Source organism: Lolium perenne, chromosome 3, assembly GCF_019359855.2.
Source record: "Lolium perenne isolate Kyuss_39 chromosome 3, Kyuss_2.0, whole genome shotgun sequence".
Taxonomy (NCBI): Eukaryota; Viridiplantae; Streptophyta; class Magnoliopsida; order Poales; family Poaceae; genus Lolium; species Lolium perenne.
In genome coordinates, this window is record NC_067246.2 from 248056612 (window position 1) to 248128700 (window position 72089).

The window sequence follows — 72089 nt, forward strand, 5'->3', positions numbered from 1 at the left end:
AAAACTAAGATAAGGAGAGGTTGCTACAGTAGTAAACAACTTCCAAGACACAAAATAAAAACAAAGTACTGTAGGTAAAAACATGGGTTGTCTCCCATAAGCGCTTTTCTTTAACGCTTTTCAGCTAGGCGCAGAAAGTGTGTATCAAGTATTATCAAGAGACGAAGTGTCAACATCATAATTTGTTCTCATAATAGAATCAAAAGGTAACTTCATTCTCTTTCTAGGGAAGTGTTCCATACCTTTCTTGAGAGGAAATTGATATTTTATATTACCTTCCTTCATATCAATGATAGCACCAACAGTCTCAAGAAAAGGTCTTCCCAATATAATGGGACAAGATGCATTGCATTCAATATCCAAGACAACAAAATCAACGGGAACAAGGTTATTGTTAACGGTAATGCGAACATTATCAACTTTACCCAAAGGTTTCTTTGTAGAATGATCAGCAAGATTAACATCCAAATAACAATTTTTCAGCGGTGGCAAGTCAAGCATATCATAAATTTTCTTAGGCATAATGTAAATACTTGCACCAAGATCACATAAAGCATTACAATCAAAATCTTTAACCTTCATCTTAATGATGGGCTCCCAACCATCCTCTAGCTTTTTAGGAATAGAGGCTTCGCGCTCTAGTTTCTCTTCTCTAGCTTTTTTGAGAGCATTTGTAATATGATGTGTAAAAGCCAAATTTATAGCACTAGCATTAGGACTTTTAGCAAGTTTTTGCAAGAACTTTATAACTTCAGAGATGTGGCAATCATCAAAATTCAAACCATTATAATCTAAAGCAATGGGATCATCATCCCCAATGTTGGAAAAAATTTCAGCAGCTTTATCACAATGATTCAATGATTTAGCGATTTAGGCAGTTTCTCGCGCTTTGCATTAGAAGTGGAAACATTGCTAACACCAATTCTTTTATTATTAATTGTAGGAGGTGCAGCAACATGTGTAGTATTAGCATTACTAGTGGTGGTAATAGTCCAAACTTTAGCTACATTCTTCTCTTTAGCTAGTTTTTCATTTTCTTCTCTATCCCACCTAGCACGCAGTTCAGCCATTAATCTTATATTCTCATTAATTCTAACTTGGATGGCATTTGCTGTAGTAACAATTTTATTATGATGATTCTCATTAGGCAAAACTTTCGATTTCAAAAGATCAACATCAGCAGCAAGACTATCGACTTTAGAAGCAAGTATATCAATTTTCCCAAGCTTTTCTTCAACAGATTTGTTAAAAGCAGTTTGCGTACTAATAAATTCTTTAAGCATGGCTTCAAGTCCAGGGGGTGAATTCCTATTATTGTTGTAAGAATTACCATAAGAATTACCATAGCCGTTGCCATTATTATAAGGATATGGCCTATAGTTGTTACTAGAATTGTTCCGGTAAGCATTGTTGTTGAAATTATTATTTTTAATGAAGTTTACATCAACATGTTCTTCTTGTGCAACCAATGAAGCTAATGGAATATTATTAGGATCAATATTAGTCCTATCATTCACAAGTATAGACATAATAGCATCAATCTTATCACTCAAGGAAGAGGTTTCTTCGACAGAATTTACCTTCTTACCTTGTGGAGCTCTTTCCGTGTGCCATTCAGAGTAGTTGATCATCATATTATCAAGAAGCTTTGTTGCTTCACCAAGAGTGATGGACATAAAGGTACCTCCAGCAGCTGAATCCAATAAATTCCGTGAAGAAAAATTTAGTCCTGCATAGAAGGTTTGGATGATCATCCAAGTAGTCAGTCCATGGGTTGGGCAATTTTTAACCAGAGATTTCATTCTTTCCCAAGCTTGAGCAACATGTTTAGTATCTAATTGTTTAAAATTCATTATGCTACTCCTCAAAGATATAATTTTAGCAGGGGGATAATATCTACCAATAAAAGCATCCTTGCATTTAGTCCATGAATCAATACTATTCTTAGGCAGAGATAGCAACCAATCTTTAGCTCTTCCTCTTAATGAGAAAGGGAACAATTTTAATTTTATAATTTCACCATCTACATCTTTATACTTTTGCATTTCACATAGTTCAACAAAATTATTGAGATGGGAAGCAGCATCATCAGAACTAACACCAGAAAATTGCTCTCGCATAACAAGATTCAGTAAAGCAGGTTTAATTTCAAAGAATTCTGCTGTAGTGGCAGGTGGAGCAATAGGTGTGCATAAGAAATCATTATTATTTGTGGTTGTGAAGTCACACAACTTAGTATTTTCAGGGTTGGCCATTTTAGCAACAGTAAATAAAGCAAACTAGATAAAGTAAATGCAAGTAACTATTTTTTTTTGTGTTTTTGATATAGCAAACAAGATAGCAAATAAAGTAAAACTAGCAACTAATTTTTTTGTATTTTGATTTAGTGCAGCAAACAAAGTAGTAAATAAAACTAAGCAAGACAAAAACAAAGTAAAGAGATTGAGAAGTGGAGACTCCCCTTGCAGCGTGTCTTGATCTCCCCGGCAATGGCGCCAGAAATCTAGCTTGATGGCGTGTAACTCACACGTTCGTTGGGAACCCCAAGAGGAAGGTATGATGCGCACAGCAGCAAGTTTTCCCTCAGAAAGAAACCAAGGTTTATCGAACCAGGAGGAGCCAAGAAGCACGTTGAAGGTTGATGGCGGTGGGATGTAGTGCGGCGCAACACCAGGGATTCCGGCGCCAACGTGGAACCTGCACAACACAACCAAAGTACTTTGCCCCAACGAAACAGTGAGGTTGTCAATCTCACCGGCTTGCTGTAACAAAGGATTAACCGTATTGTGTGGAAGATGATTGTTTGCAGAAAACAAGAAAACAAAGTATTGCGAGAGATTGTATTTCAAGAAAGAGAATTGGACCGGGGTCCACAGTTCACTAGAGGTGTCTCTCCCATAAGACAAACAGCATGTTGGGTGAACAAATTACAGTTGGGCAATTGATAAATAAAGAGAGCATGACCATGCACATACATATCATGATGAGTATAGTGAGATTTAATTGGGCATTACGACAAAGTACATAGACCGCCATCCAACTGCATCTATGCCTAAAAAGTCCACCTTCAGGTTATCATCCGAACCCCCTCCAGTATTAAGTTGCAAAGCAACAGACAATTGCATTAGGTATGGTGCGTAATGTAATCAACAACTACATCCTTAGACATAGCATCAATGTTTTATCCCTAGTGGCAACAGCACAACACAACCTTAGAACTTTCTCATCCTTTGTCCCGGTGTCAATGCAGGCATGAACCCACTATCGAGCATAAATACTCCCTCTTGGAGTTACAAGCATCTACTTGGCCAGAGCATCTACTAGTAACGGAAAGCATGCAAGATCATAAACAACACATAGATATAACTTTGATAATCAACATAACAAGTATTCTCTATTCATCGGATCCCAACAAACGCAACATATAGAATTACAGATAGATGATCTTGATCATGTTAGGCAGCTCACAAGATCCGACAATGATAGCACAATGGGGAGAAGACAACCATCTAGCTACTGCTATGGACCCATAGTCCAGGGGTAGACTACTCACACATCACACCGGAGGCGACCATGGCGGCGTAGAGTCCTCCGGGAGATGATTCCCCTCTCCGGCAGGGTGCCGGAGGCGATCTCCTGGATCCCCCGAGATGGGATCGGCGTTGGCGGCGTCTCTGGAAGGTTTTCCGTATCGTGGCTCTCGGTACTGGGGGTTTCGTCATGGAGGCTTTAAGTAGGCGGAAGGGCAAGTCAGGAGGGGGCACAGGGGCCCCACACCATAGGCCGGCGCGGCCAAGGGGGGGGGGGGCGCGCCGCCCTAGGGTTTGGGCACCCTGTGGCCCCACTTCGTTTCGTCTTCGGACTTCTGGAAGCTTCGTGGAAAAATAGGCCCCTGGGCGTTGATTTCGTCCAATTCCGAGAATATTTCCTTACTAGGATTTCTGAAACCAAAAACAACGAAAAAACAGCAACTGGCACTTCGGCATCTTGTTAATAGGTTAGTTCCAGAAAATGCACGAATATGACATAAAGTGTGCATAAAACATGTAGATAACATCAATAATGTGGCATGGAACATAAGAAATTATCGATACGTCAGAGACGTATTAGAAAGTAATTAAGATAAATCTAACCACAGCCTTAAACTCTGAGATCCTGCTATCCCTCCTGCATCGATATACCAACGGGGGTTTAGGTTTCTGTCACTCCGGCAACCCCGCAATTGGCAAACGAGTACAAGATGCATTCCCCTAGGCCCATAAAGGTGAAGTGTCGTGTAGTCGACGTTCACACGACACCACTAGAAGAATAACACCACAACTTAAATATCATAACATTGAGTATTACTCAACCATACTTCACTACTAACATTTAGACTTCACCCATGTCCTCAAGAACTAAACAAACTACTCACGAGACATCATATGGAACATGATCAGAGGTGATATGATGATGAATAACAATCTGAACATAAAACTTGGTTCAACGGTTTCACTCAATAGCATCAATAACAAGTAGAAATCAACACCGGGAGAGTTTCCCCTATCAAACAATCAAGATCAAACCCAAATTGTTACAGCGGTGACGATGTGCAGCGGTGGAGACGGCGGTGATGATGATGAAGATGATGATGATGGTGATGGAGATGATGTCCAACTTGATGGCGGTGATGATGGCGTCGATTTCCCCCTCCGGGAGGGAATTTCCCCGGCGGATCTCAGCCTGCCGGAGAGCTCTTTTCTCTCTGGTGTTCTCCGCCCCGCAGAGGCGGCTGTAACTCTTCGCGAGGTACCCTCTGGAGCTTAGGTTTTCGGGACGAAGGCATACGCAAAGAAAAGGAGGCGAGAGGGGGCTGTGGCCTTGGGCCGCACCGGCCTATGGGGTGGGCCCACCTCGGGTCCCCTCGGCTCCCCCTTCTGGCTCACTTCGTCTTCTGGAAAAATAGGATTTTTCGTATAATTTCCGTCAACTGTTGATCTTCCGAAATATTGCATTCTGACGGTGCTTTTTCCAGCAGAATCCTGGCTCCAGTGCTCGATCCTCCAATAATCATGAAACATGCAAAATAGATGAAATAACATAAGTATTATCCCCAAATATGAAATATATCAATGAATAACAGCAAATTATGATATAAAATAGTGATGCAAATTGGACGTATCAAAGGGCCATCGACGCGAGTCCGGTTCAGCATAGTGCTAGTGGACAACGGTAGCAGCATCAACATCATGTACCGGCACACCATGCACACGCTGGGCATAACAGAAAACATGCTGGAGCCAACTCACACAACTTTTCACGGCATCGTTCCGGGATTGTCCTGTTCGCCCATGGGAAAAGTCCGGGTTGATGTGCTGTTCGGAGGGCATGACAATTGTCGTGTTGAAAACATCTCGTTCGAAGTGGTTGATCTTGACAGTCCTTACCATGCACTGGTGGGGAGACCGGCATTGGCAAAGTTCATGGCCTCAACTCATACCGCATACCTCAAGATGAAGATGCCGGCACCCAGTGGTCCCTTGACTGTGGTGGGCAACTACAAAGTGTCACTGCAAACCGCGTCCGTCGGATAGAATCTGGCTGAATCGCTGGTGATAGCAGAAGAAAAAAGAAGAATGCAAACCGCAGTTGCGCTGGCTCAATCTTCTCAGCTGAACTTAGTGGCAATGAGCGGTGACTTGGGTACACTGTCTTTTAAGCCAACCAAGGAAACAAAGGATATCGTGCTGGATCCGGCTTGCCCAGAGCGCACCGTTCACATCAGTGCCGGTCTGAGTGAGGCATAGGAAAGCGCGCTCGTCAACTTCCTCCGTGAGAATCAGAACATTTTCGCCTGGTCTACTGATGACTTGGTGGGTGTGATGAGGGAGTTGGCTGAGCACTCTCTGAACGTCCGGAAGGACGCAAAGCCGGTGAGACAACCTTTACACCGGTTTGCTGAAGACAGGAGAAAGATTATTGGAGAAGAAGTGACAAAGTTGCTGGTTTCCGGTTTCATCATGGAAGTACTACACACTGAGTGGCTAGCCAATCCGGTGTTGGCCGAGAAGAAAAAAGAGGAAGACCCCAAGGCTCCAAAGGTGTGGCGCATGTGCATCGACTACACCAACCTGAACAAGGCATGCCAAAAAGATCCATTCCCGTTACCCCGAATTGATCAGGTGACCGATTCCACCGCTGGTTGTGAACTGTTGTCTTTTCTGGATGCTTATTCCGGTTTGCACCAAATCCCCCTGAAAAAGGAAGATCAAATAAAGACTGCGTTCATTACCCCGCACGGGGCTTATTGCTATGTCACTATGCCTTTTGGTTTGAGAAATGCCGGCGCAACATACCAGCGTTGTATGCAAAAATGCTTGTTCGATCAAATCGGTAAAAATGTGCAAGTCTATGTAGACGATGTCGTGATAAAAACAAAGGTAAAAGACACCTTAATCAATGACCTGAGGCAAACGTTTGATAACCTGCAAAGGTTCCGGATGAAACTTTGAATGGATCGTAGCGAACAAGAGGGGGGGGGGGGGGGTGAATGGCGCTACAGCAAGTTTTAGTCTTTTTCAAGTTTTATGCAACGGAAGGTAAAGGTGTGACTTTTAGCAATGGGGGTGATCCTACAATGAGTATCGGACGAATGCAACAAGTAAAGGAATCAACAAGATAACGAGAGTAAGGAGCGAGACAACGGGGGGGGGGGGGGGCGAGGCGAGTCGAGGTTTGTTTCCCGCAGTTCCTTCCACTAAAGGAAGTACGTCTGCGTTGAGGAGGTGCTAGTCTCACACAAGAGACTAGGCGGCCACACCACGAAGGAAGGCCTCACCCTCTTCCTCGAGAGAGCTCCACGGAGGTGCTCTCCCTCTTCCACTAAGGCACCGGTCGAGGCGGTGATTCCTTCACAAGGTTGGGGCGAGCTCCACACACAAGGATGCTCCCAACACCCTATGGATCTAGTACATCACCAAGCTAGACTCCATAGCTGCACACATCCAATGCTCCACCATAGGAACCCATCACCAATGCTCCACCATAGGAACTCTTCCAATGCTCTACCAAAGGAACTCTCCAATGCTCCACCAAAGGAACTCTTCTCCAAGATCCACCAAAGGAACCCTACCACCAAGATCCACTAAGGAATAGCTAGTATTTGTGAAATCTCTCTTGGTAGAACTATAGATCGGGGTCTCATCCACCTATCCTCAAAGTTTGGACAAGATTGGTTGGATGGGGAAGGAGATCCTCAAGGATTAAGCTCAGCAACAATGGAGGAGAGAGAAGGGGAAGACATAAAATCGTGTTGGGGAAGAAGGGGCCCTTAAATAGGCTCCTCCAAATCCAACAGTTATGTCCAGATTTGGCCTAAGCGGTACTACCGCTTTGGGGTAAGCGGTACTACCGCTCTGAGTTCGAATTCGATCCAGATCTGGTCAAAGGACGCAGAGCGGTACTACCGCACGATGTACCGCTCGAGGTACCACAATACACTACAAGAAAAGTTGCCATGGCCGACTAAGTTGAAGTCGCGCCGTGGTTGCTGGTGTACCATGGCCGACGATTTTTGGTCCCTCCGTGGTGCATGTCAAAACTTTTTTTTTCTCGTTTTTGAGGCCACCTAGCCCGACGAAAGCGGCCAAAACGTCGCGTATGGTGGCCCGGGACGTGGTGCATCTCGAAATCTCGGGTTCGCCGGCCGAGTCAACGCAAATCCGCACCGCCGAGGGATGTAGGGCCCAGATGGCAGCCTCTCTGGCATTGTTTTTTTTCTCGATCGCGCCATCTCGTTCAACATTCTCCGATCGAGCCGTTTACGATGCAGGATCATGGGTCCCGCATGTCATCCTCTATGAACCAAAATTCTTTCTATTCTTGGATTTTTTTGACCCCCTGATTTCTGGCTACTTCCTTTTTCTTTTGATCCCTTGCCGCCTTGGAAACGTTGAGACCGCTGCTACTAAATGGGACCCGCATGTCATCCTCTATGTGCAATCAACTTTCTTTTCTTGGAGTTTTTTTTGGCACCTCAAATTTGGTCACTTGCCTTTTTCTTTCGATCCCCTGCCGCCTCTCAAACGGTGATACCGCTGCTGCTAACTGGGACCCACATGTCATCCTCTATGTACTATAAAACTTTCTTTTCTTGAATTATTTTTGGCACCTCATACTTGGTCACTTACCTTTTTCTTTCGATCCCCTGCCGCCTCTCAAACGGTGATACCGCTGCTGCTAAATGGGACCCGCATGTCATCCTCTATGTACTATAAAACTTTCTTTTCTTGAATTATTTGTGGCTCCTCATATTTTTTCACTTGCCTTTTTCTTTCGATCCCCTGCCGCCTCTCAAACGGTGATACCGCTGCTGCTAAATGGGACCCGCATGTCATCCTCTATGTACTATAAAACTTTCTTTTCTTGAATTATTTTTGGCTCCTGATATTTTTTCACTTGCCTTTTTCTTTCGATCTCATGCCACGTTTGAAACGTTGAGGAACCTGCAGGCTCATGGGACCCACATGTCATCCTCTATGTACTATAAAAGTTCATTTTCTTGGTTTTTTTTCACCCTCTGATTTTTGGCAATTTCTTTTTTCTTTTGATCCCCTGCCGCCTCTCAAACGGTGATACCGCTTTGCTAAATGGGACCCGCATGTCATCCTCTATGTACTATAAAACTTTCTTTTCTTGGATTATTTTTGGCACCTCATATTCGTTCACTTGCCTTTTTCTTTCGATCCCCTGCCGCCTCTCAAACAGTGAGACCGCTGCAGCTAAATGGGACCCGAATGTCATCCTCTATGAGCAATCAACTTTCTTTTCTTGGAGTTTTTTTTGGCACCTCATATTTGGGCACTTGCCTTTTTCTTTCGATCTCATGCCACGTTTGAAACGTTGAGGAACCTGCTGGCTCATGGGACCCGCATGTCATCCTCTACGAACAATAAAAGTTTCCTTTCTTGGATTTATTTTTTACCACTGATTTATGGCTATTTGTCTTTTTCTTTTGATCCCTGCCCCTTTGAAACGTTGAGTAAGTTTGTTGGCTCAAGGGACCTGCATGTCATCCTCTATGTCCATCAACTTTCTTTTCTTGGATTTTTTTTCACCCCTAATTACTAGCTACTTTCTTTTTCTTTTGATCTCAAGCCGCATTACAAACAGTGAGACCGCTGCAGCTAAATGGGACCCGCATGTCATCCTCTATGTACAATAAAGTTTCTTTTCTTGGATTATCTTTTGCTCCTGATATTTTGTCACTTGCCTTTTTCTTTCGATCTCATGCCGCCTTTGAAACGTTGAGTAAGCTGCTGGCTCATGGGTCCCGCATGTCATCCTCTACGAACAATAAAAGTTTCCTTTCTTGGAGTTATTTTTGACCCCTAATTTCTGGCTATTTGCCTTTTTCTTTTGATCTCCTGCCCCTTTGAAACGATGAGGACGCTGTTGGCAGGTCGGTCCCACAAGTCATCCTCTATGAACAATAAAAGTTTCCTTTGATGGATTTTTTTGAACCCCTAATTAATTTACGGATATTTCCTTTTTTTCTTTGATCCCCTGCCGCCTTGGAATCGTTGAGGATGCTGCTGCCTCATGGGTCCCGCATGTCATCCTCTCAGAACGGTAAATGTTTCTTTTCTTGGATATTGTTTACCAAATGATTTTTGGCTTATTTTTTCTTTCGATATCCTGCCGCCTTTAAAACGTTGAGGACGCTGCTAGCTCACGGGTCCCACATGTCAGCCTCTATGAACAATAAACGCTGAGGATGCTGCTGCCTCATGGGTCCCGCATGTCATCCTCTCAGAACAAAAATGTTTCTTTTCTTGGATTTTTTACCAACAGATTTTTGGTTTATTTTTTCTTTCCATCCCCTCGCCGCCTTTAAAACGACCTTTCGGCTCATGGGTCCCCGATGTCAGCCTCCCCGTACAAGAAACATGTGATATCTTGATTATTTTGCAGACAATAAACAGTGTATTGCGCTCTGAGCTATTTCAACGGATAAATTAAATCTTTATTTTTACATAAACAAATTTATATGCTGAATCTCCTTGTTTTTGTTTTTGCGAAGCATAGGACTTTCCTGTTTTTTTAGAAAAATCCGAACTATCCTGTTTTGGAGTGGGCTGAAATTGTACGAGTCAAAAGGCCCAGCAGGATAGTTCGAATGCCCAGATGTCCACATGCAGCCCAATTGAAATCGTTCTTTTTTTGGATTTTTTCACCCTGATTTACGGCTACTTCATTTTTCTTTTGGTCCTGTGCCGCCTTGGAAACGTTGAGACCGCTGCTGCAAAATGGGACCCGCATGTCATCCTATATGTACAGTAAAATTTCTTTTCTTAGATTATTTTTGGCTCCTGATATTTGGTCACTTGCCTTTTTCTTTTGATCCCGTGCAGCCTCTCAAACGGTGATACCGCTGCTGCTAAATGGGACCCGCATGCCATCCTCTATGTACAATCAAGTTTCTTTTCTTGAATTATTTTTGGCTCCTGATATTTGGTTACTTGCCTTTTTCTTTCGATCTCATGCCACGTTTGAAACGTTGAAAAACCTCTTTGGCTCATGGGACCGCATGTCATCCTCTATGTACAATAAAACTTTCTTTTCTTCGATTTTTTTTGGCACCTCATATTTGGTCACTTGCCTTTTTCTTTCGATCCCCTGCCGCCTCTCAAACGGTGATACCGCTGCTGCTAAATTGGACCCGCATGTCATACTCTATGTACAATCAAGTTTCTTTTCTTGAATTATTTTTGGATCCTGATATTTGGTCACTTGCCTTTTTCTTTCGATCTCATGCCACGTTTGAAACGTTGAAAAACCTGCTGGCTCATGGGACCCGCATGTCATCCTCTATGTACTATAAAAGTTCATTTTCTTGGGTTTTTTTTCACCCTCTGATTTTCGGCTATTTCCTTTTTCTTTTGATCCCCCGCCGCCTTTGAAACGTTGAGGACTCTGGCTCATCGATAAAACTTTCCTTTCTTGGAGTTTTTTTACCCCCTAATTTCTGGCTACTTTCTTTTTCTTTTGATCTCAAGCCGCATTTGAAACGTTGAGACCGTCTTTGCTAAATGTGTCCCGCTTGTCATCCTCTATGTACAATAAAGTTTTCTTTTCTTGGATTATCTTTGTCTCCTGATATTTTGTCACTTGCCTTTTTCTTTCGATCTCATGCCGCCTTTGAAACGTTGAGTAAGCTGCTGGCTCATGGGTCCCGCATGTCATCCTCTACGAACAATAAAAGTTTCCTTTCTTGGAGTTATTTTTGAACCCTAATTTCTGGCTACTTCCTTTTTCTTTTGATCCCGTGCTGCCTTGGAAACGTTGAGACCATTTGCTGCTAAATGGGACCCGCAGGTCATCCTCTATGTACAATAACATTTCTTTCTTCGATTATTTTCGGGTCCTGATATTTGGTCACTTGCCTTTTTTCTTTCGATCTCATGCCGCCTTGAAACGTTGAGGAAGCTGCTGGAGCATGGGTCCCGCATGTCATCCTCTATGAACAATAAAAGTTTCCTTTCTTGGAGTTATTTTTTACCCCTAATTTCTGGCTACTTCCTTTTTCTTTTGATCCCCTACCGCCTTTGAAACGTTGAAGACTTTGCTGGCTCATGGGTCCCACATGTCAGCCTCTATGAACAATAAACACTTCCCTTGTTGGAGTTATTTTGGACCCCTCACTACCTTCAATTATCCATTTTTCTTTCGATCCCCAGCCGCCTTCTAAACGTAGAGGACGCTGCTGGCTCGTGGGTCCCAGATGTCAGCCTCCAGGGACAATAAACCTCTCCTTTGTTGGATTTATTTTTCACCCTCGATTTTGGCTACTTCCTTTTTCTTTTGATCCCTTGCCGCCTTGGAAACATTGAGTAAGCTGCTGACACATGGGGCCCGCATGTCATCCTCTATGTACAATCAACTTGCAAGATCTTCGAGCGAAAGAGCTTGTATTAGTGGGACCCATATGTCAACCTCTATGTACAATAAAAGTTTCCTTTCTTGGATTATTTTTAGCTCCTGATATTCGGACACTTGCCTTTTTCTGGCTATCTCAAGCCGCCTGTGAAACGTTGACGACGGTGCTGGCTCATGGGACCCGCATGTCATCCTCTATGTACAATAAAGTTTCTTTTCTTGGATTTTTTACCCCTGATTTTTGGTCACTTGCCTTGACGCCTTTGGCTCATGGGTCCCACATGTCAGCATCTATGAACAATAAACCTTTCCTTTGTTGGATTTATTGTTTACCCCTAATTTCTGGCTATTTGCCTTTTTCTTTTGATCCCCACCGGCCTTTGAAAATGTTGAGGAACCTGCTGGCTCATGAGACCCGCATGTCATCCTCTATGTACTATAAAATTTCTTTTCTTGGTTTTTTTTCACCTCTGATTTTTGGCTATTTCCTTTTTCTTTTGATCCCCTGCCGCCTTGGAAACGTTGAGTAAGCTGCTGACTCATGGGACCCGCATGTCATCCTCTATGTACAATCAACTTTCTTTTTTTGGAGTTTTTTTACCCCCTAATTTCTGGCTACTTTCTTTTTCTTTTGATCTCAAACCGCATTTGAAACGCTGAAACCGCTGCTGCAAAATGGGACCCGCATGTCATCCTCTATGTACAATAAGTTTCATTTCTTGGATTATTTTTGGCTCCTGATATTTGGTCACTTGCCTTTTTCTTCCGATCTCATGCCGCCTTTGAAACGTTGAGTAAGCTGCTGGCTCATGGGTCCCGCATGTCATCCTCTACGAACAATAAAAGTTTCATTTCTTGGAGTTATTTTTGACCCCTAATTTCTGGCTACTTCCTTTTTTCTTTTGATCCACTGTCGCCTTTGAAACGGTGAGGATTCTGCAGACTAATACAAGCTTTTTCTCTCCAAGATCTTGCAAGTTGATAGATTAAATCATGGAATTATTAGGATATGTTTTAAATTTCAAATCCACTTTATGATTTATTAAAAATACCGTTATCCATGTGGGTATGGAGCGAACAAGGATTTTCATATTGGGCATGAGCAGTTTCAAAAATTGGAACCCAATAATTCAAAATAAATAAAAACAACTTTTATGTAGAATCTCCGCGTTTTTTTCTTTTGCCATTCATAGGATCTGTGTTTCATTAGAAAAGGGCCGAAATTGCATGAGCAGAAAGGCCCATTTGTAGTTATTGGGCTTCGACAGCCGGAGCAAGTAGGCCGAGAGCAATTACCATGTAGATGGCCGTTGGCAACCCAAAGTGAAATATTGGGCCCAACAGGGGAAGGCTGAACAGTACTATTTTCTAATTGGAAGGTGGTACATGGCGTAATCCTGCCAAAAAAAAAAAGATGGACACGGGTTGCTGAAATTTGCCCATCTGCGCCTAATATCGCCGCCGCGGCTCCGCTTCCGCCGCCGCCGCCATGCCTCGTCTCGCGTCGAGCTCGCGGTACTGCCGCGTCTCGGGCACGGGGTACCGCGGCGTCCGCGCGCGCCCCAAAGGTACGTATTACGCGGAGATACATGACGGCGGCGAGCGCATCGGCCTCGGCACCTACGAGACCACGCACGAGGCCGCGCGCGCGTACGACGCCGTGGCGTGGCGGCTCGGGCGCCCGCGATCGTCGATGAATTTCCATGACATGTGGACGCGCCAGCATGCCGAGGATCTCGCGCCGCCGCCGTACATCGTTAGACAGGAGGAACAGCACCGCCGCCGCGAGACGGAGCGCCGTTTGCGCATCGCCGAGCAGGACGAGCGCGCGGCGTGCGAGTGGGCGGCCCGCTTCCCCGAGGACGTTGCCACCGAGAACGAGCACTTCCGCAGACGGAGGGCGGAGAAGGCGACGAGGCGGGCAGCGAAGAAGGAGGACCGCGCACGACGGAGGGCGGCGAAGGCGACGAAGCGGGCCTTCGTCGAAGCGCAGCTCGCCGGGCCGACCACCATTGGCGAGGACGACCCCCGTTGGATTGACCTCTTCTCGTCGGATCCGGTGTCGGGCACGACACCGGACTCGTCAGATGTCGAGTTTTAGTTTAGTTTTATCGCACTACTTTGTAAAAATATGAACTACGGAGTATCTATCAAGCTAATTTTATCCTATTTTATGTCTATTTCTGGTCTTTGTTTGATCTTCTATTTTACTGCACTCTATTTTTCATTATATTCTGTTTTTGGCGCTGCATTTATAGCGCCTCTGAAAATACGATGTTTCAGCCCTGCATTTGGCCACCACAGTTTGCAGCTTCCGGTGAAGCTATTGCCGGCTCCATGCGCAGCATCAGCCATTCAGCCCACAGCGCCAAAATATAGAGCCACTGCTGGAGTTGCTGTAATATGTTTGTCAGCAGGAGCTTACCTAATTAGTTAAAAAAAAGATGTTCAGCGTGGGATTCGAAAAAAAGATCTTCATGTTTTTTTCCTAGCTATCCTAGTTCGGACTTTTTATTGTGTTGGCTAGTGCATGAAGCTTGACACCTGTATTATGTGATCCTGATATGAGGATAAGAACACCTTCAGCTTGCATTGCTAATGGTGTCTACTGCAGCAGTGGCGTACATTCAATGGAGACTGATGCAAGAGAGTTGGTATTGGTGAGCCTGCACTTGACATCATCGTGCCACCTGAAGTAGGTGGTGTATTGGGATTAGACTGATAAGCATAGCACCTTGCAAAGAACAATATGATGCTAGTGTTGGTTAACGTGATTTTACGCCAAAAGTCATGTATGCTCAACAGGTGCCATACCTAGTTTGGATATTGTGTTGTTACCCTTTTGTGGTTTGGTGTTTGTCCAACAGAGAAAGCTACTCTTTTCCCGTGTAAGTGTTATTATGTGAACAAAAGTTGTGTGTACATATATATCGGTCAGAGAACCAAGATTGCATATTCTTGCCTGGTTATAACACATAAGTCATAATAACAATTAAAGAGAAAAGGAACATTTGCCTTTGCAATGTGATTGTGCCAAGTAGATTAGACAACCAACCACAAACATTACAGGTCAACAGCCAAACGCATGCGAAAGTCCTAAGGTAAGCTCCATAATACATGTTGAAACCAAAAGCCTAGAAACCATAAGAAAGGTAGCTCCACATCACAGTTCCACGACAGCAGCATACTGATCATAAAACATATATCAAGTCAGGACAGCTGCACCACTGGGTAAGCATCCATGGGGTCTGCAGCTCAAGAGCGAAGACGTGTGAATGCTGCAAAATGTGGCTCTTGCCTCACCCCACCCATACATCTTATCATGGAACCTTACCAAATCAGCATGAATCATCTTGACATAAACATAGCTCCTCTCTCCATGCTGATGGGATTGAACAATGCGCCGATTGCGGTGCTTCAGCTTGTCAAACAAGTATGCGAGGAGATGACGAAGCATGCTGGCTGGTCTTTTGTAGTGACAATGGCTTGGAGTAGCTGGTCCTGTGAACCACCCAACTTGATCTTTAGAGCTTGAAGGACAGCCCGTGCTATATAAGCTACCGTTGCTGACTTCAGCTCAGGTTCAGGTGAATGACAGCTGACATCTTGTCCTAGAGATGCAGATCCTTCTTGATCAGATTCATCGGAATCATCACCACTACTTACAGTGCGTCGGGTTCTACTGAAGGCACATCGGTACATGCTCCAGTTCATAGGAGTCGGGTGGGACAGCACCGTTTGCTGAAATCTCTACAATACCAGCTCCGGGTAGACCACTAGTCTCTACGAGAGGGTAAACCACCAATATCCACTTCGAGAGGATTCTCGTGGCACGACACCTTTCGCTAGAGGCTCTACCCTACCAGCTCCAGGTCCACCACCAGTCGATCTTGTGGGCATAGTCATGACGGGTTCTACCAATACAAAACCTCCTTCGGGTGCGGGATCATCGGTAGCAACTCCAGCATCAGCACCGATTAAATCGGTCTTGACAATAGGTAAACCGTTTTGCTCCGATTCAGAGAATTTCCGTGGCACGACACCGTTCACTAGAGGCTCTACACTAGCAGCTCCAGCACCACCGATTTCTACAGCAGGGGGTAAACCCAATCCACAACCTTCTTCATGTGGCACGATGATGCGGTATAGGCTCATCGCACCAGGTCCATTGCATCAGTCTCCATAGACAGTAAACAAGGTGGCGTCGGAGGTTTAAAAGACTGACATGCCATTTCACCTTTGTCATTAGACAATATAGAGTTTTCTTCAACTCTATGTTTCTGCAATAATAAGCACATGAACAGAAATTAGACCAGAGCATCTAGCCATCTAACAGGGGCAGCGGCAAAACAAGCGTCGGTCCATATGTTTACCTTGTCATGCGGGATATCGGAACACACAGATTTAGAAGTCATTTCACATAGCATCCGCTTTTTCGTTCCTTCCCCTACGTCCATCTGGAATAAGTAATACTATTGATCACATAAAACTAATTAATCAAATATATGCATATGTTGAGAAGTTTGCACGGTAAATTGTGGATTCTGCTTTTATCACCTACGAATCGTCGTTCTATATATTTACCTTGTTATACGGGATATCGAAGTCACGAGAATGAGAAGTCATCTCACTAAGTATCGGTTTTTTCGCTCTTTCCCCTCCATCCATCTGCAATAAGAAGTACTATTGATCACATAAAGCCAATTCATTGAATATATGCATATGTTGAGAAGTTTACACAACAAATTGTGGATTCTACTTCCAATCACCAAGTAATCTCGTGAGAAATGCATGATCAAGATATGTTTCTCCCTCTTGATCGATATCTGCATCTCCATTAAGACTAATCATCGTGCGATGGTGCTAGCGCATACACTTCCAATCACCAGACAAGCAAAAAATTGTTGATTCTAGTAATGCTTAATCAGCAGTGGCCATGGAACGACCACAGATCGACCAAGAAAAAAAATAAATCATCAGCCTACTGACCACCAGGCAAAACAAACTAGGCCCATACATGGCCTCACAAATCATCATCAAACGTCGATCAAACTAGCAAGTTTGAACATGGATTACTAATTTATTTTACGATAAAGTGAGTATATTAATATCGAAAGATATTGATTACACCGAGCCTCTGCAACAACGCAATACCTTCTTGGTAGTACGGATGCACATGGATTCCTAATACTCCCTCTGTTCGGTTTTAATTAGTCGACGCGAGGGAGAGAAGAAAATGAACTGTCGATGCTTTCAACTAGAGTCAATTAAATACGAACGGAAGAAGTACGTAGTAGTATTGACAAATATCCGGATCTAGTCTAAAAACAAATTGGCATGTAAATCCTAGTAGTCTACTAAACTAGGATCAATACCCTAGATTAGGGTTGCAAGCGGCGTCCGCGAATCGTCCCGCAAAGCAGAAAATTAGAGCAAATAGTGGTTGAGATTAGAGCAGATTTAAAGCACTCGCACTGAAACTAGCTAGCCCGCTACCCACCCCGCTTGACACCCTGCCCTAGATGTGAATCTACACCAAATATTCAAACAAGGATGAGCAACCGCCAATAAAATTTTATCCGCACATCATCATCTCTACCATACACAAGGGTATGGTGATTTCACATACAGCCATTGTTGCCGCGGGACGAGGATGAGTGATGCGCCGCGGAGAAGGTGCCTCACGCCTCTGTCGCCGCCGCCGTCGAAGAGGAAGTCGAAGCCGCGATTGTGGTCCGTCGCCGATATGGAGGTGGAGCTACTAGGGAAGAGATGGAGGTGGAGGTGGAGAGGGAGTGATGGTTTGTACTAGTGGCGGCCGGTGAGGTAGTTATAAATACAGCCTCTCTCTCTTTTTTGGCAAGGAATGCAGCTTCTCTTGGAAGGCAACGAGGCAACGCACTCTAGATTTCGTATATTACTATAATAATATGGGCGGAGAAATTTGGACGCATCTGTGTTGTCTTGTCAAATGAATCACCAGGATTTGCTTTTAGTACTCCAAATTTGGGCGACCCAAGGAAGTAGAGATAGTAATGTACGCCATCTAGCTGCACGCTATCAAATCAAATAAATGGTCATGCCATTTACTTTTAAGATGGTGCAGCAGTTATTCTGACCAAAGAAACATGCACGTCTGCTGATTATTTCTGATGGGTATACATTTACCGTCCGCTAGCAAAGATTGTTTGGCACATTGTTCTTATGGCTTTCAACATCACACCCCTTAATAATATTATTAATTAATGTTTGGGAAATCAATTGAGTGTGTTAATAAAAAATTAAAACCCACAAATCCAACTGTACTATTTTTAGGGCCATATGAAGGACAAGGAATGATTTTAAATGCCATATGGAGTACCTCCAACCATGTGAAATATGGTTGTGTCATGCGAGGTGATACCCATGGCTTCGCATTGGATCTGTATATTGTCCTACATACAGTCAACTATGAAGTACCACGATTTGGTTTTTGGGTGCAACCGGCTAGAGAATGATGCACGGGTTTGTACGACCCGGTACAATTCACATTAAGATTTTCCGATAGGATGTTGATGTGTATATGTAAGAATCATACACTAGAATGTCTTCTATGTTTAGATGGTTGATCTACGTTTATACTTTACGTGAACCATGAGGTTAAGACCTTTGTCTTGTAATAAAGATTGCTAAATAACAAGATATATGTATGCCTCTAGGGACACTGAAACAGCCAAACAACCATGCATGTGCATAGACCGTATTTGATCAAATTAAAAGAAGCACCTCGGTTCATGCAAATAGCATCAGTTAATCACCTAAGTCCATTAGCTATAAATAGTTAAATAGGAGTCAAGACCAACTGAGCTAGCTAGTAGTATGATCCTACTATTACATAAATATCCCTAACTACGATTGTCTTTGTTCCAGTCCGGTAGCGTTGGTGTAGCTTGGGATGAACCAAAACCCCGTATGCCAGTTGGCCCCTGGACCGCTGCTTGAGAAAGAGATGCTTTGGTGGTCTTCGCCATTTAGACTGAAGCGGAAAATTTCTTGATGTGATGTGTCAAACTGAGAGCCAATGGTCTGAGGCGTGGTGTAGATGCAGTTTCTTCTTGTCAAATATCCTGGGGGAAATGTTGCACCACCCACTGGCATGAAAATCGGATAGTTCAACCCAAGGAACATAGAATAGTCTCCAAGATTAGTAACCCTTTCCCACGGGTTGGCTGGAAGTAACCGAGCTAGTGTCATTCGAGAATACAATGCGGGTATACCCCGAATAGGCGTGAGCAGCGCGACCGCAATGGACGAAGGGGTACTATCATAATAATACATTGGAGCACCGTCAGCGTCAAAATCCATTACGCCACGTGCATAGACCAGGAGAAGTCTAGAACGATCTTGAGATCTTGCCAGCCACCACGTACGACTATTAGAGTCAAAATCATCATAGCCATCAAATCCAGCCGTCCGTGGAATGAATGGAGCAGGGAGCACTATAGGACCTTGAAAAAGGAAAGAGCACGTCACATGAAAATATATTTCATGATTTATCTACTAGTGATATTGATTTGATATTGGGATGCCAATACTAGTACTTTAAAAAATAATGGTCGAACATAAGATGGTTTGAAATATATTTCGAACATCTTGGTAAAACTTCATATGGATTAAAAACATGTTCCCCAAAATATTGGTCCAAATTTTAGATGGTTTGAATATAGTACTCCTTATTCTCTAGAACCGGGGGAATATAAACAAATGAAAGTCTTTATCAATATTGCATGGCAGCTTTATTGATTCTATTTCTACTCTACCTTAAATTTTCTAGGGAGTAATAATAAAGAAACTTAATTACTAGGGGGCATTTTTCCTAAGGAACAACATGCACATTAGACCATACTAAAATTCCTATAGATGTTAAATTCTAAATATGTCCATACCACAAGAGGGTTATGGTGTGCGCCTATGGAATTCCTTTAAGCCAAAAGATGCCAAGACAGTTCAACAAATAAGAGGTGAAATACTATATAAGTTACGTATATAAAAAAGATAGGGAGGAAATGTTACCAAATTGATTAGGATCCCATGCATAAACATTTCCAAGCTCAGTAACGGCGAACACAAGTCCGTTATGTATAATTGCATCGCAGTATATGGCGCCGTACTGAAACTGGTTTTCAAGAAATATCCATGTACGAGGATATTCGCCATGGAGGTAGGCAATTGCAAAGTCGAAGATTGCGACAAGGGAGAAATCTTTATACCCCCTAGCAGCTGTAGGAACTTGGCAAATAGCTATCTTCTGCAGTTGAATAGCAGAACGCTGATACTCGAATATAAGTGGATTGCGTGTGGTTTCCAACTTCTTCCTCAAAGATGGAAGCTTAATCTTGCGATGAGTGTAGACATTGAGGAGGTTCCACTTGCCTTCGGGGCCAACCATGGCGATCCAATCTCCATTGGCGCCTGCCCGCTCCTCATCCTTACCGTGTGGCATTAGGCCATCATAGGAGAACCTGTCCAGCGGCAGTAGTTTGCACTTGCTGTGCACCGGCAAATCCTCCTTGAACACCCATGGTTTATCCGCCGGGTCACAACAGAGAACACACGGAAGGCCAAACGGCTGAGAAGCAGGCTGTATTTGGCTGACTGAAGAATACTTTTGGAGGAACCGACTAGGGACGCGGCGGTGATGGCGTCGCACTGGCTGATGAGCACTTCAAGGGGGCCTTCCGTAAACACCTTGTGAAACAGCCCAGATCCACAGACCCTGCTCGATTTCGCCATCGCAATGAGGCAGGTTTTACAATGGGGTTGGTATTTTCTTGTGAGATCTGCGATTCGAACTTTGGGAGAGAGATGGCGATCAATGGCGGCAGGTGGGGGTTTGAGTTGGAGAACAGAGGCTCTCAAACTGGGCACTGCTGGATAGGATGCGAAAGCGCCATGGCGGAGACGCAGGCGCGTGCTATGGAAGCTGGGCGGAGTGGGGATAGACGACGGAGGTGAACCGAGACGCTCCTCCTCTTATGCATATACTGCCTACTGCAGTTTCGAGGAGAGTGTGAATGTGTTCAAAAAAAGAGGAGAGTGTGACTGTGACCCGACACCCGAGTAGGAGCAGACGGACTATAGGAGTAGCCCCATCATTACAGAACATTAATCGTGCTTCCTACAATAAATAAGTGAAACATCCCAGGCTTGTGTTGTCTAATCAAATCGATGGCCATGTCAGTATTATGGTGAACAAATAAAACAAATACACACCAACCTTGTTCTTTTTGCAACGTACACCAACCTAGCAAGACATCAACCTTCTCGCCATCAACTACGACTCCGTGGCTCCGTCCCACCAAAGTTGTCTCAACTTTGTAAAAAAAAAACGGTTTTGCTATGTCTCAGTCAACTGAGATTTTCTTAAGTCTAAGTCACTTACAAAAAAGTGCTTTGAGTTGCACTTTTCTGTTAAAAAAGTGCAATTGCACTTTTCTACCAGAAATGTGCAACTGGACCGAGTTGCACTTTTCTTTGAACTATGATTGCACTTTTCTGAGGTGACTGAGACTTAAGAAAATCTCAGTCAACTGAGACATAGGCACACCCAAAAAAAAATACATCTATCCATCTAAATTTTAACAAAGGTGAGACACTTTTGGTGGGACCGAGGGAGTACAAAAAAACTTTACTACTCCATGCTAGTATCGGCCACTAATTCAAATTTCAACTGAAGGCGTGCTATTTTATGGTCCTGAAAATTGCCAAAAAAAAAATACAACCCAAAAATGCAACAGATCCATGTTAAGGGGGTACACCCTACGCAATATACATTAAGAAACTTCGAAACTTCAGCGACCTTGTAAGAATGCCCATGACAGTGCAGTTTTGCCAAATTAGGAAGAGACGAAATATGAATTCAACCAAAGAAATCTAAACGAATCCTTAGACAACAGCATAGTTAACACGTTCAGAAAAAATGATGACTCCAAAAGAACAACATTAGCAAGAAATACTCCATTTTAGTTTGAATTTGCAGTCACATACATATACTAGTAGTACTGCCAAAATACTATAATACTCCGAGCTGCATTCTAGCACTCCAACTAGCTAGCTAATAGTTCTGGAGTAGTAGTACTACTATACAAGTCCAAAATACATCCGAACGAACCCTACTTCGAACTAAACTACTCCCTCCGATCTTCGAGTAACTACATTGCAGTATGACTAAACGAAGATTATTGTATAACCTTCTTGTTGATGCAAACGCAGATAGGCAACACACGCTGCCCTCCATTACGCCGCGTAACGGGCGGCACCGCCAGAAAGAAGTGAGCTCTTTGCCAACATGATCGAGCTAGGCGTCGGGGAGCTCGTCGGCTCGATTACCGCCATCAAGGTGTCCGTCGAGAGGTCACTGGTCCCAGCCGTCGCCGGCGCCGGCGGACCAATCACCAGCAGCTGCGCCTTGTACATCGGAAACAAGCACGCGGCCGACCTGATGCACACACAGGACACAATGGTGGTCGGGCCGAGCGCGCCAACGGTGATGGCGAACATGCTACCGTCTTCTTCCCCACTGCCGATGAACAGGTGTCCCCGCGGTTGTACCGAAACACGAACTATGCACCAGGCGGGTATGCCATACTGGAACGTAAACACTGGGATGGAGTGGGATGCTTGGAGGTGTACCAGGAGCTCCCGCGGCGGGCCGGTGAAGCTGCAGCCGGTATTGATGGCCTCTGTGCAGCCGCACGGACCATGCGGGCACGCGATATAGTGCTTGTAGGACTCCGTGGAGGCGACCAAGCTCTGGCAGCCGACACACTTGACCATTGCCCCAGATCGATTCGACGGCGGCAATCTTGCCCCAGATCGATTCGACGGCGGCAACCTCGCCGGTTGCTCGCACTTCTTGCACGGGTTCGGCGCAAGCTCGCCGACGCAGCGCCGACAGCCCATATGACCGCCCTTGCACTGCACGGAACAACGTACGTGGCATCAGTTGTCATTGACATTTCTCACAGGTGAACCTAAGAATGAAATCGGAAGGGAGCGACCTTGGATATGGGGGGTTTGAAGGGCAGCAGGCAGAGGGGGCACAAGAAGAGGGCCTCCTCCATCTTCAGAGAAGAGTGATCGGGAAAACGAGAACGGGATGGGTTCTTTTTTTTATACATGCCTTGGAGTGGAGTATGGATACTACTACTTATAGGAAGAACTTCCTTGCTAAGAAATGGCGTCGGCCGTACGCAACCATAGATGCACCAGCGGCTCTGCAGTTTGTCAAAATAAAAGGACAGAGCTGCAGTGACTTGAAGTCTCCAAATCTCATTGTGACTTGGTGCCACCATCTACCAACCATTTGAGATCCAACGTTCCAAACTATCTCTTATTTCGAACCTAAAAACAAAAATTATGATGCCTTGTTCTAAAATCTGTGAATATTTCATCCCACTCGGACGATTAGTTTGTGATTAAAGAGCTTTTTACGTATACGAGCACTAGTTTAAACTAAATACTCCCTCTGATTCATATTAATTGACTTCAATATGGATGTATCTAGAACTAAAATGTGTGTAGTACATCCATATTAGAGTCAATTAATATGAACCGGAGGGAGTATATATTTGCTCACAAACCTTTGATTCAAATCGAATGAAACTTCACCAAAATATAAATCGAAATATGCACGATTAACTGGAAGTTCTTGAAATATTTCTGAGCAATTATAATAATTATTTAGTTTAAATTCTAAGTCGATCGCATACATTGGATCTGAGATGGATGGTGGATGGTGGCACCAAGTCACTGTGAGACTTGGAAGTATCAAGTCAGTGAAGCTCTATCCCAAAATAAAAGTTTCGTGAAGGGGGCAGTTTGGTTCAAAAAAGAAGACAGTGCCAAGCAGTTGTCAAACAATACCCATATAGTCAAATGTACTCCCTCTGATTCAAATGAATTGACTCAACTTTGTCAAGATATATGGATGTATCAAGTCACTGAAGCTAAAATAAAAGCTTCATGAAGGGGGAAGTTTGGTTCGAAAAAAAATACAGTGCCAAGCAGCTGTCAAATAGTACCATAACGTCAAATGTACTCCCTCCGATTCAAACGAAATGGCTCAACTTTGTATTTTGCATGTTAAAGGTTTTTCGTAAAACTTGGCCAATCTTAACATAGTTTGCCTTTCTAAAAAAAGATATAAGCCCTAAGGCTCCTTTGATTCATAGGATGGGAAAACCATAGAAATATGAAAAACATAGGATTGAGATTTAATGGCTAGTTGAATCATATAGGAAGATGAGTTGTGTTTGATTGTGCCAAAGGAAATTTTCCATGAGGTATGACCTAATGTTTTATTCTTATAGGATTTGCACTGCAAGATTCCTATAGGATATGTTCCTATGAATCAAACAACTAGTGTGGGGAAAATTCACATGTGATCTAAATCCTACATAATTCCTATACAAATCCTATATATGAATTTTAGTTGTTAGGTCACTTAAAATGACTTCACTTGAAGGGTTACATTTTTGTTTTTTCTGAATTAGTAGTGATGCCTAACCATATATATACCTAAACCAAGAGAATCAGCATAAACTTATGTATATTAATAGTAAGCGCATATATGAATGTTTTTTATCTACAAACCCAGGGTCATATATATGTACATAGAAACATGCATATATGCAAGTTTTTGTACCTTGGTGTGTTCCTCTTTTGGGCTATCTCTTTTTTGTTCACCGGTTCACAACCAACGCCCTAGATTAATTTGGCACTTAGAAAATAACATTTTGTTTTTGGCGCACTAACACAAATAGTAGTAGCACGGTCAACACTATAGAGAAGTACAAAATAAATGTGTGTGGGTAATAATAAAATCCTTAATATGCCTTGAAAACCCACACGTACGCTCTTTCTAGGACAGAGAGCGGTATGAGGTAATGCACCCACGCGCTGTCATCTGCCCGTTCGTGCTATGTATCCCAAATCTTGAAATATCGTCAGTTATCCATTTCACGTCCACACTTCTCCCTCTCTCCACGGACTAGGAAAAAACCCTCTCTTCACTTCCCCTTCCCATTCCACCGATGGAGAGCCCAACCGACGCCGTCAACGCAGCGAAAGCGAAGCCGCGCGGCTGGCCTTAGCCGCAGAGGAGGCGTCCGAGCCGCGACCGCAGCACGCATGGCCGCAACGGCGGCGATCATCGCCGCAGCGGATGCCAAAGACGAAGCGGAGGCCATTGCCGAAGGTCGGGCCATCGGTCGCTCATCGGCATCTCGATGCTGTTGGTAGATGGGTCCACTCTCTTGGGAAGCATCCCCTAGATGACGAGGACGAGGTTGAACTCATCTTTGAACCGCCGCCGCCGACCTTCGACGAGAATATCGTCGATGAGGGGAGGAAGTATGTTCCGATTCACCTCTCTCCCTTATTCAACATAGCCCCGTATCGATTTGCGCTATGGTCTCTCCCTCTTTTTTGCGCTATAGCATTTTGAATTAGCGTCGAGAATCTTTTTAGATTCATATTCGGTATTAGTTGCAACTGCTACATATTTGCTTCACATCCGATTCACCTCTCTCCCTTATTCAACATAGCCTGTATCAATTTGCTCTATGGTCTCTCCCTCTTTTTTTGCGCTATAGGGTTTTGAATTAGCGTCGAGAATCTTTTTAGATTCATATTCATTATTAGTTGCAAGCTGCTACATATTTGCTTCACCTGTTTATTTGGCATGTATCGGGTTGCTGCGATGAGGTTGACAGCGATGTCGAGTCGCGTCATAGGAAGGCCGGGCCACTCTCAACAAGCTTAAGGCGGGGAAGTTCGACAAGTATTGGAGTGAACCTGGACTGGTGCCAGAACAGCTGCCCCTTCGCACAAAGAGCATAAAGGTTGACTTTCGAAGCGTCTGCAGCATGCCGAAGCCGGTGGGTCCGGCTGTCTCAAAGTTGGGGAAGCGTTAACCGATCCGGCTTCATAGCCAACCACATGGCCTATGGGCTATTCCTAAGGAAGAAATTGAACCAAGCTATCGAGACCGGTCGTGTGCCTCCTCCCAAGCCCAAGCCACCAAAGATTAAAGGTATGGGCAGCAAGAAGCAGAAGAAGCGGGACCGGGAGGAGGCGACAGGAAGAAGATGGTAAATATACTCCGTAACTGTTGTGCATGTTTGTCTCTCCTCTTTGCTTCAAAAGCAGCATCTTTTGTTGAACTCTGTTTATGTTTGCTGCTCAGCAGCGTTTGTGGTGAACCTATTAGCTTAATTAGGGGTTGTTGAACTATGTCTGTGTTGAACCTTGCTTAATTAGGTTGTGTTGAACTCTGTTTGTGTTGGCGTGGGAAGGGGGGCATGATGCTACCCTGAATTTGCGGGACCCCCAAAAAACTTGCAAATACGAGTGATGCATCCAAAAGGAACAAACTTTTACATGGTAGACCCCGGTGCGAAAGCAAGAAATGCGATCGGGTCCTTAACAGACCACCGCCGGATTGATCGGGTATTTTGCCTGCCTACCGCATGTGACTTGTGCTCACTGAAGTTTGGGACCTCACGCATGGGCACCACACGTAAGTGACAGACCTGTTGGTGTAAAAACTCGGGTGATTATTATCTTTGCATTAGTACAAAGTTTCCTATGGATTCAAGGGTTGGAAAGCCAAGTTAACTCAATTTCATGACTAAGAAGGAGCCAGGCTTACTTTTTCATTTTCATGTTTTAACTTGTTTAAATCTTGGTCAAACAAAGGATTTGACCAGGATTCAAATGGGCATAAAAATTCAAAAAAGAAATCAAAAAAAAAAAACCAAAGCACATAAGCTTCTTATGTCATATAGTAAGCATTACAGTTGATCAACGAGTCTAGACATATTCAAACCAGAAAAATCATGTATATACCCCCTAACCCTAAACTCTGTCTTATGAAGTCAAGCATGAAGACAAGTGGTTTTGGGTTTTAAACATTGGAAATTGAAAAAACTCCCAAAAGCTTCATTTTGGAGTGACTAAGAAGAATCCAGGCTTACATTTTCATTTTCATGTTTTAAACTGGTTTAAATCTTGGTCAAACCTAGGATTTGACCAAGATTCAAATGGACATAACAAATTCAAAAAAATCAAAACCAAACACATAGTCTTTTGATGTCATATAGTAAGCATTCAAGTTGATAAACAAAGTCTAGACATATTTAAACAAGAAAAATCATGTATATACTTGGCCCCTAACCCTAAACTCTGTCTTATGAAGTCAAGCATTAAGAGAAGTGGTTTTGGGTTTCAAACATGGAAATTCAAAAAACCTCCCAAAAGCTTCATTTTGGAGTGACTAAGAAGAATCCAGGCTTACTTTTCATTTTCATGTTTTAAACTGGTTTAAATCTTGGTCAAACCTAGGATTTGACCAAGATTCAAATGGGCATAACAAATTCAAAAAAAACCAAACACATAGTCTTTTGATGTCACATAATAAGCATTCAAGTTGATAAACAAGGTTTAGACATATTCAAACCAGAAAAATCATGTATCTACCCCCTACCCCTAAACTTTGTCTTATGAAGTAAAGCACGGAGAAATATCATTTTGGGTTTCGAACATGGAAAATTAAAAAAACCTCCCAAAAGCTTCATTTTGGAGTGAATAATAAGAAGGATCCAAACTTACTTTTCATTTTCATGTTTTAAACTTGTTTAAATATTTGTCAAACCTGCTAGGATTTGACCAAGATTCAAATGGGCATAACAATTCAAAAAAAAAATTAACCCGAAAACCACTTCTCTCCGTGCTTGACTTCATTAGACAGAGTTTAGGGTTTGGGGTATATACATGATTTTTAATGTTTAAATATGTCTAGACTCCGTTGATCAACATGAATGCTTACTATAACTTAAGAAGCTTATGTGCTTTGGTTTTTCATTTTTTGAATTCTTTATTGAATTTTTATGCCCATTTGAATCTTGGTCAAATCCTAGGTTTGACCAAGAATTAAACAAGTCAGTAACATGAAAATGAAAAAGTAAGCATGGATCCTTCTTATTCACTCAAAAAATGAAGCTTTTGGGAGGGTTTTTGAATTTTCCATGTTTGAAACCCAAAACCATTCCTCTTGTATGCTTGACTTCATATATATGACAGAGTTTAGCCTTAGGGGGTATATACATGATTTTTCTAGTTTGAATATGTCTATACCTTGTTTATCAACTTGAATGCTTACTATAAACCAAAAATTCATGTATCTACCCCTAACCCTAAACTATGCATGAAGAGAAGTGGTTTTGGGTTTCAAACCTGGATATTTCAAAAAACCTCGCAAAAGCTTCATTTTGGAGTGAATAAGAAGGATCAAGGCTTAATTTTTCATTTTCATGTTTTAATCTTGTTTAAATCTTGGTCAAACCTAGGATTTGACCAAGATTCAAATGGGCATAATTTAAAAAAATGAAAAATCAAGGCACATAGTCTTCTTATGTCATATAGTAAGCATTCAATTAAGTTGATAAACAAGCTCTAGACATATTCAAACCAGAAAAATCATGATGTATCTACCCCCTATATATCCCTAAACCCTGACTTATGAAGTCAAGCATGAAGAGAAGTGGTTTTTGGTTTCAATCATGGAAATTTCAAAAACCCTCCCAAGAGCTTCATTTTGGAGTGACTAATTAAGAAGCATACATGATTACCTTTTCATATTCATGTTTTAAACTTGTTCAAATCTAGGTCAACAAACCTAGGATTTGACGAAGAATCAAATGGGTATAAAAAAATTAAAAACAAGCTCTAGACAAGCTCAAGTTGAAAAACAAGTTCTAGACATATTCAAACCAGAAAAATCATGTATCTACCCCTATATATCCCTAAACCCTGACTTATGAAGTCAAGCATGAAGAGAAGTGGTTTTTGGTTTCAATCATGGAAATTTCAAAAACCCTCCCAAGAGCTTCATTTTGGAGTGGCTAAGAAGGATAGATGCTTAATTTTTCATATTTATGTTTTAAACTAGTTTAAATCATGGTCAAACCTAGGATTTGACCAAGATTCAAATGGACATAAAAATTCAAAATAAATGAAAAACCAAGGCACGTAGTCTTCTTATGTCATATAGTAAGCATTCAATTAAGTTGATAAACAAGGTCTAGACATATTCAAACCAGAAACATCATGTATCTAGCTACCCCTAGCCCTAAACTCTGTCTTATGAAGTCAAGCATGCATGAAGAGAAGTCATGGTTTTTGGTTTCAAACATGGAAATTTCAAAAACCCTACCAAGATCTACATTTTGGAGTGACTAAGAAGGATATATGCTTAATTTTTCATATTCATGTTTTATTAAACTTGTTTAAATCATGGTCAAACCTAGGATTTGACCAAGATTCAAATGGGCATAAAAATTCAGAAAAAACAAAAAATGGAAAATCAAGGCACATAGTCTTCTTATGTCACATAGTAAGCATTCAATTAAGTTGATAAACAAGGTTTAGAGATATATTCAAACCAGAGAAATCATGTATCTACCCCCTAACCCTAAACTCTGTCTCATGAAGTCAAGCATGAAGATATGTGGTTTTTGGTTTCAAACCTGCAAATTTCAAAAACCCTCCCAAGAGCTTCATTTTGGAGTGACTAAGAAGGATATATGCTTAATTTTTTATATTCATGTTTTCAACTTGTTTAAATCATGGTCAAACCTAGGATTTGGCCAAGATTCAAATGGGCATAATTTAAAAAAATGGAAAATCAAGGCACATAGTCTTCTTATGTCACATAGTAAGCATTCAATTAAGTTGATAAACAAGGTCTAGACATATTCAAACCAGAGAAATCATGTATCTACCCCCTAACCCTAAACTCTGTCTCATGAAGTCAAGCATGAAGATATGTGGTTTTTGGTTTCAAACATGGAAATTTCAAAAACCCTCCCAAGAGCTTCATTTTGGAGTGACTAAGAAGGACATATGCTTAATTTTTCATATTCATGTTTTCAACTTGTTTAAATCATGGTCAAACTTAGGATTTGACCAAGATTCAAATGGGCATAAAATTAAAAAAAACAATAAAATGAAAAACCAATGCACATAGTCGATCTTCTTATGTCATATATATAGTAAGCATTCAATTAAGTTGATAACAAGGTCTAGACATATTCAAACCAGAAAAATCATGTATCTACCCCCTAACCCTAAACATTGTCTTATGAAGTCAAGCATGAAGAGAAGTGGTTTTTGGTTTCAAGCATGGAAATTTCAAAAACCTCCCCAAACTTCATTTTAGAGTGACTAAGAAGGATACAAGCTTCCCTTTTCATTTTCATGTTTTAAACTTGTTTAAATTATCTTGGTCCGCCCATGCTATAGTCTGGATCCGCCCATGCTATAGTTTGAGGCCATTTGGATGACGTCGAAAAAATTCTTTGATTAGAAATGGGGTTGTTCGAACCCCGTAGTTAGATTTTTTTTGAACCTTGATCTGTAGTACTGGGCAAAACCCTAGTTTAACCTATTTAATTATAGATTCGTAGGTCGATTTTTCTACGTACCTTTTTATTATTACTCTACTATGCAGCACATATGTGTTTGCCCGTCGAGTGAAACTCGGAGGAAGAGGGATCACTCGGAAGGAGAGAAGAAGGAGGGAGAGCATTATGGTGTCTCCCCTTTTTCGGGTGATGATGTTGACTGTTGTGCAGGGTTTGTCAGTGAGCAGGAGGTGCGAGCGAGCGAGTCGAGCGAGGCCGAGAATGAGAGAGATTTGTTTTTTTTTGTGAGAGGGACAACCGAAGGATCCTGAAGGACCCAGAGACTTCCAATACGCATCCTGATGCGTCTTCTCTTGACAAAGAAAATGGCTGGGAGTTTGCGTACCTATTGCACGTGACTTGTGCTCACTGAAGTGTGGGACCTCACGCATGGGCACCACACGTAAGTGACAGACCTGTTGGTGTAAAAACTCGGTTGATTATTATAGTGCATTAGAACAAAGTTTCCTATGGATTCAAGGGTAGGAAATCCAAGTTAACTCATTTACATGACATTATTTTTTCCATGAAGCAAAGTTAACACATCTATCAATTGGTACATTTTGGAGTGACTAAGAAGGATCCATGCTCACCTTTTCGTTTTCACGTGTTAAACTTGTTTAAATCTTGGTCAAACCTAGGATTTGACAGAGATTCAAATGGGCGGAAAATCCAAAAAAAACAGAAAAATGAAAACCCAAAGCACATACGTAGTTTTCTTATGTCATATAGTAAGCATTCAAGTTGATAAACAAGGTCTAGACATATTCAAACGAGAAAAATCATGTATCAAGCTACCCCTAACCCCAAACTCTGTCTTATGAAGTCAAGCATGAAGAGAAGTACGTGGTTTTTGGTTTCAAACATGGAAATTTCAAAAACCCTCCCAAGAGCTTCATTTCGAAGTGATTAATTAAGAAGCATACATGCATGCTTACTTTTTCATATTCATGTTTTAAACTTATTCAAATCTTGGTGAAACCTAGGATTTGACCAAGATTCAAATGGGTATAAAAATTCAAAAAAAAAGGTCTTCTTATGTTATATATATATAGTAGGCATTCAATTAAGTTGATAAATAAGGTCTAGACATATTCAAACCAGAAAAATCATGTATCTACCCCCTAACCCTAAACTTTGTCTTATGAAGTCAAGCATGAAGAGAAGTGGTTTTTGGTTTCAAGCATGGAAATTTCAAAAACCTCCCCAAACTTCATTTTAGAGTGACTAAGAAGGATACAAGCTTCCCTTTTCATTTTCATGTTTTAAACTTGTTTAAATTATCTTGGTCAAATCTAGGATTTGACAAGATTCAAATGGGCAAACATATGATAAGTGATGCAAATATCATTTCTAAGTGCGGGCAAACCAGCCTTTAGCTTAACATATTTCTAAGTACAAGGTTTCAGAAAATTGAGTGGGGGCGGCTGCCCCCCTTGGCTATAGTCTGGATCCGCCCATGCTATAGTTTGAGGCCATTTGGATGACGTCGAAAAAAATCTTTGATTAGAAATGGGGTTGTTCGAACCCCGTAGTTGGATTTTTTTGAACCTTGATCTGTAGTACTGGGCAAAACCCTAGTTTAACCTATTTAATTATAGATTCGTAGGTCGATTTTTCTACGTACCTTTTTATTATTACTCTACTATGCAGCACATATGTGTTTGCCCGTCGAGTGAAACTCGGAGGAAGAGGGATCACTCGGAAGGAGAGAAGAAGGAGGGAGAGCATTATGGTGTCTCCCCTTTTTCGGGTGATGATGTTGACTGTTGTGCAGGGTTTGTCAGTGAGCAGGAGGTGCGAGCGAGCGAGCGAGCGAGCGAGTCGAGCAAGGCCGAGAATGAGAGAGATTTGTTTTTTTTTGTGAGAGGGACAACCGAAGTATCCAGAAGGACCCACAGACTTCCAATACGCATCCTGATGCGTCTTCTCTTGACAAAGAAAATGGCTGGGAGTTTGCGTACCTATTGCACGTGACTTGTGCTCACTGAAGTGTGGGACCTCACGCATGGGCACCACACGTAAGTGACAGACCTGTTGGTGTAAAAACTCGGTTGATTATTATAGTGCATTAGATAAAAGTTTCCTATGGATTCAAGGGTAGGAAATCCAAGTTAACTCATTTACATGACATTATTTTTTCCATGAAGCAAAGTTAACACATCTATCAATTGGTACATTTTGGAGTGACTAAGAAGGATCCATGCTTACCTTTTCGTTTTCACGTGTTAAACTTGTTTAAATCTTGGTCAAACCTAGGATTTGACAGAGATTCAAATGGGCGGAAAATTCAAAAAAAACAGAAAAATGAAAAACCAAAGCACATACGTAGTTTTCTTATGTCATATAGTAAGCATTCAAGTTGATAAACAAGGTCTAGACATATTCAAAACATACAAATCATGTATGTACCCCTAACCCTAAACTATGTCTTATGAAGTCAAGCATGAAGAGAAATGGTTTTGGGTTTCAAACATGGAAATTTCAAAAACTTCCCAAAAACTTCATTTAGAGTGACTAAGAAGGATAAATGCTTCCCTTTTCATTTTCATGTTTTAAACTTGTTTAAATCTTGGTAAAACCTTGGATCTGACCAAGATTCAAATGGGCATCAAAAATAAAAAAAATCAGAAAAATGAAAAACCAAAGCACATAGTCTTCTTATGTCATATAGTAAGCATTAAAGTTGATAAACAAGGTCTAGACGTATTCAAACCAGACAAATCATGTATCTACCCCTAACCCTAAACTCTGTCTTATGAAGTCAAGCATGAAGAGAAGTTGTTTTGGGTTTCAAACATGGAAATTTCAAAAACCCTCTCAAAGAGCTTCATTTTGGAGTGACTAAGAAGGATCCATAGGAAACTATGTACTAATACAGTATAATGATCAACCGAGTTATTAGAGCAACAAGTCTGTCACTTACGTGTGGTTCCCATGCGTGAGGTCCCACACTTCAGTGAGCACAAGTCACGTAGTCTTCTTATGTCATATAGTAAGCATTCAATTAAGTTGATAAACAAGGTCTAGACATATCAAACCAGAAAAATCATGTATCTACCCCTATATATCCCTAAACACGACTTATGAAGTCAAGCATGAAGAGAAGAAGTGGTTTTTGGTTTCAAACATGGAAATTTCAAAAACCCTCCCAAGAGCTTCATTTTGGAGTGACTAGTTAAGACGCATACATGCTTACTTTTTCATATTCATGTTTTAAACTTGTTCAAATCTTGGTCAACAAACCTAGCTACGATTTGACGAAGATTCAAATGGGTATAAAAAAATTAAAACCAAGGTCTGCTCATGTCATATAGTAAGCATTCAATTAAATTGATAAACAAGGTCTAGACATATTCAAACTAGTAGGAAAATCATGTATCTACCCCCTAACCCTAAACTATGTCTTATGAAGTCAAGCATGCATGAAGAAAAGTGGTTTTTGGTTTTCAAGCATGGAAATTTCAAAAACCCAACCAAGAGCTACATATTGGAGTGACTAAGAAGGATAGATGCTTAATTTTTCATATTCATGTTTTAAACTTGATTAAATCATGGTCAAACCTAGAATTTGACCAAGATTCAAATGGGCATAAAAATTCAAAAAAAAAATGAAAAACCAATGCACATAGTCATCTTATGTCATCTAGTAAGCATTCAATTAAGTTGATAAACAATGTCTAGACATATTCAAACCAGAAAATTCATGTATCAAGCTACCCTAACCCCAAACTCTGTCTTATGAAGTCAAGCATGAAGAGAAGTACGTGGTTTTTTGGTTTCAAACATGGAAATTTCAAAAACCCTCTCAAGAGCTTCATTTTGGAGTGACTACGAATGATACATGCTTAATTTTTCATATTCATGTTTTAAACTTGTTTAAATCATGGTCAAACCTAGGATTTGGCCAAGATTCAAATGGGCAAAATTTAAAAAAAATCAAGGCACATAGTCTTCTTATGTCATATAGTAAGCATTCAATTAAGTTGATAAACAAGGTCTAGACATATTCAAACGAGAGAAATCATGTATCTACCCCCTAACACTAAACTCTGTCTCATGAAGTCAAGCGCATGCATGAAGATATGTGGTTTTTGGTTTCAAACATGGAAATTTCAAAAACCCTCCCAAGAGCTTCATTTCGAAGTGATTAATTAAGAAGCATACATGCATGCTTACCTTTTCATATTCATGTTTTAAACTTATATTCAAATCTTGGTGAAACCTAGGATTTGACCAAGATTCAAATGGGTATAAAAATAAAATAAAAAACAAAAAAGGTCTTCTTATGTTATATAGTAGGCATTCAATTAAGTTGATAAACAAGGTCTAGACATATTCAAACAAGAAAAATCAAGCATGTATCTACCCCTAACCCTAAACTCTGTTTCATGAAGTCAAGCATGAAGATATGTGGTTTTTGGTTTCGAACATGGAAATTCAAAAACCCTCCCAAGAGCTTCATTTTGAAGTGACTAAGAAGCATACATGCTTACTTTTTCATATTCATGTTTTTAACTTATTCAAATCTTGGTGGAACCAAGGATTTGACCAAGATTCAAATGGGTATAAAAGTTCAAAAAAAACAAGGTCTTCTTATATGTTATATAGTAAGCATTCTATTAATTTGATAAACAAGGTCTACACATATTCAAACCAGGAAAATCATGTATCTACCCCCTAACCCTAATTAAACTCTGTCTTATGAAGTCAAGCATGCATGAAGAGAAGTGGTTTTTGGTTTCAAGCATGGAAATTTCAAAAACCCTCCCAAGAGCTACATATTGGAGTGACTAAGAAGGATAGATGCTTAATTTTTCATATTCATGTTTTAAACTTGTTTAAATCATGGTCAAACCTAGGATTTGACCAAGATTCAAAAGGGCAAAATTTTAAAAAATGAAAAATCAAGGCACATAGTCTTCTTATTTTTGGTTTCAAACATGGAAATTTCAAAAACCCTCCCAAAGAGCTTCATTTTGGAGTGACTAAGAAGGATCCATAGGAAACTATGTACTAATACAGTATAATGATCACCCGAGTTATTAGAGCAACAAGTCTGTCACTTACGTGTGGTTCCCATGCGTGAGGTCCCACACTTCAGTGAGCACAAGTCACGTACGCTAGGTAGGCAAACTCCCAGCCATCTTCTTTGTCAAGAGAGAGGCATCAACACTCTCTCTCTCTCTCTCTCTCTCTCTCCAATTATCCACCTCCGTTGGCTGCCGGTTTTGGCAGGTCGTTTCTAGCTCAGCTCGTAGGCCATGGTGTGCAGGCTCTGTAGCCATGGCGATTTGGTCGCGCCAAGTGGTTCGTCCCCGGCTCCGACGAGGATCAATCCGAACGGTGCCTATTAAGGACCCGATCGCATTTCTTGCTTTCAGCATGGGGTCTACCATGTAAATCTTAGGGATTTAGACGTAATTTCCTGTTTATTTTGTGTCCTGCTGTAAACTGCGCTCTGATGCGTATTGGAAATCTGGGTCCTTCAGGATCGTTCGGTTGTCCCTCTAAAAAAAACATCTCTCTCATTCTCGGCCTTTCTCGCTCGCTCGCACCCCCCTGCGCACTGACAACCCTGCACAACAGTCCAACATCACCCGAGAAAAAGGATAGACACCATAAATAAGTGGGGCCCCGTGACTGCTCTCCCTTCGTCTCCTCCCGTGTGATCCCTCTTCCTCCGACTCCCGACCTTGCGGAAAAGAAAAATGAAATGAAAGAGTTTCACTGGACGGGCAAACACATGTGCTGCCTAGTAATAATAATAATAACGTAAAAAAATCGACCTACGAATCTATTATTAAATAAGCTAAACTAGGATTTTGCCCAGTACTACGGATCAATTTCTGAAAATCCAACTACGGGGTTCGATTTTGGCCTGCTAATATAAAATTATATAATCCGAACTAGTATTCCTCTAAAAAATCATTTTGGTATGCATCGTTTGGTACTTTTCATAGCTAGAGTGCTTACTCCCTCCGTTAGCAAATAGTCTTCGTATGTCATATAGTAAGCATTCAAGTTGAAAAACAAGCTCTAGACATATTCAAACCAGAAAAATCATGTATCTACCCCCTATATATCCCTAAACCCTGACTTATGAATTCAAGCATGAAGAGAAGTGGTTTTTGGTTTCAATCATGGAAATTTCAAAAACCCTCCCAAGAGCTTCATTTTGGAGTGACTAATTAAGAAGCATACATGCTTACCTTTTCATATTAATGTTTTAAACTTGTTCAAATCTTGGTCAACAAACCTAGGATTTGACGAAGAATCAAATGGGTATAAAAAAATTAAAACCAAGGTCTGCTCATGTCATATAGTGAGCATTCAATTAAATTGATAAACAAGGTCTAGACATATTCAAACTAGCAGGAAAATCATGTATCTACCCCCTTACCCCAAACTCTATCTTATGAAGTCAAGCATGCATGAAGAGAAGTGGTTTTTGGTTTTCAAGCATGGAAATTTCAAAAACTCTTATGTCATCTAGTAAGCATTCAATTAAGTTGATAAATAATGTCTAGACATATTCAAACCAGAAAGTTTATGTATCAAGCTACCCCTAACCCCAAACTTTGTCTTATGAAGTCTAGCATGAAGAGAAGTACGTGGTTTTTTGGTTTCAAACATGGAAATTTCAAAAACCCTCTCAAGATCGAGATTCATTTTGGAGTGACTACGAAGGATACATGCTTAATTTTTCATATTCATGTTTTAAACTTGTTTAAATCATGGTCAAACCTAGGATTTGACCAAGATTCAAATGGGCATAAAAATAAAAAAAATAAAATAAAATGAAAAACCAATGCACATAGTCATCTTATGTCATCTAGTAAGCATTCAATTAAGTTGATAAACAAGGTCTAGACATATTCAAACCAGAAAATTCATGTATCAAGCTACCCCTATCCCCAAACTCTGTCTTATGAAGTCAAGCATGAAGAGAAGTACGTGGTTTTTTTGGTTTCAAACATGGAAATTTCAAAAACCCTCTCAAGAGCTTCATTTCGAAGCGATTAACTAAGAAGCATACATGCATGCTTACTTTTTCATATTCATGTTTTAAACTTATTCAAATCTTGGTGAAACCTAGGATTTGACCAAGATTCAAATGGGTATAAAAATTAAAAAAAAAAACAAAAAAGGTCTTCTTATGTTATATAGTAGGCATTCAATTAAGTTGATAAACAAGGTCTAGACATATCCAAACAAGAAAAATCATGCATGTATCTACCCCTAACCCTAAACTCTGTTTCATGAAGTCAAGCATGAAGATATGTGGTTTTTAGTTTCGAACATGGAAATTCAAAAACCCTCCCAATAGCTTCATTTTGAAGTGTCTAAGAAGCATACATGCTTACTTTTTCATATTCATGTTTTTAACTTATTCAAATCTTGGTGGAACCAAGGATTTGACCAAGATTCAAATGGGTATAAAAATTCAAATAAAACAAGGTCTTCTTATGTTATATAGTAAGCATTCAATTAATTTGATAAACAAGGTCTAGACATATTCAAACCAGAAAATTTATGTATCAAGCTACCCCTAACACCAAACTCTGTCTTATGAAGTCTAGCATGAAGAGAAGTACGTGGTTTTTTATTTTCAAGCATGGAAATTTCAAAAACCCTCCCAAGAGCTACATATTGGAGTGACTAAGAAGGATAGATGCTTAATTTTTCATATTCATGTTTTAAACTTGATTAAATCATGGTCAAACCTAGGATTTGACCAAGATTCAAATGGGCATAAAAAATTCAAAAAAATGAAAAACCAATGCACATAGTCATCTTATGTCATCTAGTAAGCATTCAATTAAGTTGATAAATAAGGTCTAGACATATTCAAACAAGAAAAATCATGCATGTATCTACCCCTAACTCTAAACTCTGTCTCATGAAGTCAAGCGCATGCATGAAGATATGTGGTTTTTGGTTTCAAACATGGAAATTTCAAAAACCCTCCCAAGAGCTTCATTTCGAAGTGATTAATTAAGAAGCATACATGCATGCTTACTTTTTCATATTCATGTTTTAAACTTATTCAAATCTTGGTGAAACCTAGGATTTGACCAAGATTCAAATCCGTATAAAAATTTAAAAATAAAATAAAAAAACAAGGTCTTCTTATGTTATATAGTAGGCATTCAATTAAGTTGATAAACAAGGTCTAGACATATTCAAAGAAGAAAAATCATGCATGTATCTACCCCTAACCCTAAACTATGTTTCATGAAGTCAAGCATGAAGATATGTGGTTTTTGGTTTCGAACATGGAAATTCAAAAACCCTCCCAAGAGCTTCATTTTGAAGTGACTAAGAAGCATACATGCTTACTTTTTCATATTCATGTTTTTAACTTATTCAAATCTTGGTGGAACCAAGGATTTGACCAAGATTCAAATGGGTATAAAAATTCAAAAAAAACAAGGTCTTCTTATGTTATATAGTAAGCATTCAATTAATTTGATAAACAAGGTCTACACATATTCAAACCAGGAAAATCATGTATCTACCCCCTAACCCTAAACTCTGTCTTATGAAGTCAAGCATGCATGAAGAGAAGTGGTTTTTGGTTTCAATCATGGAAATTTCAAAAACGCTCTCAAGAGCTTCCATTTTGGAGTGACTAGGAAGGATACATGCTTAATTTTTCATATTCATGTTTTAAACTTGTTTAAATCATGGTCAAACCTAGGATTTGGCCAAGATTCAAATGGGCAAAATTTTAAAAAAAATCAAGGCACATAGTCTTCTTATGTCATATAGTAAGCATCATTCAATTAAGTTGATAAACAAGGTCTAGACATATTCAAACGAGAGAAATCATGTATCTACCCCTAACCCTAAACTCTGTCTCATGAAGTCAAGCGCATGCATGAAGATATGTGGTTTTTGGTTTCAAACATGGAAATTTCAAAAACCCTCCCAAGAGCTTCATTTTGAAGTGATTAATTAAGAAGCATACATGCATGGTTACTTTTTCATAGTCATGTTTTAAACTTATTCAAATCTTGGTGAAACCTAGGATTTGACCAAGATTCAAATGGGTATAAAAATTCAAAAAAAAAGGTCTTCTTATGTTATATAGTAGGCATTCAATTAAGTTGATAAACAAGGTCTAGACATATTCAAACAAGAAAAATCATGCATGTATCTACCCCTAACCCTAAACTCTGTTTCATGAAGTCAAGCATGAAGATATGTGGTTTTTGGTTTCGAACATGGAAATTCAAAAACCCTCCCAAGAGCTTCATTTTGAAGTGACTAAGAAGCATACATGCTTACTTTTTCATATTCATGTTTTTAACTTATTCAAATCTTGGTGGAACCAAGGATTTGACCAAGATTCAAATGGGTATAAAAATTCAAAAAAAAACAAGGTCTTCTTATGTTATATAGTAAGCATTCAATTATTTTGATAAACAAGGTCTGCACATATTCAAACCAGGAAATTATGTATCTACCCCCTAACCCTAAACTCTGTCTTATGAAGTCAAGCATGCATGAAGAGAAGTGGTTTTTGGTTTCAAGCATGGAAATTTCAAAAACCCTCCCAAGAGCTTCATTTTGGAGTGACTAAGAAGCATACGTACGTGCTTACTTTTTCATATTCATGTTTTAAACTTGTTCAAATCTTGGTCAAACCTATGATTTGACCAAGATTCAAATGGGTATAAAAAATGAAAACCAAGGTCTTCTTATGTCATATAGTAAGCATTCAATTAAGTTGATAAATAAGGTCTAGACATATTCAAACCAGAAAAATCATGTATCAAGCTACCCCTAACCCCTAATTAACTCTGTCTTATGAAGTCAAGCATGAAGATAAGTATGTGGTTTTTTGGTTTCAAACATGGAAATTTCAAAAACCCTCTCAAGATCAAGCTTCATTTTGGAGTGACTACGAAGGATACATGCTTACTTTTTCATATTCATGTTTTAAACTTGTTTAAATCATGGTCAAACCTAGGATTTAACAAAGATTCAAATGGGCATAATTTAAAAAAAACAAAAAATGAAAAACCAAGGCACATAGTCTTCTTATGTTATATTGTAAGCATTCAATTAAGTTGATAAACAAGGTCTAGACATATTCAAACCAGAGAAATCATGTATCTACCCCTAACCTAAACTCTGTCTCATGAAGTCAAGCATGATGATATGTGGTTTTTTGGTTTCAAACATGGAAATTTCAAAAACCCTCCCAAGAGCTTCATTTTGAAGTGATTAATTATGAAGCATACATGCATGCTTACTTTTTCATATTCATGTTTTAAACTTATTCAAATCTTGGTGAAACCTAGGATTTGACCAAGATTCAAATCCGTATAAAAATTAAAAAACAAAATAAAAAAAAACAAGGTCTTCTTATGTTATATAATAAGCATTCAATTAAGTTGATAAATAAGGTCTAGACATATTCAAACCAGAAAAATCATGTATCTACCCCTAACCCTAAACTTTGTCTTATGAAGTCAAGCATGAAGAGAAGTGGTTTTTGGTTTCAAGCATGGAAATTTCAAAAACCTCCCCAAACTTCATTTTAGAGTGACTAAGAAGGATACAAGCTTCCCTTTTCATTTTCATGTTTTAAACTTGTTTAAATTATCTTGGTCCGCCCATGCTATAGTCTGGATCCGCCCATGCTATAGTTTGAGGCCATTTGGATGACGTCGAAAAAATTCTTTGATTAGAAATGGGGTTTTTCGAACCCCGTAGTTGGATTTTTTTGAACCTTGATCTGTAGTACTGGGCAAAACCCTAGTTTAACCTATTTAATTATAGATTCGTAGGTCGATTTTTCTACGTACCTTTTTATTATTACTCTACTATGCAGCACATATGTGTTTGCCCGTCGAGTGAAACTCGGAGGAAGAGGGATCACTCGGAAGGAGAGAAGAAGGAGGGAGAGCATTATGGTGTCTCCCCTTTTTCGGGTGATGATGTTGACTGTTGTGCAGGGTTTGTCAGTGAGCAGGAGGTGCGAGCGAGCGACCGAGTCGAGCGAGGCCGAGAATGAGAGAGATTTGTTTTTTTTTGTGAGAGGGACAACCGAAGGATCCTGAAGGACCCAGAGACTTCCAATACGCATCCTGATGCGTCTTCTCTTGACAAAGAAAATGGCTGGGAGTTTGCGTACACGTTGCACGTGACTTGTGCTCATCAAGTGTGGGACCTCACGCATGGGCACCACACGTAAGTGACAGACCTGTTGGTGTAAAAACTCGGTTGATTATTATAGTGCATTAGAACAAAGTTTCCTATGGATTCAAGGGTAGGAAATCCAAGTTAACTCATTTACATGACATTATTTTTTCCATGAAGCAAAGTTAACACATCTATCAATTGGTACATTTTGGAGTGACTAAGAAGGATCCATGCTTACCTTTTCATTTTCACGTGTTAAACTTGTTTAAATCTTGGTCAAACCTAGGATTTGACAGAGATTCAAATGGGCGGAAAATTCAAAAAAAAAACAGAAAAATAAAAAACCAAAGCACATACGTAGTTTTCTTATGTCATATAGTAAGCATTCAAGTTGATAAACAAGGTCTAGACATATTCAAAACATACAAATCATGTATGTACCCCTAACCCTAAACTATGTCTTATGAAGTCAAGCATGAAGAGAAGTGGTTTTGGGTTTCAAACATGGAAATTTCAAAAACCTCCCAAAAACTTCATTTAGAGTGACTAAGAAGGATAAATGCTTCCCTTTTCATTTTCATGTTTTAAACTTGTTTAAATCTTGGTAAAACCTAGGATCTGACCAAGATTCAAATGGGCATCAAAAATAAAAAAATCAGAAAAATGAAAAACCAAAGCACATAGTCTTCTTATGTCATATAGTAAGCATTAAAGTTGATAAACAAGGTCTAGACGTATTCAAACCAGACAAATCATGTATCTACCCCTAACCCTAAACTCTGTCTTATGAAGTCAAGCATGAAGAGAAGTTGTTTTGGGTTTCAAACATGGAAATTTCAAAAACCCTCTCAAAGATCTTCATTTTGGAGTGACTAAGAAGGATCCATAGGAAACTATGTACTAATACAGTATAATGATCACCCGAGTTATTAGAGCAACAAGTCTGTCACTTACGTGTGGTTCCCATGCGTGAGGTCCCACACTTCGTGAGCACAAGTCACGTAGTCTTCTTATGTCATATAGTAAGCATTCAATTAAGTTGATAAACAAGGTCTAGACATATCAAACCAGAAAAATCATGTATCTACCCCCTATATATCCCTAAACCCTGACTTATGAAGTCAAGCATGAACAGAAGAAGTGGTTTTTGGTTTCAAACATGGAAATTTCAAAAACCCTCCCAAGAGCTTCATTTTGGAGTGACTAGTTAAGACGCATACATGCTTACTTTTTCATATTCATGTTTTAAACTTGTTCAAACCTTGGTCAACAAACCTAGCTACGATTTGACGAAGATTCAAATGGGTATAAAAAAATTAAAACCAAGGTCTGCTCATGTCATATAGTAAGCATTCAATTAAATTGATAAACAAGGTCTAGACATATTCAAACTAGTAGGAAAATCATGTATCTACCCCCTAACCCTAAACTATGTCTTATGAAGTCAAGCATGCATGAAGAAAAGTGGTTTTTGGTTTTCAAGCATGGAAATTTCAAAAACCCTCCCAAGAGCTACATATTAGAGTGACTAAGAAGGATAGATGCTTAATTTTTCATATTCATGTTTTAAACTTGATTAAATCATGGTCAAACCTAGGATTTGACCAAGATTCAAATGGGCATAAAAATTCAAAAAAATGAAAAACCAATGCACATAGTCATCTTATGTCATCTAGTAAGCATTCAATTAAGTTGATAAACAAGGTCTAGACATATTCAAACAAGAAAATTCATGTATCAAGCTACCCCTATCCCCAAACTCTGTCTTATATATGAAGTCAAGCATGAAGAGAAGTACGCGGTTTTTTGGTTTCAAACATGGAAATTTCAAAACCCCTCTCAAGAGCTTCATTTTGGAGTGACTACGAAGGATACATACTTAATTTTTCATATTCATGTTTTAAACTTGTTTAAATCATGGTCAAACCTAGGATTTGGCCAAGATTCAAATGGGCAAAATTTTAAAAAAAATGAAAAATCAAGGCACATAGTCTTCTTATGTCATATAGTAAGCATTCAATTAAGTTGATAAACAAGGTCTAGACATATTCAAACGAGAGAAATCATGTATCTACCCCCTAACACTAAACTCTGTCTCATGAAGTCAAGCGCATGCATGAAGATATGTGGTTTTTGGTTTCAAACATGGAAATTTCAAAAACCCTCCCAAGAGCTTCATTTCGAAGTGATTAATTAAGAAGCATACATGCATGCTTACTTTTTCATATTCATGTTTTAAACTTATTCAAATCTTGGTGAAACCTAGGATTTGACCAAGATTCAAATCCGTATAAAAATTTAAAAATAAAATAAAAAAACAAGGTCTTCTTATGTTATATAGTAGGCATTCAATTAAGTTGATAAACAAGGTCTAGACATATTCAAAGAAGAAAAATCATGCATGTATCTACCCCTAACCCTGAACTATGTTTCATGAAGTCAAGCATGAAGATATGTGGTTTTTGGTTTCGAACATGGAAATTCAAAAACCCTCCCAAGAGCTTCATTTTGAAGTGACTAAGAAGCATACATGCTTACTTTTTCATATTCATGTTTTTAACTTATTCAAATCTTGGTGGAACCAAGGATTTGACCAAGATTCAAATGGGTATAAAAATTCAAAAAAAACAAGGTCTTCTTATGTTATATAGTAAGCATTCAATTAATTTGATAAACAAGGTCTACACATATTCAAACCAGGAAAATCATGTATCTACCCCCTAACCCTAAACTCTGTCTTATGAAGTCAAGCATGCATGAAGAGAAGTGGTTTTTGGTTTCAATCATGGAAATTTCAAAAACGCTCTCAAGAGCTTCCATTTTGGAGTGACTACGAAGGATACATGCTTAATTTTTCATATTCATGTTTTAAACTTGTTTAAATCATGGTCAAACCTAGGATTTGGCCAAGATTCAAATGGGCAAAATTTTAAAAAAAATCAAGGCACATAGTCTTCTTATGTCATATAGTAAGCATCATTCAATTAAGTTGATAAACAAGGTCTAGACATATTCAAACAAGGGAAATCATGTATCTACCCCCTAACCCTAAACTCTGTCTCATGAAGTCAAGCGCATGCATGAAGATATGTGGTTTTTGGTTTCAAACATGGAAATTTCAAAAACCCTCCCAAGAGCTTCATTTCGAAGTGATTAATTAAGAAGCATACATGCATGGTTACTTTTTCATAGTCATGTTTTAAACTTATTCAAATCTTGGTGAAACCAAGGTTTTGACCAAGATTCAAATGGGTATAAAAATTCAAAAAAAAAACAAAAAAGGTCTTCTTATGTTATATAGTAGGCATTCAATTAAGTTGATAAACAAGGTCTAGACATATTCAAACAAGAAAAATCATGCATGTATCTACCCCTAACCCTAAACTCTGTTTCATGAAGTCAAGCATGAAGATATGTGGTTTTTGGTTTCGAACATGGAAATTCAAAAACCCTCCCAAGAGCTTCATTTTGAAGTGACTAAGAAGCATACATGCTTACTTTTTCATATTCATGTTTTTAACTTATTCAAATCTTGGTGGAACCAAGGATTTGACCAAGATTCAAATGGGTATAAAAATTAAAAAAAAAGGTCTTCTTATGTTATATAGTAAGCATTCAATTATTTTGATAAACAAGGTCTACACATATTCAAACCAGGAAATTATGTATCTACCCCCTAACCCTAAACTCTGTCTTATGAAGTCAAGCATGCATGAAGAGAAGTGGTTTTTGGTTTCAAGCATGGAAATTTCAAAAACCCTCCCAAGAGCTTCATTTTGGAGTGACTAAGAAGCATACGTACGTGCTTACTTTTTCATATTCATGTTTTAAACTTGTTCAAATCTTGGTCAAACCTATGATTTGACCAAGATTCAAATGGGTATAAAAAATGAAAACCAAGGTCTTCTTATGTCATATAGTAAGCATTCAATTAAGTTGATAAATAAGGTCTAGACATATTCAAACCAGAAAAATCATGTATCAAGCTACCCCTAACCCCTAATTAACTCTGTCTTATGAAGTCAAGCATGAAGATAAGTATGTGGTTTTTTTGGTTTCAAACATGGAAATTTCAAAAACCCTCTCGAGATCGAGCTTCATTTTGGAGTGACTACGAAGGATACATGCTTACTTTTTCATATTCATGTTTTAAACTTGTTTAAATCATGGTCAAACCTAGGATTTGACAAAGATTCAAATGGGCATAATTTAAAAAAAAACAAAAAAATGAAAAACCAAGGCACATAGTCTTCTTATGTTATATTGTAAGCATTCAATTAAGTTGATAAACAAGGTCTAGACATATTCAAACCAGAGAAATCATGTATCTACCCCCTAACCTAAACTCTGTCTCATGAAGTCAAGCATGATGATATGTGGTTTTTTGGTTTCAAACATGGAAATTTCAAAAACCCTCCCAAGAGCTTCATTTTGAAGTGATTAATTATGAAGCATACATGCATGCTTACTTTTTCATATTCATGTTTTAAACTTATTCAAATCTTGGTGAAACCTAGGATTTGACCAAGATTCAAATCCGTATAAAAATTAAAAAACAAAATAAAAAAACAAGGTCTTCTTATGTTATATAGTAAGCATTCAATTAAGTTGATAAATAAGGTCTAGACATATTCAAACCAGAAAAATCATGTATCTACCCCTAACCCTAAACTTTGTCTTATGAAGTCAAGCATGAAGAGAAGTGGTTTTTGGTTTCAAGCATGTAAATTTCAAAAACCTCCCCAAACTTCATTTTAGAGTGACTAAGAAGGATACAAGCTTCCCTTTTCATTTTCATGTTTTAAACTTGTTTAAATTATCTTGGTCCGCCCATGCTATAGTCTGGATCCGCCCATGCTATAGTTTGAGGCCATTTGGATGACGTCGAAAAAATTCTTTGATTAGAAATGGGGTTGTTCGAACCCCGTAGTTGGATTTTTTTGAACCTTGATCTGTAGTACTGGGCAAAACCCTAGTTTAACCTATTTAATTATTGATTTGTAGGTCGATTTTTCTACGTACCTTTTTATTATTACTCTACTATGCAGCACATATGTGTTTGCCCGTCGAGTGAAACTCGGAGGAAGAGGGATCACTCGGAAGGAGAGAAGAAGGAGGGAGAGCATTATGGTGTCTCCCCTTTTTCGGGTGATGATGTTGACTGTTGTGCAGGGTTTGTCAGTGAGCAGGAGGTGCGAGCTTGCGAGCGAGACGAGCGAGGCCGAGAATGAGAGAGATTTGTTTTTTTTTGTGAGAGGGACAACCGAAGGATCCTGAAGGACCCAGAGACTTCCAATACGCATCCTGATGCGTCTTCTCTTGACAAAGAAAATGGCTGGGAGTTTGCGTACCTATTGCACGTGACTTGTGCTCACTGAAGTGTGGGACCTCACGCATGGGCACCACACGTAAGTGACAGACCTGTTGGTGTAAAAACTCGGTTGATTATTATAGTGCATTAGAACAAAGTTTCCTATGGATTCAAGGGTAGGAAATCCAAGTTAACTCATTTACATGACATTATTTTTTCCATGAAGCAAAGTTAACACATCTATCAATTGGTACATTTTGGAGTGACTAAGAAGGATCCATGCTTACCTTTTCGTTTTCACGTGTTAAACTTGTTTAAATCTTGGTCAAACCTAGGATTTGACAGAGATTCAAATGGGCGGAAAATTCAAAAAAAACAGAAAAATGAAAAACCAAAGCACATACGTAGTTTTCTTATGTCATATAGTAAGCATTCAAGTTGATAAACAAGGTCTAGACATATTCAAAACATACAAATCATGTATGTACCCCTAACCCTAAACTATGTCTTATGAAGTCAAGCATGAAGAGAAGTGGTTTTGGGTTTCAAACATGGAAATTTCAAAAACCTCCCAAAAACTTCATTGAGAGTGATTAAGAAGGATAAATGCTTCCCTTTTCATTTTCATGTTTTAAACTTGTTTAAATCTTGGTAAAACCTAGGATCTGACCAAGATTCAAATGGGCATCAAAAACAAAAAAAATCAGAAAAATGAAAAACCAAAGCACATAGTCTTCTTATGTCATATAGTAAGCATTAAAGTTGATAAACAAGGTCTAGACGTATTCAAACCAGACAAATCATGTATCTACCCCTAACCCTAAACTCTGTCTTATGAAGTCAAGCATGAAGAGAAGTTGTTTTGGGTTTCAAACATGGAAATTTCAAAAACCCTCTCAAAGAGCTTCATTTTGGAGTGACTAAGAAGGATCCATAGGAAACTATGTACTAATACAGTATAATGATCACCCGAGTTATTAGAGCAACAAGTCTGTCACTTACGTGTGGTTCCCATGCGTGAGGTCCCACACTTCGATGAGCACAAGTCACGTAGTCTTCTTATGTCATATAGTAAGCATTCAATTAAGTTGATAAACAAGGTCTAGACATATCAAACCAGAAAAATCATGTATCTACCCCCTATATATCCCTAAACCCTGACTTATGAAGTCAAGAATGAAGAGAAGAAGTGGTTTTTGGTTTCAAACATGGAAATTTCAAAAACCCTCCCAAGAGCTTCATTTTGGAGTGACTAGTTAAGACGCATACATGCTTACTTTTTCATATTCATGTTTTAAACTTGTTCAAATCTTGGTCAACAAACCTACGATTTGACGAAGATTCAAATGGGTATAAAAAAATTAAAACCAAGGTCTGCTCATGTCATATAGTAAGCATTCAATTAAATTGATAAACAAGGTCTAGACATATTCAAACTAGTAGGAAAATCATGTATCTACCCCTAACCCTAAACTATGTCTTATGAAGTCAAGCATGCATGAAGAAAAGTGGTTTTTGGTTTTCAAGCATGGAAATTTCAAAAACCCTCCCAAGAGCTACATATTGGAGTGACTAAGAAGGATAGATGCTTAATTTATCATATTCATGTTTTAAACTTGATTAAATCATGGTCAAACCTAGAATTTGACCAAGATTCAAATGGGCATAAAAATTCAAAAAAAAATGAAAAACCAATGCACATAGTCATCTTATGTCATCTAGTAAAGCATTCAATTAAGTTGATAAACAATGTCTAGACATATTCAAACCAGAAAATTCATGTATCAAGCTAACCCTAACCCCAAACTCTGTCTTATGAAGTCAAGCATGAAGAGAAGTACGTGGTTTTTTGGTTTCAAACATGGAAATTTCAAAAACCCTCTCAAGAGCTTCATTTTGGAGTGACTACGAATGATACATGCTTAATTTTTCATATTCATGTTTTAAACTTGTTTAAATCATGGTCAAACCTAGGATTTGGCCAAGATTCAAATGGGCAAAATTTTAAAAAAAATCAAGGCACATAGTCTTCTTATGTCATATAGTAAGCATTCAATTAAGTTGATAAACAAGGTCTAGACATATTCAAACGAGAGAAATCATGTATCTACCCCTAACACTAAACTCTGTCTCATGAAGTCAAGCGCATGCATGAAGATATGTGGTTTTTGGTTTCAAACATGGAAATTTCAAAAACCCTCCCAAGAGCTTCATTTCGAAGTGATTAATTAAGAAGCATACATGCATGCTTACTTTTTCATATTCATGTTTTAAACTTATTCAAATCTTGGTGAAACCTAGGACTTGACCAAGATTCAAATGGGTATAAAAATAAAAAAAAATAAAAAAAAGGTCTTCTTATGTTATATAGTAGGCATTCAATTAAGTTGATAAACAAGGTCTAGACATATTCAAACAAGAAAAATCAAGCATGTATCTACCCCTAACCCTAAACTCTGTTTCATGAAGTCAAGCATGAAGATTTGTGGTTTTTGGTTTCGAACATGGAAATTCAAAAACCCTCCCAAGAGCTTCATTTTGAAGTGACTAAGAAGCATACATGCTTACTTTTTCATATTCATGTTTTTAACTTATTCAAATCTTGGTGGAACCAAGGATTTGACCAAGATTCAAATGGGTATAAAAGTTCAAAAAAAACAAGGTCTTCTTATATGTTATATAGTAAGCATTCAATTAATTTGATAAACAAGGTCTACACATATTCAAACCAGGAAAATCATGTATCTACCCCCTAACCCTAATTAAACTCTGTCTTATGAAGTCAAGCATGCATGAAGAGAAGTGGTTTTTGGTTTCAAGCATGGAAATTTCAAAAACCCTCCCAAGAGCTACATATTGGAGTGACTAAGAAGGATAGATGCTTAATTTTTCATATTCATGTTTTAAACTTGTTTAAATCATGGTCAAACCTAGGATTTGACCAAGATTCAAAAGGGCAAAATTTTAAAAAATGAAAAATCAAGGCACATAGTCTTCTTATTTTTGGTTTCAAACATGGAAATTTCAAAAACCCTCCCAAAGAGCTTCATTTTGGAGTGACTAAGAAGGATCCATAGGAAACTATGTACTAATACAGTATAATGATCACCCGAGTTATTAGAGCAACAAGTCTATCACTTACGTGTGGTTCCCATGCGTGAGGTCCCACACTTCAGTGAGCACAAGTCACGCACGCTAGGTAGGCAAACTCCCAGCCATCTTCTTTGTCAAGAGAGAGGCATCAACTCTCTCTCTCTCTCTCTCTCTCTCTCTCTCTCTCTCTCTCTCCAATTATCCACCTCCGTTGGCTGCCGGTTTTGGCAGGTCGTTTCTAGCTCAGCTCGTAGGCCATGGTGTGCAGGCTCTGTAGCCATGGCGATTTGGTCGCGCCAAGTGGTTCGTCCCCGGCTCCAACGAGGATCAATCCGGACGGTGCCTATTAAGGACCCGATCGCATTTCTTGCTTTCAGCATGGGGTCTACCATGTAAATCTTAGGGATTTAGACGTAATTTCCTGTTTATTTTGTGTCCTGCTGTAAACTGCACTCTGATGCGTATTGGAAATCTGGGTCCTTCAGGATCGTTCGGTTGTCCCTCTAAAAAAAAACATCTCTCTCATTCTCGGCCTTTCTCGCTCGCTCGCACCCCCCTGCGCACTGACAACCCTGCACAACAGTCAACATCACCAGAAAAAGGATAGACACCATAAATAAGTGGGGCCCCGTGACTGCTCTCCCTTCGTCTCCTCCCGTGTGATCCCTCTTCCTCCGACTCCCGACCTTGCGGAAAAGAAAAATGAAATGAAAGAGTTTCCTTTGGACGGGCAAACACATGTGCTGCCTAGTAATAATAATAATAACGTAAAAAAATCGACCTACGAATCTATTATTAAATAAGCTAAACTAGGGTTTTGCCCAGTACTACGGATCAATTTCTGAAAATCCAACTACGGGGTTCGATTTTGGCCTGCTAATATAAAATTATATAATCCGAACTAGTATTCCTCTAAAAAATCATTTTGGTATGCATCGTTTGGTACTTTTCATAGCTAGAGTGCTTACTCCCTCCGTTAGCAAATAGTCTTCGTATGTCATATAGTAAGCATTCAAGTTGAAAAACAAGCTCTAGACATATTCAAACCAGAAAAATCATGTATCTACCCCCTATATATCCCTAAACCCTGACTTATGAATTCAAGCATGAAGAGAAGTGGTTTTTGGTTTCAATCATGGAAATTTCAAAAACCCTCCCAAGAGCTTCATTTTGGAGTGACTAATTAAGAAGCATACATGCTTACCTTTTCATATTAATGTTTTAAACTTGTTCAAATCTTGGTCAACAAACCTAGGATTTGACGAAGAATCAAATGGGTATAAAAAAATTAAAACCAAGGTCTGCTCATGTCATATAGTGAGCATTCAATTAAATTGATAAACAAGGTCTAGACATATTCAAACTAGCAGGAAAATCATGTATCTACCCCCTAACCCTAAACTCTACCTTATGAAGTCGAGCATGCATGAAGAGAAGTGGTTTTTGGTTTTCAAGCATGGAAATTTCAAAAACTCTTATGTCATCTAGTAAGCATTCATTTAAGTTGATAAACAATGTCTAGACATATTCAAACCAGAAAATTTATGTATCAAGCTACCCCTAACCCCAAACTCTGTCTTATGAAGTCAAGCATGAAGAGAAGTACGTGGTTTTTTGGTTTCAAACATGGAAATTTCAAAAACCCTCTCAAGATCGAGCTTCATTTTGGAGTGACTACGAAGGATACATGCTTAATTTTTCGTATTCATGTTTTAAACTTGTTTAAATCATGGTCAAACATAGGATTTGACCAAGATTCAAATGGGCATAAAAATTCAAAAAAAAACAATAAAATGAAAAACCAATGCACATAGTCATCTTATGTCATCTAGTAAGCATTCAATTAAGTTGATAAACAAGGTCTAGACATATTCAAACCAAAAAAATTCATGTATCAAGCTACCCCTAACCCCAAACTCTGTCTTATGAAGTCACGCATGAAGAGAAGTACGCGGTTTTTTGGTTTCAAACATGGAAATTTCAAAAACCCTCTCAAGAGCTTCCATTTTGGAGTGACTATGAAGGATACATGCTTAATTTTTCATATTCATGTTTTAAACTTGTTTAAATCATGGTCAAACCTAGGATTTGGCCAATATTCAAATGGGCAAAATTTTTTTAAAAAAATAAGGCACATAGTCTTCTTATGTCATATAGTAAGCATTCAATTAAGTTGATAAACAAGGTCTAGACATATTCAAACGAGAGAAATCATGTATCTACCCCCTAACCCTAAACTCTGTCTTATGAAGTCAAGCATGCATGAAGAGAAGTGGTTTTTGGTTTCAAGCATGGAAATTTCAAAAACCCTCCCAAGAGCTTCATTTTGGAGTGACTAAGAAGCATACGTACGTGCTTACTTTTTCATATTCATGTTTTAAACTTGTTCAAATCTTGGTCAAACCTATGATTTGACCAAGATTCAAATGGGTATAAAAAATGAAAACCAAGGTCTTCTTATGTCATATAGTAAGCATTCAATTAAGTTGATAAATAAGGTCTAGACATATTTAAACCAGAAAAATCATGTATCAAGCTACCCCTAACCCCTAATTAACTCTGTCTTATGAAGTCAAGCATGAAGATAAGTATGTGGTTTTTTGGTTTCAAACATGGAAATTTCAAAAACCCTCTCAAGATCGAGCTTCATTTTGGAGTGACTACGAAGGATACATGCTTACTTTTTCATATTCATGTTTTAAACTTGTTTAAATCATGGTCAAACCTAGGATTTGACCAAGATTCAAATGGGCATAATTTAAAAAAAACAAAAAATGAAAAACCATGGCACATAGTCTTCTTATGTTATATTGTAAGCATTCAATTAAGTTGATAAACAAGGTCTAGATATATTCAAACCAGAGAAATCATGTATCTACCCCCTAACCTAAACTCTGTCTCATGAAGTCAAGCATGATGATATGTGGTTTTTGGTTTCAAACATGGAAATTTCAAAAACCCTCCCAAGAGCTTCATTTTGAAGTGATTAATTATGAAGCATACATGCATGCTTACTTTTTCATATTCATGTTTTAAACTTATTCAAATTTTGGTGAAACCTAGGATTTGACCAAGATTCAAATCCGTATAAAAATTAAAAAACAAAATAAAAAAACAAGGTCTTCTTATGTTATATAGTAAGCATTCAATTAAATTGATAAATAAGGTCTAGACATATTCAAACCAGAAAAATCATGTATCTACCCCTAACCCTAAGCATGTATCTCGCTGTTTGCGCTATGATACAATATCTACCTATGTTACACTAATCTCCTCTCTCCTACTTAATTAGCTGCCACATCAGCAGTTTTGTGGGACCAATGTGTATGATACTAGCTATGATACTAGCACTATCATGTGGGTACCTAAATCTCGAGTCAAAGTTTGACACGAGACCGATGTGGACTTTATTAATGGTGGAAGGGAGTAACAATCATAAGCACATTATTATTATTGATTGAACAACATTTTATTTGATGTGCCATAAGAAGTTTAGAAACTCCTAGCCCCTGGAGGTGGCGTTTTGGCACACACGTGCATATGCACCGATTATTGGAAATAATAAAAAAAACAATTATATAAATGTTAAAAAAATCTGACATAAATTTTTTGGTATACATTGTGACATCCTATGTTCGTTCATAAGTTTTCGTGGAAAAACAACATTTTGTGTGGTGTGTACAAAAAAGGCAAAAAATGTACGTAGTCGTGTTACATCATCAAAATTTGTCTTTTTTACAGGAGCCACATATTTTTTTTAAAAAACTTATGTACCAACATAAAATGTCTAGATATACATGTAAAATTTCAGTTTAGAATTTTTGGACACTTTGAAATGTGGATTCACATAATGGATTCCTCTACCTCGACCCCCTTGGATTACTGAACAGACTTACAGTACTACTAGTAGGGCCTGCTATTTATTATTATTATTACCTACTGCAGGCAAAATTTAATCTCATCGGGCGGTAAAATTCCCCGCCAACGCCCAAATATCTCGCGCCGCAAAGTTTCAGATCTGCGAATATTTTTTTCCCTCAAAAGAAGGACTGCGAAATTCCCTTTTTCTCCTCTATCGCCCAGCTTCGCCCTAGTTTCGCCCGCAAGCCCTCAGAGAAACCGCTCCTCTTACCTACCTCCCACCTTCACGGCCACCGCACCGGAAAATCACCGCCGCACTTCGCCGTTCAAGCTGCCACGGCTTCAAACCTCGAGGCTGCCCTATCCGCTTGATCTGCACCTACTCCGGCATCCACCGCACCGTATCTCGTTCGCCGACTCTATCGACCACCGCACCTGACCAGCTTCGCCGACACCGACGTCCCCGTGCACTGCACATCATCTGCTTCACCGACCTTCTACTTCGGCCGGCGCGCTGAACACTTCATCGACCGCCCAGCATGTCCTTCTCCGACCCCCAAGATCTGCTTCCCGGCACCCACCGCAACAGCAGTCCCCTCGCCGACCTACATGTCACCCTTAAGAACTAGGAACACGTCTAATCGCCGACCATAAATAGGTAACCAGACATCCCTGCGCGTTTTGTTCTGTTAGGAGTATTGTGGCTGACTGTATTTCTGAATTCGTGCTAGTATATTTTTAACTTACAAGTGCTTTCGTTTGTAACCACCTCATCCTTTAGATTTAAACATGACGCATAAGTATTTTTTTTCCGTGACCTAACCCACCCATTTGCTGAAACTCTACATGGTATCAGAGCCTAGGTTTCCTTCCTGCTAGTGCTAGCCGCCCCAAACAGTACCATACAAGTTCTTCCTTTGACCACAAAAACCACCGTTGAGATGTACAAATCCAAAGGCGGGAGGCCGCATCGTGTGCTCTGCGTGGGTTGCGGCTATCACACACAGCGATGCGAGTTGTGTGAGATCGGTGGCTGCTCGCGCGGGGACAAAGAAGAGGGTCAAGATCGTTTTGGTTTAGAAAGGAGAGAAGAGGAAGTGAATCCGTGGCAGAGAGATCTGGATCCGTGCGAGGGGGAGATGTTGGAGGCGTGCGGAGTGGGCCGAGCCTTTGAGCGCAGGGCGGAGCCGGAGGTTGGTGCTGGACGTTGACCAACGCGAGCCGGTCGATGTTGCTAGGTGCGGTCTGCCAGGTTGGCCAGGGCGCGCAGACGAGGCGCCATCCGAGTGGAAGTGAGGAGAAAATGGAGATGTGAGGCTGTGAGGATATGTTGTGATGGAGTTGATGAGGCTGCGATTGAGTCGTGATGGAGTTGATGAGGCTGCGGTTTAGTGGTGATGGTGATGGTTGTGGATATGTCCAGGGGAAAGGCATGCGTGCATGAGTTGAGATCGGTTGAGGCCTGACCGGGGGATAGGCATGGGTGCTTGAGGAGTGGATGGTTGAGGCAGGAGTTGGCTGGGGGTTTGTGGGAGAGACGGAAGAGGTCAGTGGCTGGGCAGAGTGGAGAAGAGAGGCTGAGGACATTGAGGCGAGTGTGGATGGTTCTGCGGAACTTGTGTGGTGAGGCAGCCGGGGTTGTTGAGGATGTGTATGGTTAGGAGTTGTGCGTATCCCAGATGGTTGAAGCTGGATGTCTTCGCTGCTGATGAAGAGATGAATCGAGATGACAAGATGATGGAAAGTGCAATGCTGTCATGTATCCTAGGAGTTATGCTGAAAGTTCATTACTCGTAGTTGTCATATGTGTCATGTTGTTGCAAGATGGCCATGGTTGTTTACCCATGATCATCTTGAGGGGGTGTGTTGGACCATGAGTGAGTTTAGTAGTAGCGCTGTAGTAATATTGTATCCAGTGTGAGGCCCATAGAGGCCCATGTCCAGTGGTATTGTAACCCTAACTCAGATGATATAAATACAGAGTGTCGTGGTCTGAGTGACCTAACCCACCCATTCTCTGAAACTCTACAAAATATGAGCCACCAATCATGAGCCGTTGAATGCTCTACATGTCCACGATTGACAACAACAACACCACCACCAACAACAAAGCTTTATTCCCAAACAAGTTGGGGTAGGCTATACAAGTCCATCATTGACACGATTACAATTTCTCACTATTTGGCCGTAGGCTACTGCTCTAGTTACATCATGTTTGATATCTTTCTGCGATCCTGTATTACATGTTTATGCACGTCATAATGTTTCTACTACTGTTTGGTGTCAATTTAATTATAGCAAATCCTTGACTCGTAACTGTTTGTTGTTATTACACGTGCAGCAGGCACATCTTACACTCAGAAACGTAGAGTAAAGCTCGCCTATAATCATGTAAGTACCTGCTGTTTTTTGTATATTGCTTAATGCAAACTTCTATATCTTGGATCCTGTTTCTGTTTACAATTGGCCTCTCCTTCATGCAGAGGAGAAACAGTGTGGCACCAGGTTCTTCTGCCCAAGTACCTGATGAGGTCCGTGTGACTCAAAAAAAAAGCTCACGTAAGTTCCCTGTTTTTTTTGGAATGTTAATTTACCTCCTGTGCGTAGTTCAATTGCATCATTTTCTGTATGTTGCACTACCTAAGTTGCCTAATGGAATCTAATAAAATATAAACAATGACCATATGGAACATTGCACACTGCCTTTGACCCATCTGGCATCCGGCATGCACAGGTATAAGTTACATGATTTGGCTATGTTAAACAAGTCCTAAAATTCTATTATGTTAATTTTTTGCCTGTTGCTTCATTGAGTTTGCCTGTTGTTCCATGGCTAGTGCATGAAGTTTGATAGAAATGATCCTAGCTGAAATGATGCATTTCGTGTTTTTTTATTGCTTTATTCCTAACCTACCTTCCTATTCTACTTGAAACATGATTGCTTTATTCCTAACCTAGCTTCCTATTCTACTTGAAACATGATTGCTTTATTCCTAACCTAGCTTCCTATTCTACTTGAAACATTGTGAAAAAATAGTTATATTACTTGTTTAAATGTCTAGCTTTGTTTTTCTGAGTCCCATTGACATGATGTGGTATATCCATATTCAAATGATCTGGCTGTTTATATAATACGCTCCATGTTCAATTGCTTCATTCATTTTCTAGTAATCTACTTGTAAGTAGCACGTGCTTTGCACGTCACGACATATATAATTTTAAAATATATTTCCATATTTTATTTGATGTTGATAATTATTATTTTTTGCTAAAATTAGTCACAAAGCCTAAAGTTTGGCTTTTGAAAAACTAATACACCCTAAAAGAAGTAATGGAAGGAGTAATATGTGAGTTCATTACAATTAAGTTTTTTAGTCAGTATGAAATAGAAGTATACCCTAATACGAAAGTGACAAAACTTTTTCATGGACACCCCATTAGGATTATGTATATTTTTGTGATTAGAGTCAAGAATTTTTAAGGATCTATCTTACCTTTTGCGGCATGCATATTGCACGGCAAGACTATCTAATTTATATATTTCTACCATATTTTTTGAAATTTAAAATACATTATCCAATATCTATGTATAAATTTACTACCTCAATACTTTTTATGTGACCCACACATGGCCACCGTTAGATTTTATATCAAAGCTGGGTTGTCATGGGGAAAAAGTTAGACCTTAATATGAGTAAATACGAAATATTAGTACTAAATTAATATATAATATTTTATCAGCCTTGGTTGGTGGACCAATGAACTTCGTATCTTCGAGCTTGAAGATGGTTCTTGTAACATAGTAATTGCTATTTGTTTTCCTAGCACAGAATTATATATCAATATCTTCACATAACCATGTACGATGAAGATGATATTTTTCATAACACAGTGCCAATGTAGACGATGGCTTGTGCTTCTATAAACTCCCAAAATAAAAATGTTTTCTTGAGTAAAACAAAAGAACGGCTGAGATTAAATGATACATGTTTGGTATTAGGGGTGAGATAGCTGAGATTAAATGATACCATGATACCCTTTCGGGGGATTACACTATTTTAAATTTTGAGGGTATATGAAAGCTAAGGCCCAGTTTGTGTGGGCTTCTGCTTTTAGAGCTTTTGAGGTCCAAAAGTAGCAGCCCAAACAAACACCAACAATTAGAAAAGCGCTTTGAAGAAGCGCTGTGCCTAAATGAACTAGCAATCCGGAAGTTGGGCGAGACCTGCTTCCCGAGCTTCTTCTGCTCCCGAGCGGCGGTGGACCAAAATGCCCCTAACACTTGCTGCTAACAACGAAAAAACTGCCCTCACGTACAACTCTAGCCCACCCCTTCCAATCGTTCCCCGCCCGAGAGCCCAGTGCCCATTTTCCCCTTCTTCCTGTCCCGTTCAATGAAAGGATAGGGTTAGGGTTTCCTGCCCGGCCGCCGTCGTCGTTCCGGCCGGCATCGTCGCCAGTATCCGCCGCCGCCGTCCCGCAGTCCGTCCCCACTTGCAAGCTCGTCGGGAACGCCAGAGAGCATGGTGTAGGAGCTCCTGCAGCAGGGGGCGCCTCCGCCGCGATAGCATGCGTGGCCCCATGGTCAGCCTCGAGGCCGAGGGCCAGGTCGACCGCCTCCTCTGCGCGTAGGCGGACAAGCAGGGAAGCGTGGCCTAGGAGGAGGACGCTGAGCAGGGAGGCGCGACCTAGGAGGAGGAATCTGAGCACGGCCGCCGGCGACAGGAGGTGCTCGAGGCGTCGCGGGGTCGCAATTTCTCATTCAGCAGACCGCCTGGAGCTGCTCTTCCATCGGTTGGTCCATCTTCACTCCGGCGCGAGGCTCTTCACTACCCGCTCGACTGCTGCAGGAAATTCTTCCTCCACAGTTCCGTCCAATCCACAGTATTGAAGTATTGATGTACAGAGTAATTGGTAGTTTGGTACAGAGCACGGTGTTCATGCGATGCAATTTTATTTTCCTCTCCTGTACTGTATATGGTAGCTACCAGTTTCACATGACGGTGAAGATGAGAAGGATTTGACAATCCTATTCATATATATTTTATTTTGGATGTCATCGTTTACTTCAAGCAATCAAGGCAATACTTCTGCAAAAATCCTTTTGTGCGCTATTTTGCAAATCTTACTTTTCAATATACAAAGAGCATATTTTAGAGCTTAGAGCCTACCCATTTAAAGCAACCTCGCTGATTAACAATTGACTGATTAATTCCTAAAATTAAGGTGATCGATCAATTAACGGTTAGTGAGATGTCTTGTGATATTGTTTACACTTTTTTTAAAGCCGTAAAAACTTTAACTTAGAAGCCAAAAGCTATATTTAATTCTAAACAACACTCCAAAATATTCCGATACAAAAAGTGTTCAAAATTATTTTAGCAAAAAAGAAAGATAAATTGAAGTATTTTGGGGTTATTAAACATGATAATTATGTAATGAAACTATTATAAATAGCAAATTCATTTCAAATCTGCATATATTCAACATCTTCAGCACTCAGGGCATTTCAGACATTTCACTCCTAAACCAACAGCAGCAGCCATAAAAAGCACTTCAACCAGACATCAAATCTCTGCTTCCAACAGCTGCTTCTCACAGCTGCTTTTTCACAGCCCACCAGCTACAGCTGCTTCTCAAAAGCTGCAGCCCAAACAAACAGACCCTAAATCCTTAGATTTTGTTGGCAAGTGAATGTTGTCATTGGCCCTGTTATGGATTTTGCATTTCTATTGCCACTACTTGTACTGACATCTCGCTTCATTCTTGTTTAATTCGGTCCCGTTGGTACTCGAACCCGGGTGGGCTGGCTGTGCACTCGCAAGCCTTGCCACTGAGCTAGCACTCAGTTCTCAGATTAAGCAATGCCTCGTTATGCTTAATTTAAATGTTATGGCACTTCATACAAGCCATACAATTAATTGTTGCATTGACCTTCTACGTTGTCGAAGGCACTATCTGAGCATGCTTAAATCAATCATACATTATTTTCCTAATTGTATCCAATCCAACATGCACATGTTTTGACTGTATTTGGCTATTTGCTAGATTTCTTCTGTGCAGTGACCTGGCTTCGTTATTGGGCACATGATGTCTAGTTGCTTGGTTCATTGTATACATCATCGCCATGATCTACTCCCTCCGGTCGTTGTACTAAATCCGAGTCAATTAAAAGAGACCGGAGGGAGTAGTTTGGTTTGTTCTAAGAGGCATGTGGCTTAACTGGTTTCTTTGTTATATCTGCCCATGGTTCTTTCAAAATTATGTCAATTGATCTTGTTTGTTTGCCGTGTATTGTATTGCATTTTAACTTGTTTTGTCTTAGTTTCAGCCTCGTAAACAAAGCTGTAATGTCGTAGGGACAACCCATTTATCAAGTGTTGCGGTCATTTCACGAGCAACAAAGGATAAAGGGGCACGTGCTCTCATTGGTCCACTGAGTCCAGTACACCAACCGTTCCAGAAGAAATAGATGTACGAGGCTCTATTTTGGATTGCTTGCTATGTTATATCAGCTCAATGATGCTCTTGAAATTGGAGGTCTTTTATTGCATCATATGATGTTGTAACTTGTTTTATCTAAATTTCAGGCTTCAAATAAAGCTACAAAGCCAGAAGCAAGGGCCAATGCCTCAAGTATTGATGTTTCACAAAGCAGCAGTGAGAGTGCATATTGCTCGCATAGGCCCATGGTATCTATTGCTCAACTTAATCCGGCACAAAGAGATTTGGGGGATGCACTCCAAGAGGCAGTTGATATATTTGGGCGGGAAAACAAAGATGCTGATGAAATAATTGCCAACACACGCCAAGAGATACATGAATTGAAAAATAGGCAAACTTTGACAGAAAATGTTCTAAAGAATCTCCTATGCACTTGTCATGGTAAGCCAGTTGTGATATGTCTGGGAATTGAAGGTGTCTAAATAAACTTTGATTCTCGTTGTTCACCAAGTGGATTTCTGATGCCAATGCTGTAATTAATTACTGCTCAAAATTTCGTTCAAAATTTCCTGGTCTATAATAATTGCAAATTTTGTTGTTGTACTAAAATTAGATATGTTCCATGTGGCTGCTGTATTTTGTGTGAAATAATATAATGATGTGTACTTCAATTGAACCATAAATCGGCTGCATGCTGAAAATTTGAATACGAGCGCACGTGTGAACTATTTTCTCGCTCGTAATGCAATAAAGGCTGTTTCTTCGAAGACTATGAACATGGTCGCCCATTAATAATACCTTAATAAGTATGCCTGCTAGCAGGATAGACGGTCCTTATTATAGTCGGGCATGCCAACTTGTATGATTAAAAGTAGTTCGTACACATTAAATCTACCATCTGCATTTTTCTTTGTAATAACTTTTCTTTTTACACAACTCAAAACTTGTCATGCTAATATGAAATTCGAGATGGCAAAACATGGGAAAGATAAAGATATCTCTTTCCTGCGAAATGCTGGGTTTTGAAGCCCAAGTCCAAGTCTTTCTCTGCTCAAGTTTTGGAGGAACAACTCCAAGTAGAACGAGTTGCAACAGCTATGCTAAGAACAAAAGTTAACATGTTGAGATCGAGATTAGAATCATGTGATGCCCTATTGCACGAGGCCAATCAAGTTCGTTATAATCTCCCAAAGACTTAGAAAATGCCATAGATAATTGGAGATGAACACTACATAGTGAGTACATTGGTCTTGTGAAATGTTTCCTTAGAATAAGGCACCGTTCCTACTTTTGTTGGTGGATGCATTTATCTGCGGTTGGGATCAACTTGGTAGTTGTTCCTGTGGATGTTATATAAATTAATTGCATAGCCTTTTTCAATCAGTTCGAACTTAAATGGTATCATAGCCTTGGTCTCAAGTTTGAATTGTCGAACGCGTGGTTTAATTTAATCTCAGTCGGGCGGCAAAATCTCCCACCAATCCTGAAATATTTCAAACGCATTTTTGATTGGGATTAAGAAGATAGGGACATAGATCCAGTGCCCCCACGTTCACAGGGCACATCAAACTTGAGATTAAATTATGCGTTCTAGTTCTATACAAAACCCAGTAGGAGGTTGAGCGGCAGCGGCTAGGGTTTAGTGTGGGAGGAGATGATATGCGTACGCTCCTGTTTATATAGGTCGGAGGCACGCGACGGCCGCTGCACGCGTGGCATCGCCATTCGCAGAGGTAGGTGACGACGCGTGCCACCCGAGGCATCGCCATTTTACGCGACCGCAGACTGCCGAAGCGGCACAGCTGAGAAGACGCATCGACGCTGGGTCACTGCCAAGCGGGCCCGACGAAACGTTCGCCAGACGCGAGCGGACACTTTACGCGTCCACGCAGCATCCGCGCGACGGATCCGAGACACATATTTGGGCATGCTTGCGTCGCTGCGAACGGCCCAGTCACTATGCGTCGTCCCGCTGGAGTTTGTACCAGATACATTTTTGGCCCGGACAGATGCGCTCGGAACCGAAATCATCTTATGTTCCCTTCTCTATTTCTTCAGGTTCGAGAGAACACAGCAGCTCTTCAGCTCAGCAGAAATTAATCGGGTCACGCTGTTGCTTTCCTTGCCGTTGGATTGAAACGAATGGTGGATGGGAAGCCTCAGGTCACGTTGTGCCCTGTGAACGTGGGGAACCTTTGGATCTCTGTCCAGAAGATAGATCATGATCATGGTAGTGACCTATATTCAACGTGATGATGATTTGATTTTGCACTCGGCCTTGAACAGAGGTACTAGTACGGTGTCACAATTTTTTATCATTATACTTGGACGGTGGCCAAATTCAAAATCTCATAGCGGCAAAACATGCCGCCCACAAAATACAAAAATTTCACACGCTTCCAAATTCCTATTCTACCCCTGTGGAGATGGCAGCAAAGTCGGTTGGTGGGGGGGTCTGCCCGTCATTTTTTGGATCACCACCTCCCTAGCCCAGGAAACCCTCCCAAAAAAAATACATTTCCTTCAGACCACCCACCGGAACTTCCCAAGTCCCTCTCTCCCACCTCCACGACCACCACACCGGAACATCCCCGCCGGACTTCCCTGGCCTACCCGAGCCCTCGCGATCCTCGTCATCCGGCTACCTGCCGAAGCCGCTTCATCGACGCCGTCATCAACCGGACCGGATCATCCCCGCCGAACCTCGAAACCATATGCTCATCCAGCAGTCTACATGATCGCTTCAGCTGCGGTATCGTCCACCCCACCGGAGCCGCTTCGCCGGATCCGTCGTCCACCGCATCGTATCTTGCTCACCGACACCGCTGTGCATGAACCGGATCTGCTTCACCGGCGCCGTGCATGATCTAAACTCTTCTACTGTCGCTTTTCTATTGCTTGCCTGCAAGTTCTTGTTTAATCTTGGGGGAACCTGTTTGTGCTAACGACGCGCCGTTACGTTTTTGCAGATGAGATGAGTAACCATGAAGTGTAATGGCCGTCTCTCCAACCCCAAGTAGCACATGTAGCGTACTTCATCACCGGATCTATCAACCCCAGGAAGATCTGCTGTGACTCCCACAGAGTGCTTCTCCTAATGTAAGTCCCTTGTTTTAGCGCCATGTTCTGGGTTCAGATGCTTGTTTGTCTGAAGCTCTTTTAGTTCATTCCTAGCTATGACCGTAACACATTGCTATTTTCTACTTCATTGCTAACTTTAAGCGATTGAACATTTTGGTTTGCATTCCCTGCTCTGTAGATGTAGCCATCATAACTTCTATCTTGCTCAGTCGTTGTTACAAAAATTATAGGTATTATAGTAACATCCTGCTATTATTTAGTTCATGGCCAATTTTAAGTAATTGCACATGTTGGTTCGCATTCCCTGCTCTATAGCTTTTGGCATCGTAACTTCTATATTTGGTTTACATTCCCTGCTCTGTAGATCTAGCCATCATAACTTTATCTTGCTCAGTCGTTGTTACAAAAATTATGGCCTGCTACTATGTTGTTTGTGCCAATTTTTTACTCCATGAACATGTTGGCTTGCATTCCCTGTACTCCAGGTGATGCCATTTTTTGTATCTAGTTCATTGTAAGCTAACAAAGTAAGGACTTAGTTTGGCATGCTATCACTCGTCTTATATAGCCTGTAGTACAAATAAACTTGTCATACTACTAGATAATAATTTTGCGTGCCTTCTTGTTCTTCAAAAGCTGCATTATTGACTTGTTTCTCTGACTTGGCATGACACTCACATATGGAAAGCTGAACATATTGGTTTGCATTCCCTCTTATACAAGTTCACATGTGATCCCACTATATTCTGTATCTGGTCCATCCTAAGCTCCAGCATTAACTATCCTCTATGTGTTGCTCATTACAAGTTTATATCCCGAAACATCTTGATTTGCATCCCCTTCACTATAAGTTCAGGAGTATTATTTAGTTCACGGCCAAAATGAAGTAATTGCACTTGGCACATGTTGGTTCACATTCCCTGCTCTTTAGCTTTTGCCATCGTAACTTCTATTTTTGGTTTACATTCCCTGCTCGGTAGATGTAGCCATCATAACTTCATCTTGCTCAGTCGTTGTTACAAAATTTATAGCCTGCTACTATGTTGTTCATGCCAATTTTGTACTCCCTGAACATGTTGGTTTGCATGGGACTCGACAGTAGTAAGTCTGCTGTTTCATTCTAACATGCTCTGTTATATTGGCTGTTGGTATGCGTCATGCACTCTTTGTTTGCTTATTGTGCGCATTACAATGATCTTGTTATAACGATGAAATGATGAGTTCCAAATTCTTTGGCAAACAATATTGTAGTGTCTTTGCCTTTCCATTGTTGCTGTCTTAACTTGTAATGTCTTTGTTTCGGATATAGGTGCTGCATCGACAACTTAAAAGATTGCCGGATCCCTTCATTGTATTGCTAGGTTTAATTACCATTCAATTTCTCTGGGTTCTGTAATATTTTTTCAATGCCTTGCAGCTGATGTAATATTTAGTTAGTTTTTATAGTTCTTTCGCGCATTTTTTCTTTGGTGCTTGTGGTAAGTGAGGCTATCGACAGAAATCAATGCTGCGTAAATATTCCCAGTATCTAAATCACGAATTCCCATCCCTTAAACGGCCCAATTAAGCGAAATCACATATGTGCCGGCCCGCAAAATCCTAAAGCGCCTATTACGCCGGCATATAAACAGCAACTAAACGGGCTGGCCCACTTACTTATTGGGCCAGCCCACTTGATTTACTGTGGACCCCACACTTTTATTGGGCCGGCCCACTTGCTTTAAGGTGGACCCCACCCACTACTGGGCCGGCCCACTAACTAGTTGGGCCAGCCCAATTGCTTTTGTGGTGGCCCCCACATACTAAATGGGCCGACCCTTTAAGACGAATGTGGGACCCACCTGTGTTTTTGGCCCGGCCCACTATCTTGTTGGGCCGGCCCACTTGCTATATGGTGGACCCCACATACTAAATGGGCCGGCCCTTTAACTGGAAAGTGGGACCCACCTGTGTTTTTGGCCCGGCCCACTAGCGTGTTGGGCCGGCCCACTTGCTATATGGTGGACCCCACATACTAAATGGGCCGGCCCTTTAATAGGAAAGTGGGACCCACCAGTGTTTTGGCCCGGCCCACTATCTTGTTGGGCCGGCCCACTTGCTATATGGTGGACCCCACATACTAAATGGGCCAGCCTTTAACTGGAAAGTGGGACCCACCTGTGTTTTTGGCCCGGCCCACTATCTTGTTGGGCCGGCCCACTTGCTATATGGTGGACCCCACATACTAAATGGGCTGGCCCTTTAACAGGAAAGTGGGACCCACCGGTGCTTTTGGCCCGGCCCACTGGCTTGTTGGGCCAGCCCATTTGATCAAATGTGGACCCCACGTACTAAATGGGCCGGCCCGATAGCAGGAAAGTGGGACCCACATGCTAATTGGGCCGGCCCAATAACTTCTTGGACCGGCCCAGTTGCTTTAATGTGGACCCCACTTTGTAAATGGGCCGGCCCGATACCAGGAAAGTGGGTCCCACATGTCTTGTGGGCCGGCCCTTTTGCCTGTTGACCGGTCAAACGAGTGCATTCGGCCCGGCCCACATACTTAGTGGGCCAACCCATTAAAGTTTTGACCAGTCAACCTTAGAAGTTAGGCCCGGCCCACGTAACTAATTGACCAGCCCAGTTATATAGTTGACCGGTCAAACTAAGTCAGCTGGCCCGACACGCAAACTTAATGGGCCGGCCCGCTTAAGACGTGGTAGGCCTCGTGTGGGCCTACCATCTACCACGGGGTTTCAGCCGGTTAACGCCGTTAACTGCCAGTTAACGGCGTCTGCCACGTGTCAGTTTGCATGACGTCAGCAGTCAACGGGCTCCCGGAAACACTTGGGCAACGGTCCGATTTTCCGTGGCGGAAGGGCGCCCAAGCGCGACGGACCGAAAAAATCGTCGTAGGACTTTGCCTGACGCAGTTTCCACAACAGAACCCATATCATCGGGTTAGGCCCATAGGCGACGAAAAATACCCCTTAGCGGACGATTTTGAGACGTTGTCTATCAGAACTTTTCTTGTAGTGATAGGGTCCAGACCTTACTGGATCCAGAGCGGTACCAGGGCGGTACCAGGGCGGTACGACCGTAACTCGGTTACGGTACCTAAGAGGTACCTTGAGCGGTACTACCGCTCGTGAGCGGTACTACCGCTCCAGGTACTGCAGGGGTACCGCAGCGTGTTTCTGGAGGGCGACTCAGTACAGACTCAGAGCGGTACCGACAGCGGTACCTATAGGGGTAGCGGTACTACCGCTACAGGTACCGGTAGTACCGGCCTGGCTAAATCTGGTTTTCTTCCCTTTTTCTCTCCAACTTTGTTACCTCGCTAAACACACACAAAACCAGAAAACCTATCAACTACGCTTCAGTCTTCCGATCTTGACGCGTCCGGCGAGGTCACCGTGTACTTGCAAATCTAACAATGATACTCAAGGCACACGGTGAGATTACTCAAGTGTTGTCATCAAACACACAAAACTTGGGGTGTGAATTTTGCTCTTACAAACTTAATCCAGCAAAATGCACCTTCGGCGTCCCTGCCGAAAAACTACTTGGCTTCTTGGTATCGAGTCGCGGTATAGAAGTAAACCCGGTAAAAACTCGAGCCATTGAAAGAATGACCATACCGCAAGATCTTAAGGATGCGCAAAAGTTTACCGGAAGCTTGGCATCGCTAAGCCGGTTTATAAGACGGTTGGGAGAAAAAGGCTTTACCGCTATATGTCTTAATGAGAAAATCGGACACTTTCATCTGGACCCCGCAGGCAGACGCCGCGTTCAAGGAGCTAAAGCAAATGTTAGCAACGGCTCCGGTATTAGCTTCACCTTTGGAAAGGGAACCAATGATGCTCTACATCGCAGCAACAAACCGGGTTGTGAGTGTTGTGGTTGTGGTAGAAAGAGAGGAGGAAGGAAAAACCGTGCAGAGGCCGGTATACTACTTGAGCGAGGTGCTCTCTCTCTCTCTAAAAAAACTACCCCCACTTCCAAAAAATGACGTATGGCATGTTCACGGCCACCACGAAGCTCAACCACTACTTTGAAGAACACCCAATGAAGGTGGTGAGCGAGGCACCTATCTCGGAAATCATGGGCAACAAAGATGCCAGCGGCCGGATCGCCAAATGGGCAATTCAGCTGTCACCGTACGTACCGGCTTACGAAAGGAGAGTTGCCATAAAATCACAAGCATTGACAGATTTCCTGGTTGATTGGGCTGAGATGCAATACAAGCCGTCTAAACTGGAAGTGGACTATTGGAAGATGCACTTTGACGGATCCAAACTCAAGGAGGGTCTCGGTGCCGGAGTGGTACTCACCTCACCAAAGGGGGATCACTTGAGATACGTGCTGCAAATACACTTCAGGGCATCAAACAATGTCGCTGAGTATGAAGCTTTGGTCCATGGGCTCAAGGTCGCAAAAGAAATCCGTGCGCACCGGATCATTTGCTATGGTGATTTGGATCTGGTAGTGCAGTAGTGTTCCGGAGATTGGGATGCAAAAGATGCCAACATGGCCGCATACCGGTTTCACGTGCAAAAAGTTGCCAGATTCTTTGAAGGATGCGAGTTTCACCACGTGCCACGGGCAGAAAATGAAGCCGCGGACGCACTGTCCAAGCTGAGCTCATCCAGGCAAGAAATTCCTCCCGGAATAGCATTGGCTCACCTGAGGAAACCATCAATCAAGCCCAGCCCGGAATCGGAATCAATTTTTGTACCGGAATCCCACGTTGTGCCAATGGACATTGACGAAGGGAACCCGAGGACTGCTCCAGCTAACCCGGGGACTTCGGGATCGAAGCCGGAGGAAACCATGATGGTGGATTTACATGGAAGTTGATGTGCTAGTTTTTCTGGTTCGGGAAGCACCAACTTGGGTAAAACCTATTAAGGAATTCCTGATCAATGGTGGCTTACCAGAAGACGAAACCGAATCCAGGAGGATTCAAAGGAGGTCCAAGGCATACACCATCATCAACGGTGAGATGTACAAAAGAAGTGTTACCGGTGTCCTCCTGCGATGTGTGGAACCGGAAGAAGGAAAAGAAATGCTTTTGGAAATTCACCAAGGAGAATGCTGGCACCATGCCTCATCCAGGACACCGGTGTAAAAAGTGTTCCGGCATGGATTTTACTGGCCCACGGCATTGGAGGATGCAGAGGACTTGGTACGAAAATGCAATGGGTGCCAGAGGTACGCCAAGCAGAATCATACCCCAGCATTCGGTTTAAAAACTATACCGATAACTTGGCCATTTGCTGTTTGGTGCCTGGACATGGTCGGACCATTCAAAACGGCAAGAGGAAACATGACCCACATCCTACTGATGGTGGATAAATTTACCAAGTGGCTAGAGGTCAAGCCAATCGCAAAGTGTGATGGGCACACTGCTGTGAAATTCCTGAAATATGTCATATTGCGGTATGGATACCCGCACAGTATCATCACTAATAACGGGACAAACTTTGCCCAGGGAGGTGATACGTCTCCGACGTATCGATAATTTCTTATGTTCCATGCCACATTATTGATGATATCTACATGTTTTATGCATACTTTATGTCATATTTATGCATTTTCTGGAACTAACCTATTAACGAGATGCCGAAGAGCCGATTCTTTGTTTCTGCTGTTTTTGGTTTCAGAAATCCTAGTAAGGAAATATTCTCGGAATTGGACGAAATCAACGCCCAGGGGCCTATTTTCACACGAAGCTTCCAGAAGACCGGAGAGTCAACGAAGTGGGGCCACGAGGTGGCCAGGTGATAGGGCGGCGCGGCCCAAGCCCTGGCCGCGCCACCCTGTCATCTGGGCCCCTCGTGACGCCCCTTTACCTGCCCTTCCGCCTACAAATAGCCTTCGTCGCGAAACCCCCAGTACCGAGAGCCACGATACGGAAAACCTTCCAGAGACGCCGCCGCCGCCAATCCCATCTCGGGGGATGATACGTCTCCGACGTATCGATAATTTCTTATGTTCCATGCCACATTATTGATGATATCTACATGTTTTATGCACACTTTATGTCATATTTGTGTCTTTTCTGGAACTAACCTATTAACAAGATGCCGAAGTGCCAGTTGCTGTTTTCTGCTGTTTTTGGTTTCAGAAATCCTAGTAAGGAAATATTCTCAGAATTGGACGAAATCAACGCCCAGGGTCCTATTTTGCCACGAAGCTTCCAGAAGACCGAAGAGTCAACGAAGTGGGGCCACGAGGTGGCCAGGAGGGTAGGCGGCGCGGCCCCACCCTTGGCCGCGCCGACCTGTCTCCTGGGCCCCTCGCGATGCCCCCTGACCTACCCTTCCGCCTACAAATAGCCTTCGTCGCGAAACCCCCGCATCGAGAGCCACGATACGGAAAACCTTCCGGACGCCGCCGCCGCCAATCCCATCTCGGGGATTCGGAGATCGCCTCCGGCACCCTGCCGGAGAGAGGAATCATCTCCCGGAGGACTCTACACCGCCATGGTCGCCTCCGGAGTGATGTGTGAGTAGTCTACCCCTGGACTATGGGTCCATAGCAGTAGCTAGATGGTTGTCTTCTCCTCATTGTGCTTAATTGTCAGGTCTTGTGAGCTGCTGAACATGATCAAGATCATCTATCTGTAATTCTATATGTTGTGTTTGTTGGGATCCGATGAATAGAGAATACCATGTTATGTTGATTATCAATTTATATCTATGTGTTGTTTATGATCTTGCATGCTCTCCGTTATTAGTAGATGCTCTGGCCAAGTTGATGCTAGTAACTCCAAGAGGGAGTATTTATGCTCGATAGTGGGTTCATGTCTCCATGAATCTGGGGGAGTGAGAGAAACCTCTAAGATTATGGATGTGCTGTTGCCACTAGGGATAAAACATTGATGCTATGTCCGAGGATGTAGTTATTGATTACATTACGCGCAATACTTAATGCAATTGTCTGTTGTTAGCAACTTAATACTGGAGGGGGTTCGGATGATAACCTGAAGGTGGACTTTTTAGGCATAGATACATGCTGGATAGCGGTCTATGTACTTTGTCGTAATGCCCAATTAAATCTCACTATACTCATCATAATATGTATGTGCATGGTCATGCCCTCTTTATTTGTCAATTGCCCAACTGTAATTTGTTCACCCAACATGCTGTTTATCTTATGGGAGAGACACCTCTAGTGAACTGTGGACCCCGGTCCAATTCTCTTTACTGAAATACAATCTACTGCAATACTTGTTCTACTATTTTTTCTGTAAACAATCATCATCCACACTATACATCTAATCCTTTGTTACAGCAAGCCGGTGAGATTGACAACCTCACTGTTTCGTTGGGGCAAAGTACTTGGTTTGTGTTGTGCAGGTTCCACGTTGGCGCCGGAATCCCTGGTGTTGCGCCGCACTACATCTCGCCGCCATCAACCTTCAACGTGCTTCTTGACTCCTACTGGTTCGATAAACCTTGGTTTCTAACTGAGGGAAACTTACTGCTGTACGCATCACACCTTCCACTTGGGGTTCCCAACGGTCGCGTGTTGTACGCGTGTCAAGCTAAATTTCTGGCGCCGTTGCCGGGGAGATCAAGACACGCTACAAGGGGAGTCTCCACATCGCAATCTCTTTACTTTGTTTTTGTCTTGCATTATTTTATTTACTACTTTGTTTGCTGCACTAAAACAAAATACAAAAAAAATTAGTTGCTAGTTTTACTTTATTTACTATCTTGTTTGCACTCTATATCAAAAACACAAAAAAATTAGTTACTTGCATTTACTTTATCTAGTTTGCTTTATTTACTGTTGCTAAAATGGGTACTCCCGAAAATACTAAGTTGTGTGACTTCACAACCACAAATAATAATGATTTCTTATGCACACCTATTGCTCCACCTGCTACTACAGCAGAATTCTTTGAAATTAAACCTGCTTTACTAAATCTTGTTATGCGAGAGCAATTTTCTGGTATTAGTTCTGATGATGCTGCTGCCCATCTCAATAATTTTGTTGAACTTTGTGAAATGCAAAAGTATAAAGATGTAGATGGTGACATTATAAAATTAAAATTGTTCCCTTTCTCATTAAGAGGAAGAGCTAAAGATTGGTTGCTATCTCTTCCTAAGAATAGTATTGATTCATGGACTAAATGCAAGGATGCTTTTATTGGTAGATATTATCCCCCTGCTAAAATTATATCTTTGAGGAGTAGCATAATGAATTTTAAACAATTGGATACTGAGCATGTTGCACAAGCATGGGAAAGAATGAAATCTCTGGTTAAAAATTGCCCAACCCATGGACTGACTACTTGGATGATCATCCAAACCTTTTATGCAGGACTGAATTTTTCTTCGCGGAACCTATTGGATTCAGCTGCTGGAGGTACCTTTATGTCCATCACTCTTGGTGAAGCAACAAAGCTTCTTGATAATATGATGATCAATTACTCTGAATGGCACACGGAAAGAGCTCCACAAGGTAAGAAGGTAAATTCTGTCGAGGAAACCTCCTCCTTGAGTGATAAGATTGATGCTATTATGTCTATGCTTGTGAATGATAGGACAAATATTGATCCTAATAATGTTCCGTTAGCTTCATTGGTTGCTCAAGAATAACATGTTGATGTCAACTTCATTAAAAATAATAATTTCAGCAACAATGCTTACCGGAACAATTCTAGTAACAACTATAGGCCATATCCTTATAATAACGGCAACGGCTATGGTAATTCTTATGGGAATTCTTAC